This window comes from Dreissena polymorpha, chromosome 13 (genome assembly GCF_020536995.1).
Source record: "Dreissena polymorpha isolate Duluth1 chromosome 13, UMN_Dpol_1.0, whole genome shotgun sequence".
Classification (NCBI taxonomy): Eukaryota; Metazoa; Mollusca; class Bivalvia; order Myida; family Dreissenidae; genus Dreissena; species Dreissena polymorpha.
The window spans coordinates 16,139,259-16,211,347 of record NC_068367.1 but is presented as its reverse complement, the minus strand read 5'-3'; the positions used below and the strand labels follow the sequence as shown (position 1 = coordinate 16,211,347).

The following is a 72,089-nucleotide window of genomic DNA, read 5'->3' as shown; positions in this document are numbered from 1 at the left end:
CTGACTATGAGTGTGGGTGCGCATTATTAGAAATGGCTAACAATAAAAGTCCAGGCTCTGACGGACTGACCGTTGAGTTCTATAAAATATTTTGGTCTACCTTGAAAGAACACTACATTAAATCAATAAACTACTCTTTTGAAAATGGTGAACTTACTGCATTACAGAAACAAGGTATTATAACTCTTATTCCTAAATCAGATAAAGACCTTGATTATATTGCAAATTGGCGACCTATAAGTTTGTTGAACATAGATTACAAAGTCGCAACTAAAGCAATTGCAAATCGTATAAAAAAGGTTCTACCACTTATAATAAGTTTTGATCAAACAGGTTTCATGAAAAACAGATATATTGGCGAAAACGTTAGGTTAATTTTCGATGTTATTGAATATCTAGAGAATCATAATAAGCCTGGACTTCTATTTTTTGCAGACTTTGAGAAAGCATTCGACAGTTTGAACCATCTCTTTATAATAAAATGTCTAAATCATCTAAATTTCGGGCCACATATAATTCAGTGGATCAAGGTATTTTATAATGATATAAGTAGTGTCATTATTAACAATGGCCATCTTTCTAGAAATTTTAAAATAGAAAAAGGTGTTCGTCAAGGTTGTCCTCTGTCTTCGTCGCTCTTTATTATATGTCTAGAATTACTGTCAAACTACATAAATAAAAACAATAATATTAAAGGGATAAAAATACATGAGGCCGAAATAAAACAGACCTTCTTTGCAGATGATGCAACTTTTTTTAATGATGGTTCACCTAATTTATTCGAAACATTAGTTCAAACTCTTAAAAATTTCAGAAAAATATCAGGACTAAACCTCAACGCATCAAAATCTACAGTCATGAGAATCGGATCACTAAAAAACTCAAACATCAAAAATATAGCACAGAAAACAAATTCATTTGGACATCTGATGGGGCAAAAACGTTAGGTATAACATTTTATAATCAACATAAATTAAACATAGACAACAATTTAATGCCAAAAATGAAAGAATTTGAATGCGTTTTAAAACAATGGCAACATAGGAAACTGACTCTTATGGGGAAGGTCACAGTAATAAAAACTTTTGCGCTTCCAAAACTAATTTACCCTCTCTCTGTTCTCCCTAACCCATCTACAAAAGTAATAGAAGGATTAAAAACAGCAATATTTAAATTCATTTGGGACAATAAGCTAGACAAAATTAAAAGAAAACGTCTTACACAAGATTATGAAAATGGCGGCATTAAACTTACGGATATTGATTGTTTTCTAAATGCCATTAAAGCGAGCTGGGTAAAACGATATCCGGATAAAAATAATAAAAGTAAATGGAAAACTCTATTGGAAAAAAAAACTAAACAAATTCGGTAACTGTCTTATATTTGAAAGCAATCTCGATAATTCTATAATACAAACTGTAAGTAAAATTAATGTATTCTTAAAAGATGTACTTACATCTTGGCAAAGTATTAAGAACCAATATAATGTTTCAAAAAGTTCTCCCATATGTCATATGGAACAATAAATGCATAAAAGTAAATAACAATTCTATCTTTTTGACAAACTGGTATAACAATAATATAAAAACTATCGGTCATTTGTACAATTATCGAAAAAATACTTATTATACATTTGATGAGTTAAAATATTTATACAACATTGACTCTCATGAATTTTTAAACTTCTACTCACTAATTTCTGCTGTACCAAATGAATATAAATCAATATTGTATACGCAAGGAATCAATGCATTAACTATACCAGAGAAAACTTTTGTTGATATAATAGAAAACTCTAAGCAGGTAAACAAAACTCTCTACAATATACAGTTACAATCACAAAGTAAAATCGATGACAGTATAGAAAGAAAGTGGAATTCATGCCTTAATTTAAAAGAAAACCTCAACTGGAGAACAATATATACACTTCCATTTAAGTCAACAATTGATACTAACTTACGTAACTTTCAATTCAAATTCTTATCCAGAATCATTCCAACAAATAAGTTTCTTACAAAATGTAAACTAACAAATAGCAGTCTGTGTGATTTTTGTCAAGAAAGCATTGAAACAATCGATCACTTGTTTTGGGAATGTAAATATAGCAAAACTCTTTGGACAGAACTGCAAAAGTTCCTTAAACGAGTGAAAATTGACATTGAAATAAATAAAACAACTGCTTTCCTTGGAAATACAGAAATTAAATTACACAGTAAAGTTCTCAATTTTATTATCATTTTGATGCAAGTATTCATATTCAATATGAAAATAAAGAAATGCATTCCAAAATTTAACATATTCTTAAACTATTTGAAATTAAAGATACAAACAGAAGAAGAAATTGCCCTTATTAAAAACAAAATTGAAACACACAAACAAAAATGGATCCACATCAACCAATATTTTTCAAGTAAGAATTAATATTCATATACAGTTTTTTTTCAAATGACAATGCCCATACAATTACTAAACTATCGTTGTCGTATTTGTTCTCCTTTTCGTTTTGTTCTTTATCAACTTTATTTATAATTATAAAGTACAGAAACACAGGATGGAAGAATTACTTTTGTTTCTATATTTATCCATAATACATACTGTTAAACATATTTGATGTGTTTGTGAGAGTGTGCGTGATGTGAGTGTACGTGAAATTGTGTGTGTCTATGAACATATGTATATTATATTTATCTATAATACATACCGATAAACAGGTAATAGAATATATGATGCGTGTGAAAGAGTGTGCGTGATGTGAGTGTGTGCGGGATTGTTTTGTGTTAATGAACATAGGTGAGAAAAGAAGTATACTTATTATAAGAGAAATGCATAATTCTAATATGTTTTTTTATATATATTATGTTCATTTACTTTCGTTTTTTTTTCCTTGTCTATGTATGTGTGCATGTTTATGTATGTTTTTGCGTATATGTGCATGCGTGTTGTTAGGTACTTTATGAAAATGTTAAACCACTCATTTGTGTACATTTCTACTTTGTGTAAATGATGAATTCATAAGAGTGCAGTAATAAATGAGGAAAATTGATTTGACACATCACATTTTTTATGTTAAATCAGTGTTTTCTTAAATCAACTGCTTAAGCAAGCTTAAGTTGAATTTAGACATTTAATGAAACAAACTGTTTCCTGGGTAGGCCCAGTACTTAGTGTCTTTAGGATGATCTAAAGAACGCTCGCACTTAAAGAATTAATACAGAGATCTCCCAGTGACTAAGCAGACACCATATCCACTTTACCGCAGCCACCGAATCTGCTTAAAATTCCTACGGCTAAAAAACACACAAAATTATAAGATGCTAGATCTTAAAGCTAGGAACATGTTACTCGATTGAAGTTTGAATTTTTGGATGCATTACTTTATTATTGAAACAATTATAATATTTTGAGCATAATAATGTCCATATATTTATTTAAAAAACAACAACATGGCTATCAAAAAAGCTTTTGGCGGTATATTAGGTAGCACCTATAATCATATTAGTTGGTAAACTTCCTGCAGGGGTAAGTTCGATTACTTCCCACATATGCATTATGCCCTAATCTCCGCTATCAGCAGGAAATTGAATACTACGCTCTTCCACACTGCGCATAATACATGGTTTTGCTTGATAGAACTGTTCGTTTTCTAGTAAAAGTGAAGTAAAGGGTGAAACCTTCACATACATATGTATGTACCGCTCGATTGCTGATTGTCGGCTCGGGTACTACTTAAATGTACCCCGGGTACTCGTAAGTATACTTAAATGTATCCCGGGTACGTAAAAAATACTAACACGTAACCGGCCAATTTAGACTGTACCCGAGTTTTATCCCCGCCCAAAATCCAAAACAAAAAATAGTTGAAAAAAAACTGCGTCAACTTGCTTTTTGAGAAGGAGTTTCGATAATATAAAGGCCACTTAACAGAATATTGACATAAATATTAAATCATTAATATGAAAAAAATAGCCGACAACGACCAATTTAGCGTTATAATTTCCGGTTACATTTCAGTATGATGTCCGTACCCGGGGTACATAGAACTAATCGTAAAAGTTTCCGGGGTACATTTAAGTAGTACCGGAGCAGACAAAGACCAATCGAGCATAAGTACTTTATTAAACATACAAATACTTACCATATCTATCAATGTTGTTGCCGATCATGCTAGGTACATTAAATGTGAAATTATGATATAAACTTTTCATTATAGAGTAGGTAAATCTTTTTATTTATGATAAATATTTAAAAAAAAAAAATGAAAATTTATGTGCATAAATAGTTTGTAACAAATAGCATGTTTTCGCAACAACTATTATTACTGATATTAAAACAATACATTATTTAACATTATTATTGTTTTCCCTTATACAAAATAAACTATAATTCACATTGTGCTACACTGTTTCGATGAAGCATACATAAGAAGTTGTATATGAATTGCAGTAATTAACGCATCAGTGAAACCAACTGGTTCAACATAATTGTGCGTAGCAAGATATCCCAGCAAACAATCTATATGGGACCCATATGGGCCCCATGTGGGCACCTATATGGGCCCCATGTGGGCTGCCAACATGGGTCCCATGTTGGCAGCCCACAAGGGACCCATATAGGTGCCTATATGGGTCCCACATGGGCAGCCCTTTTACTCAATATGGGCTACATACAGGCAGCCCTTTTACTCAATATGGGCTACATATGGGCAGCCCTTTTACTCAATATGGGCTACATACGGGTAGCATTGTACTAAATATGGGCTACAAACGGGTAGCATTGTATTCAATATGGGTACACAGAGCCTGTAACATTTTGGACAACGCGTTAATGGAAATTCATGTTATGTTAGAAATAATATGTAGGCTGCAAATATGAAAAACTGTGTGTTCAAATTGAACATCAGACAAAAGATTCTTGTACATGTACTTCCATTTTCATTTTTTAATGTTTTATCTATTTCTTCTTGCTGGAACAGAGTGATATCAAAGGGTTTAATAGCATTATCCAGCAAAAAATACAACAAGGTTTATAATAAAAGACTTAAAAATGTATTAAAGTAATCTCAACTTTTATTCACATTCAGTATTACACACATATACATGGATACATACATACATAGAAGGAGGATCCCACATTAACTATTCTACCAGAAAAATTTAAAATAATACAGTAGATTTCGCTTAATTGAATCGCCCATTTGTCACGTCCGAATATTCAATTATCCGGAGTATTCAGTTATGCGGAATCAGTTATATTTCCAATGTTATCACTAACCGGGTGTAATCATCCTGGAAATTGTGCTTTTCATGCATAATCAAAACATCGTTGCGACACGTAAAGCGTTTAAAAAAGTTAATATTGGAATTTAATATTGAATCCATTATAAATATTGTTGATTCCTTACTTTTTAAATGTAACATTAGCAAAAATATTTTACATGAAGTTGCTAACGAAAACATGTTTCTATCTAATGTTCTATCTGCATGAAGTAATGTGACTCATAATCTTAAAACCCAAACCAACAGTAAACCTATTTTATGGAACAATAAAGACATAACTTCAAACAATAAGACATATTTCTATAACATTATATATTTCGACCAGTTATACGACTATAGAATTAAGGACTTCTATTATTTTGATATTAAATATATGTTACATATACGGAATACCTTCAAGTAATTTTCTGATGTACTACACATTACTCAAAAGCATTCCCATGCATATTTAATATTTCACCAATACAAATAACACACCTTGTACTCTCTTTAAGCAATGCAAATAGCACACCTTGTACTCAAAGAACATTCGTAGAAAACATATTTGCAAGACTAAACATAACGAACAAAATATTTTATAAACTGCAAATTAAAAACCCTGCAGAAAACTCCAAAACTCAAATAAATGGCAAATCCTTTTTTGAGAACAAGTCCATATTATTATCTTTGATATCTTCATACATTCTAGTTTTTTTTTCATAATTGCACATGATATATATTATATATATGTCTTTTAAAACCTTTGAAAACTGGAATGCTGTTTCTTCTTTTGCAAAGGAATATATACCGTTTCATTTCCAGGTAAAAAAATATTGTATGCTGTCTTAGAAGTTGAGCCTTAAAGGAATGGTTTAGGATCAATGAAAAAAGAACTGTCAATTACATTTACAACATTGCTTAATATATTTGATAAAAAAGCTTGAACTATGCAGCAGTCCTAAACAAAATGGATCGTAGCTTCATCACCAAGATGCTCTTCAAACTCGTCTATTTGCTTAAATGTTCCCATTGGAAGATTGATGTTCTCTGGCAGTTGCACTGGCTGGTCATCAGAAGCTGACCTAGCCCAGATCCACTGCAGCATCCGCTTCATTTCCCTGTTCTCCTCCTTCATTGTTTCCATCATAGTTAAAATCTGTGTAACTGCATCTGAAGACGGAATAAAAAAAGAAACTGTAACTAAAATTATGTAGACAATAATATATAATCACAGCTGGGTCGGATATAATTATATCGGATGTGTGCCGATATAACGGCGGCTGGCCCGATTTGTCCCAAAAGCTGTTGTACGGCTTGGGCTGATTATAGACGTCTTGCTCCGATATGCCGTATATAATCGTTTATAAAAAATACAGCACAATTCTTTGAATACGAAAAATAGTGGTATATTACAGTCTAACGTTCACTTTCAAAAATTTTCTCAGCCCGTTTTGAGCACACCATTTTAACTACAGCAAAATAAAAGTTATTAAAGCAGGGTTCCCAGCTTTTTGTATGAACAAAATTCCCTGATTTTTCCCTGATGGAAAATAAAAAATTCCAGGAACATAATTTTGACCTATTTCTTGTTTTAGACACCTTAAATAAATGTACATAGCAGTTGCAGACAATAACATGTATTATATTTATGTAATTTTAAAGCAACGGCCTCCCATCTCCCCTCACAGCCATCCTTTGCTTGCCTGTTCATTTGTTTTTATTTAATATTTGTTTTGCAACAATAATTGGAACATATTGTTAAGTAATGCAACATTTTAAGACTGTAAAAAGGAACAACAGTACTAAGAGAAGTGGATTGAAGCCTTTCTGACAGATCGCGCGCAGAGGGTAGTCGTTGATGGAGCAACATCCGAGCCAGCACCCGTCATCAGCGGAGTCCCACAGGGAAGCGTCCTCGGACCCATTTTATTTCTTGTCTTTATCAACGACTTACCACTACATGTCACGTCCAGAGTAAGGCTATTCGCAGATGACTGTGTGGTGTATCGGGAAATCAACTCGGAAGAAGACTGCCTGATCCTGCAAAACGACCTGATAAAGCTAGCCGAATGGGAGAAACAATGGGGTATGGACTTTCACCCAGAGAAGTGTAGCATTCTCCGTGTCCACAGAAAGAGGAACCCAATCATGTTCCGTTTCTCCCTGAAAGACAACATCCTCGAGACTGACTCGACTACCAAGTACTTGGGAGTAACCGTGTCCCAAAACCTTTCATGGAACCACCATGTGGACATCATGGCGAAAAAGGGAAACAGTACACTCCGCTTCCTCCAGCGCAACCTACGCGTCAGCAATGAGAAGGTCAAGACCACGGCATACACCTCTCTTGTCCGGCCAGGCCTTGAGTATTGCTCCACAGTGTGGAACCCATTTACAAAGGACCTGGTTTACAAGCTTGAGATGGTACAGAGGAGGGCTGCTAGATACGTGACCAACCGATACCACAACACCAGCAGCGTATCCTCCATGATCGAGCACGACGGACCAAAGCGCAACTCACCATGCTGTACAAAATCATCAATGACCTGGTGGATATCCCAGCCAACAAATACCTTGTACAAGCCCCAATTCGCCCTAAGGACCATAACAAGAAGTACCACCAGCCGTCTACATCCACATCTTACCACAAGAACTCATTCATTCCACTAACCATATTTGTTTGGAACCACCTCCCTGCGTCAGTCGCAGAGGCCCCTGACTTGGTATCCTTCAAGCAGGGGCTTTCCTCACTCACCTTCTAATCACTGTTAGGTGCCCAGCTTCAAGTTACCCCTAGTGATTCCCATTGCTGTGCCGGCCGCGGCCACCATAACCGGAGAGGTCTGGGTTGAAGAGGAGAAAACGAAGCTGGCAAAACTTTTTACTATTTCTATACTTGTAACTATCAAATCTCTTCTATCTATCCTATCACTTCATATCTTTCTCATGACCTAGCACCACCCGTCGCGTAATAATCAAGTGTGATTGCGCCGACGTATGATGTAGATGTAGATGTAGATAGAATGTTCATATAGTATTACATGTAACTTATCATAATGATATCACAAGTCGGGAAAGTCTGACCAAACAAAATTCCCTGTTTTTCCCTGATTTAAGGAACTTTTCCCAAATTCACTGACTTTTCCCTGACTGAAAAAAGTAAGTCTTTTTCCAGGTTTTCCCTGATTTCCAGGTTGGCTGGGAACCCTGTTAAGGGACGCAATTGTTTGACAAACAAAAATTGTGTATGAAAAAAAGAATTCTAAGCGTTCTAGTTATTACAAAACGAATGATTCGTCTGTAATCATAACATGATTGCAGGCAAGGACTCAAAATTTCAACGTATAGTTTAGAAATTGGAATCTTACATAACATGGAGGTAAGTATTCATTTTTTCAGACAATTTATAACCTCCGCATTGGACCAATGAAATCACTCGTTTGTTTAAAATGTCAGTTAGTTGAAATGTATGTAAACAAAGGTTTCAAACGGCGCTGGACAGTTAGTCTTGATGCATAATGTAACGACAAGAACGGTAATAATGTTTTTTATACGTTTTATTGAATTATGGTATCGAGGTTCATGAACTTTGTAGGGAAGATGCCCTTTACTCCGTGAAGATTTCAGTCTTAAAGACTGCATGATCATTGTCAACTGGGTCATGCGAGTTGTGTATCGTGTTATTTCTTAAAAGTTGACCCAGCATTGGTAAAAATATTGCAAGACATATACATTTCCAAAAATGAAATTCATTTCTGCGTTGAATAAGACCGAGATCGTGAAAATCGCTGCACAATTGATGAAGATATGGCTGTTCAAAGCGATGCACCCCGTTTTGGGGTGATTTTGAGTTGCATACCTTGTTATATATATATTTGATAGTGAATTTTTTTTCCATAAAATTTAATGTTTCGTTATAATATGATTATTTATCATTCAAAATGATGTTTTCACTAATTAATATCATAGCAACACGCTAACCACCTGTGTTTTCGAGTGGCGGAATTAACATCTGCGCTGCGCGATTATTTAAATTAAAATTATCTCTTCGAAATAACTTCATATTTATCATAGTATATACATTATTTAAAACAAAGTCATATCAAAAACAGAATTTTCAAAAAATGTGTGCCCGGTAGCTGATTTTGTCCTTTGTTGGGCGGCTTAAATGGAACCCGAATGGGACCCATATGGGCTGCATTTTATTTGCTTATGCATTGATTTTCTATTTTTGTGTAAAATATTAGCAGTTTAGATCAAGTTTGTCATACATACGTTTTAAGAAATTAGTTTTTAATCAAATTAATTAAAGTTTACATCTTTTTCCTGTTAGCGCAGTAATAGTGGACCTATATGGGACCCTTATGGGCATTCCCACATGGGCAAGCCCATATAGGTCCCAAATGACTCCCACATGGGCTTACCCATACGGGTTTGCCCAGGAACAGCCCGGTAGCTGATTTTGTCCTTTGTTGGGCGGCCCAAATGGGACTCGTATGGGACCTTTATGGCCTGCATATTATTTGCTTATGCATTGATTTTCTATTTTGGGGTAAAATATTAGCAGTTTAGATCAAGTTAGCCCAGCATATATTTTAAGAAATGAGTTTTTAAACAAATAAATACAAGTTTACATCTTTCTCCTGATAATATGGGACCTATATGGGACCCTTAAAGGGGCCTTTTCACAGATTTTGGCATTTTTTAACTTATTCATTAAATGCTTTATATCGATAAATGTAAACATTGGATCGTAAAAGCTCCAGTAAAAAATCAAGAATAAAATTATAAAAAGGAAAAGAACATTGCCCGGACCAGGTTTCGAAACAGTGACCCCTGGAGTCCTGCCAGAGTCCTGAAGTAAAAACGCTTTATCCTACTGAGCTATTCCGCCGTGTACACATACTGAACGTATTTTATACCTTATATAAGCAATCTTCGTAGTTTCACAAAATTTAACGACAAAAACAGAACTCTCCAAATTATTCAATCGTTTCGCGTTGCAACGCTTTATAATTTTTAGGTTTTAAAATCGGCAAAAGATGCATATAATGGCTATATTAGACCATGGTAAATGTTCAGTATTACTGTTTCCTCACAAATATCATAACTAAAACGAAAATTTGCGAATCTGAACCAACTTTTTTCAATTTTGTCAATTTACCAAAGCGTGAAAAGATCCCTTTAAGGGCATTCTCATATGGGCTAACCCATATAGGTGCCAAATGACTCCCATATGGGCTTACCCATATGGGTTTGCCCAGAAACAACCTGGTAGCTGATTTTGTCCTTTGTTGGGCAGCCCAAGTGGGACCCGTATGGGACCTATATGGCCTACATATTATTTGCTTATGCATGGATTTTCTATTTTTGGGTAAAATATTAGCAGTTTAGATCAAGTTAGTCCAGCGTACGTTTTAAGAAATGAGTTTTTAATCAAATAAATACAAGTTTACATCTTTTTCCTTATAGCACAATGATAGGGTACCTGTATAGGACCCTTATCGGCATTCCCACATGGGCAAGCCCATATAGGTCCCAAATTACTCCCATATGGGCTGCATATTATTTGCTTATGCATTGATTTTCTATTTTGGGGTAAAATATTAGTAGTTTAGATCAAGTTAGCCCAGCATATATTTTAAGAAATTAGTTTTTAAACAAATAAATACAAGTTTACATCTTTTTCCTTATTAGCGCAATAATATGGGACCTATATGGGACTCTTATGGGCATTCCCATATGGGCTAGCCCATATTGGTCCCAAATAACTCCCATATGGGCTTACCCATATGGGTTTGCCCAGAAACAGCCCATATGGCACCCATATGTGCATGTTTGCTGGGATATTGTAAAAAGTGACGCACTTTGGTAGTACCTAGTACATCCTCTGTTCAAGTGCTACTTTAGCATAATCATCATCATTATAATTTCATAGTTTCATCATCATCATTATCGACATCATCATCTGTATCATTATAATCACCATAATCATTCTCATAATAATCACCATAATCATTCTCATTATAATCACCATAATCATTCTCATCATAATCACAATAATCATTCTCATTATAATCACCAATGACAAACTTCAATACATGCCAAAATCTGTGAAAAGGCCCCTTTAATGTCGAGATGAATGTCGAGGCGCTTAAGTTCTACTGCTGGTAAATATGTTTTGAAGTGTCCTAACTGTAGCATCAAGAAGTTGTGCGTATCAAATAAAATGCGAACCAAAATATGGAGGCCTGTAAGTTCAATGATGGTTGATATATATTTGTTAAATTGTGTCCATTTAGCAGCAATACTTTTTTTCAACGGAATTCATTTTCGTTTTACCAAAAGTTCGACGGTAGAAAGGACAGACTTTCCAAAATTTTCATTTTAAGGTTATGTATGTATGCAAGGTTAACACTTATCTTACGCTTAAAAGAATTTGAGTGATATGTTGATCTGAAAAATAACTCCATAAATTCCATGTGCTGACCGGTAAGAAAGGGAGAGGGCTTGGGGCGAACGGATATCCGCACAATGGATAATATACATGTATGCCCCTCTTTTGATACTTCAACTTAATCTTTTTCCACAACGTTGAACATACCATGGTTCGCATTCGATTGACTTTCCGTGTGTTGTTTATGTCAGCCACCAGACATTCGACTACCCGGGCGCATAGAAGCAGCAGTTGCTGCAGCCGCGACCCGAATATAAGGGAGGGGGGGGGGGGGCATACAATCGACCAAAAAAATATTTTTAAAAGTAAATCAAGACACTCTCCGCTTTTACGGAATGTTTAAAGGAAGGCTCTTCAATGCGAAAACACATTTTTAAAAGTAAATCACGACACTCTCCGCTTTTATGGAATGTTTCATTTAAAGGAAGTCTCTTCAATGCAAAAACACAGTCTATGTGGGAAGTGATGGCTCTGATTCGCCTCTGCGGACTGCACTGGCTAATCTAGGGCGACACTTTATGCACAGGCATTAAACCCACTGGTCCAAAGCACGAGGCTTAATGTTTCTAAACAAAATAAGATATCATGTCCGTTGTCGTTGAGACCTTCTGTATCGAAATTAAGGTAAAATGTCGCGATTCTTTTTAGCTTGTGTCATTTGATTATATGACATTATGTTTGCATTCAAATCTTTAATATACAGCTACAATCTAAGTCAATGCAGTTAAGACTGTTATTTATGAATTGCTTTAAAATTGCAAGTTTTTTTTGTGACGACAGGATTTAAAGTAGGCAACACAAGTTTGCGAAAGAAACCCCTGTGAGATACCTATATGTAATATTACAATAGCCAAACAAGTATGCTGCCCCTCAGTTCTACATCATTATACAATGATACTCCTGACAATAAAAATGATTTGACACATTACATTATTTTTATAATCTATTTAGTTCAGGTTATGTAATAATCAAGAGCTTTAGTTGAATTGAGACATAATTAAACAATATGTTTCCTGGGTAGGACCAGTAGATCTACTTGGTTTCTAAAGAGTGATCTAAAGAACGCTTTCACTTAAAGGATAAAAACCGAGACCTCCGCGAAGCGGACACCATATCCACTACGTCGAACCACCGAACTGTCTTTGAATTCAAGAGGCTAACTACGCACACAAGTATTTAAAATATTAGACCAAAAAGCTTGGCAGATGTAAAAGCTTCGTCCAGCCGAAAATAAGATTTTATTGTTTCGATGCATTATTTTTCTATTGAAACAATTATAATGTTTTGTACAAAATAATGTCCACATTTTTATTAAATTACATGGTTATGAAATAAGCTTTTACCCTTAAATTAGGTAGCATCTATATTATTATCATATTATTGAAAGATGAACGTTTGGGTGCGTTTGTTGAAGTACTGTGCTCTTGTCGAAAACTTAACCGGATTTTTCGAGGAGGCTTGCATTTGGGCGAATGCGATTTTCTTCAATTTTAAACTTAGCTTTTAAAATCTGAAATAAAGCAAAGGCAGAACAAAATCCTTAAAAGTTGATCTTTTTATGATGTGACCCTATGTTTTGTGTGTAAACTGACCTACAAAACCACACCGCATCATCTACTGTACGGCAAAGTTTTATTTAATAATTCAGAATGTCGGGGTTACTTCCCTTACTTACAATTTTTCCATGATATTTATTCGCGATGAAACGATTCAGCATGATGATCTTGCGAATGGTTCGTTAAAGACTTAATGAGGTATTTGTCACCGTGCAGTGGTCCTCCATAAAATAATATAGTCTACCTTGATAGATTTTTTTCAGCTGCCTTAAAAATGGGTAAATATATTCAAATCATCATCGAGTAGGGTAGCCAGTAGCTAAAGAAACTTCAGCGTACAGTTTATATAGTATTGACAGACCTGTACGCTGAAGCGAATCCCATATCGAAAGTCAACCAGTGTTGTAACATATTCATGTCACGCTATAACATACATGCCAGAATTTTTCCGGTCCAAATCGGGACTTTCCATAAAAATTGTCTGGAAATTTGACCAAAAGCAGGATACCTAAAATGATCAATCATTCCACCTATTCTTTAGCCAGTTGTTTACTTACAAAAACTCTTAATTTCTGCCATATATTGACGATAAATGTGTGTTCAGAATTTTGTGAACACAGATGTTCTCTATTGTCCGGAAGAAAACACACTCCATAAACTGAAATGTGGGGTATCCCTGTATGCCTCGATTTGACATCCAATCAGTACAGGGATATCCTCATGAACATTATGTAAATCGTGTGGCACAATATGAGCGCATCGAGCACTGTTCTTATTCAACCAATCGTCAATTAACTCTCAATTTAGATTGATGCAATATGTACAAACTATTTTCTGAAAATCAGTCAAAAACGAAAGTTAATTTGTGAGAAACATCAATGTGTATTGGTCAGCATTCAATTTGTTTGATGTACAAAATCGGTGTTTTGACAGGTTTTATAACCTTAGGTTGTATAATACACAGGATATTGGAATCGTTGGACTTGATTTGGCCTTGAAATACAAACGATACAAAAGTCGGGTGGTGTTTATTTCTGTACGATACATCTTTCGATAGCAATTAACCCCTATCATAAAAACACCATGGTGTGAATCACTGAATGCTGACTAAATAAGTTGCCGATAAATCGAAGATAAGGTGTCAAAAACAACACTGGTGCACTCAAGTAGTAGAAGTAGGTTGTTAATTGGGGCAATAAAGGGATTAGCAATGGTTAGTTTTAGCCAGAAAGAGCTTAAAAAGCGAATTTTATTGGGAGCTTATAGACCTTACATCGTTTTTAACGAATGTCGGGACTAATCTTCTCATATCGTGATGCCAGGACAAAGGGCCAAAATGCAGGACTGTCCAGCTGAGATCGGGACGTCTGGCATGTATGCGCTATAAATCAAAGACAGTTCATTTTTTTGGATACATTTCTTCATAGATTGGTGAATGAATATAAATTACTGCATCGGGGCATATTTTAAGGTTCAAATGTTTCAAATGAATCTTATAATAGATGAAAATAACTCTCATCAGCCTGAAATTCACAATTTTGACGCCATTGTCGCTTTGTAACATGACGAGTTTTTTATTTGGATACCTCGGATCGGCTTTGACATTTTTTGCTGAAATTGTAAACATTACTTTCGTTTTCTGAAATATATTATTTGTGATTAAAAACTTACTTCTGGAAGATTAAAACACTGATTTCAAAGTGAATTTAGTAATTTTAAATAATTTTTACTTTGAGTTTGTAATTACACTACAATTTGTTTACAGACCTTCTGTATCGAAATTAAAGGGATCTTTTCACGCTTTGGTAAATTGACAAAATTGAAAAAAGTTGTTTCAGATTCGCGAATTTTCATTTTAGTTATGATATTTGTGAGGAAACAGTAATACTGAACATTTACAATGTTCTAATATAGCCAGTATACGCATCTTTTGACGATTTTAAAACCTAAAAATTATAAAGCGTTGCAACGCGAAACAATTGAATAATTTGGAGAGTTCTGTTTTTGTCGTTAAATTTTGTGAAACTACGAAGATTGCTTATATAAGGTATAAAATACGTCAAGAATGTGTACTCGGCGGAATAGCTCAGTACGCTAAAGCGTTTTTACTTCAGGACACTTGCAGGACTCCAGGGGTCACTGGTTCGAAACCTGCTCCGGGCAATGTTCTTTTCCTTTTTTAAATTTTATTCTTGATTTTTTACTGGAGCTTTTACGATCCCATGTTTACATTTATCAATATAAAGCATTTAATGAATAAGTTTTAAAATGCCAAAATCTGTGAAAAGGCCCCTTTAAGGTAAAATGTCGCGATTCTTTTTAGCCTTTGTCATTTGATTATATGACATTCTGTTTGCATTCAAATATTTAATATACAGCTACAATCTAAGTCAATGCAGTTAAGACTGTTATTTATGAATTGCTTTAAAATTGCAAGTTTTTTTTGTGACGACAGGATTTAAAGTAGGCAACACAAGTTTGCGAAAGAAACCCCTGTGAGATACCTATATGTAATATTTCAATAGCCAAACAAGTATGCTGCCCCTCAGTTCTACATCATTATACAATGATACTCCTGACAATAAAAATGATTTGACACATTACATTATTTTTATAATCTATTTAGTTCAGGTTATGCAATAATCAAGAGCTTTAGTTGAATTGAGACATAATTAAACAATATGTTTCCTGGGTAGGACCAGTAGATCTATTTGGTTTTTAAAGAGTGATCTAAAGAACGCTTTCACTTAAAGGATAAAAACCGAGACCTCCGCTAAGCGGACACCATATCCACTACGTCGAACCACCGAACTGTCTTTGAATTCAAGAGGCTAAATACGCACACAAGTATTTAAAATATTAGACCAAAAAGCTTGGCAGATGTAAAAGCTTCGTCCAGCCGAAAATAAGATTTTATTGTTTCGATGCATTATTTTTCTATTGAAACAATTATAATGTTTTGTACAAAATAATGTCCACATTTTTATTAAATTACATGGTTATGAAATAAGCTTTTGCCCTTAAATTAGGTAGCATCTATATTATTATCATATTATTGAAAGATGAACGTTTGGGTGCGTTTGTTGAAGTACTGTGCTCTTGTCGAAAACTGAACCGGATTTTTCGAGGAGGCTTGTATTTGGGCGAATGCGATTTTCTTCAATTTTAAACTAAGCTTTTAAAATCTGAAATAAAGCAAAGGCAGAACAAAATCTTTAAAAGTTGATCTTTTTATGATGTGACCCTATGTTTTTGTGTGTAAACTGACCTACACAACCACACCGCATCATCTACTGTACGGCAAAGTTTTATTTAATAATTCAGAATGTCGGGGTTACTTCCCTTACTTACAATTTTTCCATGATATTTATTCGCGATGAAACGATTCAGCATGATGATCTTGCGAATGGTTCGTTAAAGACTTAATGAGGTATTTGTCACCGTGCAGTGGTCCTCCATAAAATAATATAGTCTACCTTGATAGATTTTTTTCAGCTGCCTTAAAAATGGGTAAATATATTCAAATCATCATCAAGTAGGGTAGCTAGTAGCTAAAGAAACTTCAGCGTACAGTTTATATAGTATTGACAGACCTGTACGCTGAAGCGAATCCCATATCGAAAGTCAACCAGTGTTGTAACATATTCATGTCACGCTATAACATACATGCCAGAATTTTTCCGGTCCAAATCGGGACTTTCCATAAAAATTGTCTGGAAATTTGACCAAAAGCAGGATACCGAAAATGATCAATCATTCCACCTATTCTTTAGCCAGTTGTTTACTTACAAAAACTCTTAATTTCTGCCATATATTGACGATAAATGTGTGTTCAGAATTTTGTGAACACAGATGTTCTCTATTGTCCGGAAGTAAACACACTCCATAAACTGAAATGTGGGGTATCCCTGTATGCCTCGATTTGACATCCAATCAGTACAGGGATATCCTCATGAACATTATGTAAATCGTGTGGCACAATATGAGCGCATCAAGCACTGTTCTTATTCAACCAATCGTCAATTAACTCTTAATTTAGATTGATGCAATATGTACAAACTATTTTCTGAAAATCAGTCAAAAACGAAAGTTAATTTGTGAGAAACATCAATGTGTATTGGTCAGCATTCAATTTGTTTGATGTACAAAATCGGTGTTTTGACAGGTTTTATAACCTTAGGTTGTATAATACACAGGATATTGGAATCGTTGGACTTGATTTGGCCTTGAAATACAAACGATACAAATGCGGGTGGTGTTTATTTCTGTACGATACATCTTTCGATAGCAATTAACCCCTATCATAAAAACACCATGGTGTGAATCACTGAATGCTGACTAAATAAGTTGCCGATAAATCGAAGATAAGGTGTCAAAAACAACACTGGTGCACTCAAGTAGTAGAAGTAGGTTGTTAATTGGGGCAATAAAGGGATTAGCAATGGTTAGTTTTAGCCAGAAAGAGCTTGAAAAGCGAATTTTATTGGGAGCTTATAGACCTTACATCGTTTTTAACGAATGTCGGGACTAATCTTCTCATATCGTGATGCCAGGACAAAGGGCCAAAATGCAGGACTGTCCAGCTGAGATCGGGACGTCTGGCATGTATGCGCTATAAATCAAAGACAGTCCATTTTTTTTGATACATTTCTTCATAGATTGGTGAATGAATATAAATTACTGCATCAGGGCATATTTTAAGGTTCAAATGTTTCAAATGAATCTTACAAATAGATGAAAATAACTCTCATCAGCCTGAAATTCACAATTTTGACGCCATTGTCACTTTGTAACATGACGAGTTTTTATTTGGATACTTTCGGATCGGCTTTGACATTTTTTTGCTGAAATTGTAAACATTACTTTCGTTTTCTGAAATATATTATTTGTGATTAAAAACTTACTTCTGGAAGATTAAAACACTGATTTCAAAGTGAATTTAGTAATTTTAAATAATTTTTACTTTGAGTTTGTAATTACACTACAATTTGTTTACAAAACAAGCAAGAATAATTTTAAATACCGGGAAATGTCATTCTGAATTTAAAAACACTTGAGCACATGGTTTTATACTAAAAATAGAAATAACATAATATGACCGTGAAATCTTAGGAGATTCGCATTTCAATCATGTCTGTCGCATCGCTGTTTTTCTCGATATGTTAGAGCAGAAAAGATAAATTAAAAATGTTTAAGAAAGTATTTTGTGAAATAATATATCAGTTAAATGTGAAAAATGTCAATCTTTCCGATCAAGTGGTTGATTTGGGCCAATAACTGCATTTAAAAGCTGTTTTGGACCGGTCTTTGTCAACTTTTCGGGAATTTCTGGTTGACTTTCCTAATGGGGTTGGTCCATAACTTAAATGTCACGCCAGTCAAAAATCATAAAATGCGACATTTTAAGTTATGGTAGCTAGAACTATAAGGGTAGTAGAAATTTGGCAGTAGCAACTTAATCATGTTAATGAATTTGTTTAAAGAGTTAATCTTCATTTGTGTGTTTAAATTTGCCCCAAGCTATGACATAAGTTTTCAAAAAAAAAAAAAATTAACAGATACTTATATTCATAGAAATTTCAGCGAATTTTTCCCTTCTTTATTAAGTACCCGTAAAGAGAACTTTCCCAATGGAAGAAAAAATACAATATTCCCAATTGCAGTCAAAAAATTCCCAACAGGAAGGAAAATTTGTTCAATTTTTTTCAAAAAGTGCATTATCTGCAAATTAACAATTAAAATGAGTATGGACAGATTCCAAGCCAAAATGAATGTAAATCAATATTTGAGTTGATTTGTGCTATTGTTACCAAGCAATTAAAAAGACCCACGATTCCCAATTAGGATATTTCACTGTGCGAATTTTCCCAATATCAGGGCAGGGCCAAAAAACCTTCTTCGCAAGGGACCTCTTTTTCTTCCCCTTAACCAAAAAGGCCCTTTCCCCACAAAAATTTCTTTAAAATGATGCATTTTTCTCTAAATTTCCAATCTACCTCAGTATTTTTCATTCCCCAAAGCCAAAAAAATGTGGGTTTTTTCCCTGAGAAAAAAGGCTGTGGCCCTTTCCCCAAAGTTGCCAATAATTGCCAACACAACTTTTGTTTTTGGTAATGCATTATTGTTCAATAACTAATTTTTACCAGCAAACACATATTTTAAATATTTATATTTAATTGATGTATTGCACAAGGTCTCATAGTGAGCCTTTTTAGCTTACCTGAACACTACCTGAGCTTTTGTGAACGCCTTTTGTCCGTTGTCAGTTGTCCGTCGTGCGGCGTCAACATTTTGCCTTGTGAACACTCTAGAGGCCACATTTATTGTCCGATCTTCATGAAACGTGGTCAGAATATTTGTCCCATTGATACCTCGACTGAGTTCGAAATTGGGTCATGATGGGTCAAAAACTAGGTCACTAGGTCAAAAAAAAGAAAATCTTTGTGAACTCTGTAGAAGTCACATTTGATGCCCAATCTTCATGTAACTTTGTCAAAATGTTTGTCTAAATGATATATTGGTTGAGTTAATAAAATGGTTCCAGTCTGTTGAAAAACATGGCCACCAAGGGGCGTGGCAGTATTCCTTATATGGCTATAGAAAAACCTTGTGAACACATGGCCCTCAATCTATCAAATCTGCCGCCGAATTTCGGCGGCAGTCCCCCACCTGAAAAGTTTACTTTTTCCCCCTTTTGGGGGAAAAATTCCCCCTAAAAATATATTATTTTTTTTATAGAAAGTTGTGTCCCACGATTATTTTATCTCAATTCTTTTTCAATTTAATCTTTTCAAACATATTACATTTCGAAAAATGCAATGAATATAGTGCAAACATGTACAAATGTAATAATGAGAGAGTAAGTAAAAAAATCCCCCAAAAAGGGAAACACCGGAAAATTCCCCCTCCTAAGGGCTGCAGACCCTTTCCCCCATAGTAGTGTGAGGGCGCTGGAACACTCTAGAAGTCAAAATTTTTGCCCAATCATCATGAAACATGGTCAAAACATTGGTGTCATTGATATCTCGTACGAGTTCAAAAATATTCCAGATCGGTGAAAAAACATGGCCGCCATGGGGGGGGGGGGGGGGGGCAGTTTTCTCTATATTTCCTTATATGGCTATAGTAAAACCTTGTTAACACTCTAGAGGCCACATTTATTTTCCGATCTTCATGAAACTTGCTCAGAAGATTTGTCCCAATGATATCTTGGATGAGTTCAAAAATGGTAACCTTTGCTTGAAAAACATGGCTGCCAAGGGGCGGGGCATTTTTCCTTAAATGGCTATATATTGCTATAGTTAAATTTTGTTAACACTCTAGAGGCCACATTTATTGTCCAATCTTCATGAAATTTGGTCAGAAGATTTATCTCAATAATATCTTGGACGAGTTAAAAAATGATGCCCATTGGTTGAAAAACATGGGCGCCAGGGGGCGGGTCATTTTTCCTTATATGGCTATTGTAAAACCTTGTTAACACTCTAGAGGGCACATTTATTGTCCAATCTTCATGAAATTTGGTCAGAAGTTTTGTCTTATTGATATCTTGAATGAGTTTGAAAATGATTACGTTTGCTTGAAAAACATGGCTGCCAAGGGGCGGGGCATTTTTCCTAATATGGCTATAGTAAAATCTTGTTAACACTCTAGAGGCCACATTTTTAGTGCGATCTTCATGAAACTCGGTCAGAAGATTCATCCTAATAATATCTTGGAGGAGTTCAAAAATTATGCCGGTTGGTTGAAAAACATGGCCACCACGGGGCGGGGCATTTTTCCTGATATGGCTATAGTAAAACCTTGTTAACACTCTAGAGGTCACATTTATTTTCCGATCAGCATGAAACTTGGTCAGAAGATTTGTCCCAATGATATCTTGGATGAGTGCTAGAATGGTTTTGGTTGCTTTTAAAACATGGCCACCAGGGGGGAAGGTATTTTTCCTTATATGGATATATATGGCTATAGTAAAACCTTGTTAACCCTCTAGAAGCCACATTTATTGTCCAATCTTCATGAAATTTGGTCAGAAGAATGGTCTCAATGATATCTTAGATGAGTTTGAAAATAATTATGTTTGCTTGAAAAACATGGCTTCCAAGGGGCGGGGCATTTTTCCTTACATGGCTATAGTAAAATCTTGTTAACACTCTAGAGGCCACATTTATACTGTCCGATCTCCATGAAACTTAGTCAGAAGATTCATCCCGATAATATCTTGGACGAGTTCAAAAATGATGCCGGTTGGTTGAAAAACATGGCTGCCAGGGGGCGGGGCATTTTTCCTTATATGGCTATAGTAAAAACCTTGTTAACACTCCAGAGGCCACATTTATTTTCTGATCTTCATGAAACTTGGTCAGAAGATTTGTCCCAATAATATATTGTTATATCAGGTGAGCGACTTCAGGCCTTTCAGGCCCTATTGCTTTTATCATTTTATGTTTTATCACTTTAGTTTGCTTGAAGGCATTTCTGTATTTAGCACGTTAACTCTTTATGTCAAGATTATTTATATTTTAGCTTCTTTTACACACGTTAATTGTTGATAACAAATTATGATTACTGTCTATGTGTCAATTATATTTTTTGAAGATGGAGATTCTTGTGAAGTATTACCCCACAATTCTGAGACTGGATGCATGGCTAAAACAGAAGGACCAATATGGGTTTCTTACTACCGATGAAAGGCGACAGAAATACCAGTCTACATGTAAATTCCTTTTAAGCTCCTGGCTAGATTGGCTCAATTTTTCTCAGCAGATCAATGACCTTCGTGTGTAGATGATTGTTAAGATACAAATTTTCTCTGCGGCCAGCTTTGGTAGAATTGTGGCCTTTTGTCTTTTTTTTCACTTTAGAATACTAGTATATGTTCTTCAAGCGTCTTGTTTCTCAACAATACTAAGACTACTTGGTAGATTTCTTTCTAACTTAAACAGCGGAATAATCTTTACTGGTATGTGCTGATGCTTTGAAATAGAAATCTTGTCTGTTACCAGTTTTGGAAGAGTTATGACACTTTGTCTTTTTTACCACTGTAAGTCTGTTGAATATAAACTGGATTTGTCTGTGTACAAACATTAACATGTGTTGTAGGGGAATCAGTGTTAAACGTTTCATGTTATTATTGCAGTGATCTCCCTTTGCTGACCTGGGTGTTTGTTTGTTTCCATGGTAACATCCCAGCATTTACTTGGACATCCCTCTCTCAGGGCAGATCTTTGCATGATCTGTTGATGGCAACTGTAGAGGTAAAATTATGTTTCATTTTGCTGGAACAAATATGGGGATGGCAATATCATCATATATCCTGTTACAAGGGTGCCAGATATAATTTGTTATACCTTTGAGTAGGCATTTAGCCCTTTACCACTTAGATAAGTATTTTGATGCATTTGTGGTCCCGTAGTAAGCAAAATATAATGAAATCCTTTTCTTACTATATTCCAGTTTTGAAGGCTTCATTTCCAACCCTTAGATACTGATGAACAGCAAACAGCATAAAACCTGAACAGACTGCGAGTTACTCACAGGCTGTTCTGGTTTTATGCTGTTTGCACATAGCCTTTTCAATTTGCTTCTGAGTAGGAAAGGGATAAATGAGTCAATGTTTATAAAGTCCTACTGTGACACAGAATCATGTAAAGTAATTATTTTCAGTTAAAACAAATTAGATTTAGCAAACCAAATAATTTGGAACAAAAATGGAATTTATTTGAGACACAAAAAGAAACAAAAACATAAACAAATATTTTACAGATATAAGCACAAGTGCTCATGATGTCATACAATGTATTTTTCCTTGTTAAAATGATATATGGTTACGATAATGATTAATTAATATGAGGCTCTGCACAAATTAAAAAATGGACAAGTTGTTATATTAATCTGAGCCTCACCAGATATGTAACTGAACAATAGGACAGTTATCTGTTATTCCTTATTATGTCCATCTTCATTTTAAAAGATGTTCAGACAGCTGTCCACTTATGTCAATCATACATGTCTTGTTCTGAGAAAACTGGGCATAATGCATGCGCGTAAAGTGTCGTCCCAGATAAGCCTGTGCATTTCGCACAGGCTAATCAGGGACGACACTTTCTGCTTAAACTAGCTTTTCGGTAAAAAGTGACTTCCTTTTAACGAAAAATACCATTAAAGCGGCAAGTGTCGTCCCTGATTAGCCTGTGCGGACTGCATAGGCTAAGCTGGGATGACACTTTACGCACATGCATTATGCCCAGTTTTCTCCGAACGCGACTCATATATAAATTAATGTTATTAAGCTACACCTGTACGTTGCACACGTAAAACTCTTTTAAACAAACGAGTATGTGCATTTTGTTTTATGATTATCCAAATGTTAAATGTGAACCATTAATGATTTTTGAACAACGGAAATTTATTGTTAACCAGTAGCTAGGCAGGAGTGAAAGCTGCTCAGGGCTAGTTCCTGATTGTCTGTTGAAAATAACATGTAAGCTATGATGTATCAATAAAGTTGTTGCCACAGAAAGTTTAAACTCTTCTTTAGTGACATAACCCTATGCTAATTGCATAACACAAACATTATGCACACTATTTTGTTTCTTTATAAAGGATGATTACCTGTTTAACTGTTACATCCAAGAGCAAATATTGGATGGTATTGCAGCATTTATTTTCCGCTCTTTTCTTAACAATTTAATATGCTCTATACTCTTATTAATCTGCTTTTTCTTTTTTGTTATCTTTGTATATTGGATATGTACTACGAATTTTCAATAATGAATATGCAAACTTTTAGTTTGACTATTAATACTTCCTTAAATAGATTTTTGTTTGTTTTCTTTTCTGGTTTATATGTACAATAAAATATATGTGTATGTAATTATGGCTCGATTGGTCATTGTCGGCTCGGGTACTACTTACATGTACTCCGGGTACTCTTAAGTATACTTACATGTACCCCGGGTACAGTAAATATACTAAAACATACCCGGGAATTTTAACGCTAAATCAGTCGTTGTCAGCTATTTATTTTTAATTAATTATGTTCAAATTTATGTCAAATTTTCTGTTAAATGGCCTCAATATTATCAAAACTCGTACTAAAAAGTAATTTTGATGCAGTTATTTAAAAGAGAAGTTTTTTTAAGATAAACAATATCGTTTTACCGTAATCGGTTACGCGTCTTACGACATCAGATTTTGGGCAGGAATACAACTCGGGTACAGCCTAATATCGACTGGATACGTTTAAGTATATTTACCGTACCCGGGGTACATGTAAATATACTTAAAAGTACCCGGGGTACATGTAAGTACTACCCAAGCGGACAATGACCAATCAAGCGTTATTATGTAAAGATTGCTTGTATTGCATTTTATTTGTTTTAGTCTCTAGGTAAACTGCATGCAACTAAGTATGCCACTTTAATACTCTCAAACTTGAATAATTGTTTGTAGCACTTTACAAGATAAAACATTTCTTGAAAAAGTTCATTCGTCCGTGCTCTTTTTGCAGAAACTGCTTCGAAGGAATCCTCCTGGCGGAAACTTACTGACAACAGGCTACTACTTTGTAAGTAGTGCTCAAACGGGTACCCGAAAACCCCCAAATCCGCGGGTCAAAACAAATGCCCGCGGATCCGGGTCAAAGTTTTTGCGAACGATACCGGTTCTGGTTGCTAGCTTCAAAGTACAAGATTACATGTTGAACGTGTTGTCAAATCATCTTTATACAAGTGAAGTAAAATCACATCCTTTATCATTTAAAGCAGTGTTGTTATTACAAATAGTCATAAATATTTAGAAATGACGCACCAATAGCATTAACTCAGACCAATAAAAAGTATAATATTCTAAACAATATACTTGACAAACAGTTGAATATTTAAGACGCTAAAACATCCTATGAAGTCTAATGTAGTTTTATTTTATTTAACGTATTATTATCTGACCCGAATTTTCTCGGATATTTAAATTTTGACCCGCCAACCCGAAGAACATTTTTTACCCATGTGAGTCCTATTTGTAAGAACAATTTTTGAAAGAATTTGAATTAAGGACACCAAAGTGCAAACAACAGTATTATTGTAAAATATTTATATGTATGATATGTTGAAGCTAGATTTTATATTAACAAGAACCTTTTAAAACCGTGTTGCTATTACAGTTGTCTTCCAATCCTAATACAGTGTATTGTGGGAACAACTTGGAAAGCAAGTACCCTAACTCCCTTGTCAACAGGTTTCACTTCAGTCAGTGGCAACAGCTTCTAGACAGGTAAAATCATTCAAAGAACTTTTATTCTGTTGTTTATTGATTTATTTAGAATTATCACCACTTTTATGCTTCAAGGTTCTAGGGAAAATAGTAGTTTTTTGTTTGTGTGTTTGTGTGTATTGATGCAATTTTCATAACTTTTATTTGTTTTATTTCATTTTTTTTTAAAGAAAGTTTCGGTTCTGGTGCTGTTTTCTGTATATATATATATAGGATCTTGCATGAGTGGTCGTTTTTTATTGAATTTATTAAACAAGTCATCTACATAAAGATAAAAACGAGGCTTGCCAAGTTTTTATCTTAATTTAGATGACAAGTTTAATAAACTCAATACAAAATGACCTCGAATCTAAGATTCTATTTATAACATGACCAACAAATTTTCTTTTTATTTTATGCTCTTTTCACCGTTTATTCACATTGTAAAAGAGTTTAACTGAAGAAATTCGCTGGAATAATGACGTCATTTCGTCAAAAAATGACATTATTTCAGAGTTATATAACTAGTGTAATATAACACCCGTGTAATAAACAAAATTGAGCATTACGTTATTTCACTCCTGGAGCATGGGCTATAATAAATAAAACCATTTAGTTCTTAAATTTTGATTAATGCAAAATGTAATTTCTTTTATTGCTATTTAATTTGAAAGGTTATGCTTTTGAATTTAATTTAATGTCTGTCTCTAGGCGGTCTCCCCAGTTTAGTTTATATGTTTGTGTTTTGTCCAGAGCATTTTTTGTGTCCCATTGTTAGAAGTTTCAATTTGTTAATATGTCATCTCTGAAGAGATTTGTAAACAAATGGTCAAAATTATTCACCATATGAAGATTTAAGACGTCCACAAACATGATTAACACTTGAAATATGTGCAAAACGGTATATTGATATATGTATAATGAAAATAGATCAAAGTTTTAAGCCTGTAACTTATTTTGTCTGACATACTTGTGGCAGACATATTGATGAAATGCTATTTGTAAGTTGGTGTACAGTTATTTGATGCCTTTGACAGATCTTCAAAGTTCTTTGGACAAGTCTGAAATAAATTGTTACAGTTACTAACAAACATCAAATGATGTGTTGCCTACATGAAAAACCCTTCTATGTTAGAGGTCATGGTCAAACATGGCATCAATGGTCAAATAGTGTCGGGAATAGAACCTCCTTATGCACTGTATGAATGACATTTTATTGGGCATACTTGTTCAACATTTTAAATAGGATCAGAGTCATCAACAAATATTGGAGAGGGATATATAAATTTGCTATGACCCATGAACAAAAAATGTTGAACAATCTGCTGCATCAGCATTTTCAAGAATTATAATTTAATAAATCAAAGCCACTGACCACTTGCTAAGTAATTTTAATATAAATCACATAACACTTGCCAAATGTTCACAGAAGAGCTCCTAATCCTAATTAGTAGATTTAGAAGTATGCTTTATTATGCTTCCATAATTATCAAACTATCACAACAGTTTGGTTTTCTTCATCTGTGCTAATGTTCAGGTGAGCGATATTGGCCATCATAGCCCTCTTGTTTACTTTTTCAGAGTAGGAGACTCAGTGCTTGCCTACTTATTTGAGACTGCATCTCTGTACCAGGAGATACAGGGGGCTTGCTTTGTGCAGTTGACAGGTAATTGTCTCATTAACTCAGTACAAATGATATTACAACATTACACTAAATTAGTTGCAGCCTAATGGTGATAATCAAAAGTATCTATACTCGGGGACGTATCATTTTTGCCCTGTCTGTTTGTTGGTTTCTTTGTGTCAAACTTTAACATTGGCCGTAATTTTTGCAATATCGATGATAGCAACTTGATATTTAGCATGCATGTGTATCTCATGGAGCTGCACATTTTGAGTGGTGAAAGGTCAAAGTCATCCTTCAAGGTCAAAGGTCAAATATATGGGGGGGGGGACATAGTGCTTCACAAACACATCTTGTTCATTTTATTCTCATCGTAGCATGGATCAATAATTTGTTGTTTTTTTTTAAATTTGATGAATTTTTACAGTGTTATATAATAGTTATTGTCTTTTTTTCATGCAACCCCTTTGTTTAAAAAAATTTGCTCCACACTACAAGGTATCCTATGAAAATAAACACAGATAGTGTTTATTTTTTATTTACAGCAAAGTTAATTCTTTTTTAAACAGTTTAATTGGCATTTGTAAGCATAATATCAATTGTTATGCAACGTTTATATATAGAATTTAAAGAAAACAAAGTAAAATATTCAGTGGCCTTTTTGAAAATAAGGGCAAATTCAAAGAAAATTTATATTTTGTGTTCAATGCTCAGTTGTGGGCATGTGAATAAAAGTAATACATGTAGGTTGCTGTTGCCCATCTAAATTATGTATGTACACAAAGTTATTCAAAACCAAACTTTCACAGTCATATAAGAGACATTTATGCTGCTAAAGATTTAAGCCAATAACTCTTTTATTAAAATTTGAAGTGTTCACTTCAAGAAAAGAAATACTTTGATCTTGAACAATTGTGTTGCTGAAAAGTAATGTGATTTCAAGCAATATTATTACATGCTTAACCTTAAATTTGTTGTATAAAATGATTCTTTATGCATACATTTTCAAAACTATTGTAATTTACAGTTGAAGAACATAGTTTAGAGTAAATTTGCCGTGCTTTGTATTTATACAATGACATTTTTTCAGAATCTTAATGTCTGAACTGATCAATTTAATGTTTTACATTACAGGCACCCCCCTGTACAATGCTGAACCTCCAGACACTGAAGGTCAACATGTGCTAAAGCAAGGAAAAAACCGAAAACAAATCAACAATAGCATCGCTCATGGTGGGACATCAAACTCTGAGCACAAACAACAAAAAAGAGATTCTAGACTGCAAAGTAAGAAAATAACAAGAGATGCAAACCTGTATTGAAGAGAACAAAGAAAGGAAAACAAGAGACGAAAAAACAGGAAGGACCAATTTGCTTAAGTTCGAACACAACCAAGATTGAATGTGTTGAACTGTTGTTGCAGACTGTGGGTTCATATGATCACAAAGATATTGGTAACATTATTTTAAATGTTCCACCTAATGAGTTTCCCCTGGTTATAAATGAAGATTGTTTGACTAATGTTCGGATGGTTCATGATCAGGTAGATAGCCAAGTTGAGAATGGAGGACAAATTTTGGCAGTTGACCATGAACATGAGTTTACAGCAATTAAAATAAACAATTGGACAAAAAGAGGGCTAGTTGAGCCATTCAGTTGTCAAAGTACATGTACAGATAAGATGGGTGGTAGCAAAACAATAGAAATGGAAAGGGTACATGAAAAACGTGGTACCCAGAGTTTGAAGAGGAAACGATTTGACAGCAATTATGAAAAGCAACAAAGGATAGAAACTAAAAAACTAAGTTTACAAATAGAAGATGGTGTACCTGTAAAAGAAACTCCTGCTTTCAAGACACAGGATTATCTTCAGGGTATGGTAGGGACCAGTGGTGTAGATGCCAGTAGTGCAGTGGGTAAAAGGCAGGGTATGGTAGGGACCAGTGGTGTAGATGCCAGTTGTGCAGTGGGTAAAAGGACGAAAAGGAAAACAGTGTGTGCAGTGAACCATACATACCGGTATGATATACTATTGTCTCATAGCAGTGAACCATACATACCGGTATGATATACTATTGTCTCATAGCAGTGAACCATACATACCGGTATGATATACTATTGTCTCATAGCAGTGAACCATACATACCGGTATGATATACTATTGTCTCATAGCAGTGAACCATACATACCGGTATGATATACTATTGTCTCATAGCAGTGAACCATACATACCTGTATGATATACTATTGTCTCATAGCAGTGAACCATACATACCGGTATGATATACTATTGTAGTGAACCATACAAACCGGTATGATATACTATTGTCTCATAGCAGTGAACCATACATACCGGTATGATATACTATTGTCTCATAGCAGTGAACCATACATACCGGTATGATATACCATTGTCTCATAGCAGTGAACCATACATACCGGTATGATATACTATTGTCTCATAGCAGTGAACCATACATACCGGTATGATATACTATTGTCTCATAGCAGTGAACCATACATACCGGTATGATATACTATTGTCTCATAGCAGTGAACCATACATACCGGTATGATATACTATTGTCTCATAGCAGTGAACCATACATACCGGTATCATATACTATTGTCTCATAGCAGTGAACCATACATACCGGTATCATAAACTATTGTCTCATAGCAATGAACCATACATACCGGTATGATATACTATTGTCTCATAGCAGTGAACCATACATACCGGTATCATATACTATTGTCTCATAGCAGTGAACCATACATACCGGTATCATATACTATTGTCTCATAGCAGTGAACCATACATACCGGTATCATATACTATTGTCTCATAGCAGTGAACCATACATACCGGTATCATATACTATTGTCTCATAGCAGTGAACCATACATACCGGTATGATATACTATTGTCTCATAGCAGTGAACCATACATACCGGTATGATATACTATTGTCTCATAGCAGTGAACCATACATACCAGTATGATATACTATTGTCTCATATATTTATTGAATTTTCTCTTTGTATAACTCTATTTCTCAACAAAATTAAAAGGTTTTCAGGAAAATGATCTAAATACAAACAAGGTATCCTCTAATGTCAGATAAAAATCTTGATTGTGTATTGCACATACTATCAGGGAAGCTATTGTTTCTTGGGTAATACTCATTAAGCTTCTATTATTGTTACTTATTATCCACTGCCATTCACTTTCTGTTAGATATGAACTAAGTTATTATTATATATAGGTTTCAAGTTATTACTGTAACTTATGAATAAATATAAGTTGTATGAATATTGCATTGTCCAATTAATTAATATGGTGCCCATCACCATTTTTAACATTGTGTGCTCTTAAACCTTAAATATTTCCTGAGGGATACATTATACTGCTCATATTTGATGTATATTCAGTTAAAAAAATAATGAGTATGAATAAAGCACTTTTTTTACAGATCTACTCAGGCCATTGACAGGAAATGCATCTTATATGTGAGGAATGTCAGAGAGAAGTTTCCCAAGTCATGTATGTTAAATATTAAGCCTCATTCGGAGCAAACTGGGCTTAATGCATGTGCATTATGCGCTATCCAAGATTAGCCTGTGCAGTCCATACAGGCTCATCAGGGAGGACACTTAGCTTTCACAGAAATTTTTGTTTAAAGGAAGCCTCTCTGCATATGGATGCCATTCAAATGATCAAGCTCTAATTTATTGACATAAACATTCCCTTGCTCGTAGCTAAATGAATATCTTTCGTTTTTCAACTTATTTTGAAAATAATTTATACAAACCTTGTTCTGGGAAAATGGGGCTTAATACTTGTTCTTAAAGTTGTGTCGAAACTTGGTCCATTCAGTCAGCACAGGCTAATCAGGTACGACGCTTTCAGCTTTTTAGGTGAGGACTGCACAGGCTTATCTTGGACAACATTTTAAACACATGCATGTAGCCCCTTTTTGGTAAACTTCACACTTTACCACAATAGATCCCATACCAAGGGCAGCCACATTGCTCCTGCATTTTACCATAATAGATCCTATACCAAGGGCAGCCACATTGCTCATGCACTTTACCACAATAGATCCCATACCAATGGCAGCCACATTGTTCCTGCACTTTACAACAATAGATCCCATACCAATGGCAGCCACATTGCTTCTGCACTTTACCACAATAGATCCCATACCAATGGCAGCCACATTGTTCCTGCACTTTACAACAATAGATCCCATACCAATGGCAGCCACATTGCTTCTGCACTTTACCACAATAGATCCCATATCAAGGGCAGCCACATTGTTCCTGCACTTTACCACAATAGATCCCATACCAATGGCAGCCACATTGTTCCTGCACTTTACCACAATAGATCCCATACCAATGGCAGCCACATTGCTCCTGCACTTTACCACAATAGATCCCATACCAAGGGCAGCCACATTGCTCCTGCACTTTACCACAATAGATCCCATACCAAGGGCAGCCACATTGCTCCTGCACTTTACCACAATAGATCCCATACCAATGGAAGCCACATTGTTCCTGCACTTTACCACAATAGATCCCATACCAAGGGCAGCCACATTGTTCCTGCACTTTACCACAATAGATCCCATACCAAGGCAGCCACATTGCTTCTGCACTTTACCACAATAGATCCCATACCAATGGCAGCCACATTGCTCCAGCACTTTACCACAATAGATCCCATACCAAGGCAGCCACATTGCTCCTGCACTTTACCACAATAGTTCCCATACCAAGGGCAGCCACATTGCTCCTGCACTTTACCACAATAGATCCCATACCAAGGCAGCCACATTGCTCCTGCACTTTACCACAATAGACCCCATACCAAGGGCAGCCACATTGCTTCTGCACTTTACCACAATAGATCCCATACCAAGGCAGCCACATTGCTCCTGCACTTTACCACAATAGATCCCATACCAAGGCAGTCACATTGCTCCTGCACTTTACCACAATAGATCCCATACCAAGGGCAGCCACATTGCTCATACACACTTGCATATCGATTAATATGCTTGTATACTAAACTGTGAAGCTGTTTGGGTATCTTTAATTGTTATTTCAGCTGCTTTGTCGAGACTAGGGGACACCAGTGGTTCCCAGCTGTTTAGTGAGGTGTTTACAGTGCTAGAAGCCACTGAGGGGGCGAAGACAAGAGTTGTGGAACTGCTGTCGGAGTTTGGAAGGAAGTTCAAGTACACTTGTTATAATCCAACTCCCAGCTATTGACCCTCCGAGTTTGAGCTTAACATATATATTCATAAAAGGTCATAGCATGGAAGAAAAAACTAGGATGTCATGCTGTTTGACTCACTGTTTTGTTTGTATTATCACTTTGATTTCAGTTATTATTACATGCTTACTTACTATTTGTTTCATGCGTTGGCCACATTTACATTTTTTTTGTATTTCCCAATAATATTTGCAGCAGATTAAGATATTTGTATCTTCTACTTTTAATCATTAATGATCACTATTTATTATGAAGTTTTTTAAGATGACTCCAAACAGACTCACTACAGTAAATGAATGTCATCCTTTATCAACTTAAATTCTGTATTTTGAGTAAACATGTGTCTTAAACAATTTCCTTATTATGGCTTAATTCTCTTGGAAACTATGTGATGTAATGTTAACCATCTATTTCCATAATGTCTTTTATAAGAACTCTGCACTTGACTTCCAATATAACAAGAACGTTCATGCCATTTAGAGTTCACATGCTTTCCTATTGTCAGTTAAACTGTTTTTTAATAAAAATAGAAATATGGACTTGTTACTGCAAACAACATGATGCTGTTATGACAGCAATCGAAATAAATAAATGTAGGCCTTATGTCTTATAATGATGTCACATATTTAACAATAGTATACTATGATGACTCTAATTAGATAGTCGATAGTAGGAAATATACTGTAAATTGTAAGACATTCAATTATACATGTATACAAATTTTGCTTGCTTTAATTCCTTGAAGTTGAAATTGATTTCAAGGAAAGGCCCAACAAGAACTATATTGACCGCACTTTGCCCTTTGAATAAGAATGCTACAGGGAAATCAGGTGTGTATAAGAACTATCAATGTCATTGTTCACATGTTTGCACATGCATTACATGATACAGCTATACAACATTAATCTGGTACTGACCTTTATTCTTGAATATACCTTTAAAATGAATACTTTAGTTTTGTAGTTTTGTGCTGGAGGTGAATTAAGTCGATAAGCTTTTCCCAATAAATAAACTGTTATGACATCATTAAACCAATGTATCCTGTGTTCAAACAGAGGTAATTTATAGGATTCGTGCGATGTAAAGAAGATGTGTCACCCTCTTGGAAAATGTGAGGTTTACGCCATAGGTCAAAGGCCAAACATGTGGCTCAAAATGTAAAAGAATAATGGCCAAAAATGGAAAAAATTATTTTGGCAAAAATGGAAAAACAACTTTGTCAAAAATATATTATAGCAATTTGGCTATAAACTCACTTTTATTAGTGTAAAAATAAAAATGTGTCTTAATCATTTGTCCATTTTAGTGTTGACCAGCAAAGGTTGCAATATTTCCAAACTGTTGCAAGGTCATCATCACCACAGACAGGTGTATTTGTTTGTACGAGCTTGCATCCGCCGCATGTTTCCAGAGGAGCTAATTGGCGGAAGGCATAACAGAAAAGTTCTGCTGAAAAGTAATTTATGTGAGATTGTGGATCATTGCTGCGTTTGAAATAATAGCTAATGACATTGTTTTTGTTTTTCCAAGTTGTTTTTCTTTCCTATGTAAGAAACTGAATGATGGCAAAAATGGTTTTCTGCCAATATAAAACAAGTCAGCTATAAATAACATGCAACACATTTGACAATTAATGTAATGAAATTTATATAAATGGCAATAAGTCAGCAATAAAAGTTGTTGCATTTTTTAACCGACATAATGTTGATATTTCCTTACACTTATTTAAATGTTTAAAAAAATTCATGTGTACAATATCTTATGGAAAGTAATTTTATAAGAGGAGAGATAACTCTAATTATGAATTTATTATTGCACAGATATATCCAAAGTTATCTCCCTTGGCAAGTATGACAAGATGTCCCTGGGCCAACTGATGTCTGGAATAAAGGTATGCTTTGTATCATAGTGGATTCATGGGGAACTTCTTAATGCACTAATGACAAGACCTCAATATTCCTAATATTAAATATATAGAATAATAGGTTAGTGTTGATTATATTTCAGGTTTATCATGCGAGGCTTAGAAAACAAAAAGCACGAGCAATGGCGAGTGCTTTTTCATTTTCGTGCCGAGCATGATAAACCTGATCTATAATCAACACTAACCTATTATTCTATTTATCCCACTTTTTATTCCGTAAACCTTTTTATTCAAACAAAATTAGTTAAACTGGATAATTTTGCGTTTTTATGAGTCTTTATCGTACTTTGATGATGACTGTAGTGTAACCAAGGTCAGTGTAATACTCCGCGTTCCAAAAATAACTGCTGATCAAATAATCATTTTGTAAAATCAGAATATCTTTCTATGACAAAGAGTCGTGCGCTATAAATTACAATTTTGTGCATATTGAATTGCAAATCTAAAAGTTTTATAACATCAATATAACATTTAGTTGTTATATACAAGGAACTACATTTGTTTACAACGTAGCCTAACAACATACCACGTGCAGTGGATTAAACCAGATATTTTATCAACGGGGCTTTAATCAACAGAATTCGCTGTAAAAGTGGGATAAAAATGAATATACTAGCTTGAAAGTTTAGTATTGTAATGATGCCCTGCTGGTAGGGAATATATTGGGTCAATACCAGTTTGTAATTGAATGGTTTGTCATAATGTTACAAGTTTCTGGAGCTTAAGAAATACTTCCAGATTCATCAGCAAATTAAATGAAAGCTTCATATATGAGATCATCTTAAAGGGTAGATCTGCACACAACTTTTTTTTCTTTGCAATGATATTTACATTTCTCACTTAATTGCACTTGAACATAGCTGACAAATTGCAGTCTGCATATTAAAAGATAGTGAAGCAAACTACTTCCACATTCTTAAAGTGATTAAATTTAAACATGAAGTGTAGTTATGCAAACCACTTTGTTCAACCCCACTAATTTACCCATTCCCCAGTTATTTTCTCATGAAAAAATGAGAGAATAGTGACATGTTATTGTTTATTACAACAATCCAGTTTTTCCCTAGTATTTTCCAAAAATTTATACAAACCTCAATGCTATTTTTACCTTCTAGGTAATTGCGCTCTTTCGAAACCAAATATATGTGTCATTCCAGACAAAGAACGTTCAGTGGCTGCTGTCAGTAGAGTGTAACCGTTGCAGACTGGATCTCATGTCCAGACTGGTTCACTGGATCATCACCCAGTTTGTGTTTGTCCTGCTGCGCACGCACTTCTACATCACTGATACGACCTTCCTGCGACACAGACTGGTTTACTACAGGCAGGCCACTTGGACTAGGCTGCACATTCAGGGAATGACTGGTACATGTGAATAAAAACAATAGATGGTCTTCATTGGTTTTGGTAGATGATTGATTTTAATTTGCATGTGACGCTGAGTGGTTAACTGATGAATCAATATATATCTGAACCAACAAACAAGCTCTTTTTATGCCCCCGGATCGAAAGATTGGGGGCATATTATTTTTGGCCTGTCTGTCTGTCTGTCTGTTGGTCGGTCGGTTGGTCGCTTTTGCATTATTGAAGATAGCAGCTTAATATTTGGCATGCATGTGTATCTCATGGAGCTGCACATTTTGAGTGGTGAAAGGTCAAAGTCATTCTTCAATGTCAAAGGTCAAAGCGGCGCAATAAGGAGCATTGTGTTTCTGACAAACACATCTCTTGTTTATGTAATGTGTCACCACTATTTGTTTACATTTTAAGTTGGTGAAAGTGGACAATTGTGCTGGAATAATAATGTCATGAATTTTAAGTTCACCTGAGCACAACGTGCTCATGGTGAGCTTTTGTAATCGCATTTTGTCCGTTGTGCGGCGTCAACATTTGCCTTGTTAACTCTCTAGAGGCCACATTCATTGTCCCATCTTCATGAAACTTGGTCAGAAGATTTGTCTTAATGATATCTTGGACAAGTTTGAAAATGGTAGGGGTTGGTAGAAAAAAATTGCTACCAGGGGGCGGGGCATTTTTCCTTATATGGCTATAGTAAAATCTTGTTAACACTCTTAAAGTCACATTTATTTCCAATCTTCATGAAATCTGGTCAGAATATTTGTTTTAATGATATCTTGGATGTGTACGAAAATGTTTGCAGTCTGTTGAAAAAAGTTGCTGCCAGGGGGCGGGGAATTTATCCTTATATGGCTATATGAAAACCTTGTTAGAACTCTTAAAGTTACATTTATTGTTCCAGCTTCATGAAAATTGGTCAAAACATTTGTTCTAATCACATCTTGGGCTTCACAAAACAGGTCAGTTCCTTTGTATCTCAGGTGAGCAACTTAGGGCCTTTCCTGCCTTCTTGTTTTAGTTCTGCATTTATCCATGAACAAAATTTATTAGGCATTATAAATTCAATGAATTTGGTTGTTATTTAAAAATTTTGTTGTAAGTTCTACAAAAAAACTTTCGATATGCTTTTTTTTCTTCTCACACAAATAAGGAAATGAACATTTATAAATTAAAAATTTACAAAAGCATGTATGCTATTTTTTCGATGACAATTGTAAAAAGAAAATTGTACCTTTTGTTTCAGGCTTACTTCGTAGAAAGATAATGAGTCCAGTTTCAGAGGTGAGGCTCTTTATTCCTCATGTAAATATTACTACAAGTATTTGTTACCTCTTGTAGCCTTCCAGTAAAATAACAAGCATGCATAATTATTTTTATGATGCCATTTACACCATGTTTAAGAGAGATTTTTTTATCTGTTTTACTTTCCATAATTTAGATATATACATAAAAAATTGTCAAGAGAGTTTTTTGTGATAGTCTACAACATGGGTATCATAAGTGTGTGGAAGCATATCATGCGCAAGTTGGCAAAAAAAAAAAAGTTCTGCACATTAGCACACAGGTAACTTTAGAAGGATTACAATGAACAAAAATTAAAACTAAATATAAATACAGACTAGATGACAATTACTTAAAAAAAAAAAAATGTTATTATTAACTTAAAGTTATTACTTTTATTTTTGTTTGTCATTTGGGTTACTCTATGTCATTTGGGTTACTCTATGTCATTTGGGTGACTCTATGTCATTGGGGTTACTCTATTGTAAATTCAGATGTTTGTGAGGAACCTGGTATCTTCCCGGGCAGGCCTTGGCATATCTACGCTGCGCTTTCTGCCCAAACAGAAGTCACTGAGCTTATAGTGAATATGGGATGTCCTGCTAGGATACTGTCCACTCAGGTTTGGAGAATGTACTGAGACAGTGTTTATGTTTACTTAACCTTGTACACAATACTTGTTTTTCATAGGTTAAGCAATGTCACCTGCCCCCATAAATTCAGAGACAGTTGTCTGTTTGTTAGTGCATCAGTACATACTTCCTGAAACCTATGTTTTTACTTCTTTAATAGCTGGATGAATATTACTCAAGCATTCATTGCTGAATGACGTTAATTTAAAGATAAAGCAATTTTGGCTGCAAACAGGTTTATGGGGAATTATGGCCCATTTTCTTCATTCGTTCAGTCCTACCTGTTTGTAAATCAACAGTTTGTTCCTTCATTCAGTCTTACTTGTCTGTGAAACAACAGTTTCTTCCTTTAATCAGTCCAACCTGTCTGTGAATAAACAGTTTTTTCCTTTAATCAGTCCATCCTGTCTATGAATCAACAGTTGTTTCCTTTAATCAGTCCAACCTGTCGGTGAATCAACAGTTTTTTCCTTCAATCAGTCCAATCTGTCTGTGAATCAACAGTTGTTTCCTTTAATCAGTCCAACCTGTCTGAATCAACAGTTTTTTCCTTTAATCAGTCCAACCTGTCTGTGAATCAACAGTTTTTTCCTTTAATCAGTCCAACCTGTCTGTGAATCAACAGTTTTTTTCCTTTAATCAGTCCAACTTGTCTGTGAATCAACAGTTGTTTCCTTTAATCAGTCCAACCTGTCGGTGAATCAACAGTTTTTTCCTTCAATCAATCCAACCTGTCTGTGAATCAACAGTTGTTTCCTTTAATCAGTCCAACCTGTCTGTGAATCAACAGTTGTTTCCTTTAATCAGCCCAACCTGTCTGTGAATCAACAGTTTTTTTCCTTTAATCAGTCCAACCTGTCTGTCAATCAACAGTTTTTCCTTCAATCAGTCCAACCTGTCTGTTAATCAAAAGTTTCTCCTTCAATCAGTCCAACCTGTCTGTGAATCAACAGTTTTTTCCTTCAATCAGTCCAACCTGTCTGTGAATCAACAGTTTTTTCTTCAATCAGTCCAACCTGTCTGTTATTCAACAATTTTTTCCTTCATTCTGTCCTATCTGTCTGTACATGACCATTTTCTTCTTTCATTCAGTCCTGGATGTCTGTGAATCAACAGTTTTGTTCTTTATTCAGTCCCACATGTCTTTGATTAAGTTTTTTTTCCTTCATTATCCTTTTTCTGTGAATAAGCGTTGCTTCCTTAATTTAGTCCAACCTGTCTTGCTATCAGCAGTTGTTTTTCCTTCATTCAGTCTAACATCTCCGTGAATCAACAATTTTTTCTACATTCAAACCTATCTTTCAGTTAATCGTACTGAATCGTAATTCGATCGTACTGAAAACAAGCCCAGCTCATATCCGGAACTTGATAAACCTTTTTCATTAGAAGAAATTAAAAAAGGGATAAAGCGTCTTAATTCTAACAAAGCGGCCTCACATGACAATATTATTTACGAATATTTCAAAGAAACAATCGATTTTATAGCCAGACCTTTAGAAATATTATTTAACTACATTTTAGATACTAAACTATTCCCAAAAAGCTGGTCGACCGGAGTGATTTTACCAATTTATAAACGCGGAAATGTTTCCGACCCTAACAATTACAGGGGCATCACGCTGATAAGCTGCTTTGCAAAACTGTTCACTGGAATAATAAATGAACGTTTAAAATCTTGGGCAGAATCATATGATATCATAACGGATGCACAATTTGGTTTTAAACCGAATTGTAGCACAGCCGACGCAATTTTTATTCTCAATGCCTTAATCGAAAAACAGCTGCATAATGAACATAAACTCTTTTGTTGCTATATCGATTACCGGAAAGCATATGACGTCATAAATAGGGGGCAGCTCTGGTACAAAATGATTCGATCAGGAGTTGATGGCAAGCTAATGGCTATTATTCGTTCGATGTACAATGAGGTGAAACTGCAAGTTAAACACATGAGTTCCCTTTCTGACTTATTTAGTAGCAACGTTGGACTATTGCAAGGGGAAATAACATCGCCGATCATGTTCTCACTTTTTGTGAATGATATAGAATTCAGTCTTCAAAACGGTTTAAACGCTGGTATAACACTTGATCAATTATCGGTTTATCTACTCCTATTTGCGGACGATGCAGTTATTTTCTCCGAAACCAAAGAAGGCTTACAGCAATCTTTAGACAACCTAGAAATTTATTGTAATAAGTGGAACTTAACTGTAAATATTGATAAAACAAAGATAATGGTTTTTCGAAAGGGTGGTGTCTTGAACAAAAATTGTAAATGGACATTCAAAGGCAATGAAATTGAAATAGTTAGTAACTTTAACTATTTAGGTATCGTCTTATCTAGTGGCGGATCATACATACCAGCCACAAACACCTTGTATGGTAAAGCGTCAAGAGCAATGAATAGATTGTTTTCTATAACAAAAGAGATGGTAGTCCCAATAAATATCATGTTCAAGTTATTCGATTCATATGTTGCGTCAATTTTGAATTATAATTGTGAAGTATGGGGGTTTATAACTGCCGATAATATTGAACGTGTTCACAGAAAATTCTGTAAAAGATTATTAAATGTAAAGATGTCAACTAATTCATTGTCATTGTATGCGGAAGTCGGTCGTTTCCCTCTAATCATTGGACGCTATTTAAGAATTGTTAAATATTTTCTAAAACTATATCAAACAAAACAAAGTAACTGTATTTTACACACTGTTATAAATATGCAAAGATCGGAAATTGTTCAAAGAAATAATACAGTGAATTGGTCATCAAAAGTTCGCGATATACTTAACCATTCATGATTTGGAGATGTATGGTTATTCCCAGAATCTATTAATATCGACAAATTCATCCCTTTATTAAAAATAAGATTGCGAGATCAGTATGTAGCTGAATGGAGGACTAACATTGATTCGTCAACATCGTTATATATGTATAAAGAATTGAAACCTGCATTCGAAAGGTCATCGTATTTAGATTTAATTGAAAACAAAAAACATAGAAGGATTATTGCCAAAATGCGTCTCTCATCTCATAAATTGTTAATTGAAACAGGCAGACATCATAATATTGACAGGAACGAAAGAATATGCCCCTTGTGTAGCTGTAACGATATCGAAGATGAGTACCATTTCATACTAATATGTCCGTTATACCTAGAAGAAAGAATCAAATATATCCCAGAATTCTATTACAAGCGACCTAGTATGTTCAAATTTATTAAACTCCTTAATAGTAGTAAGAAAACGACACTTAGAAAGTTAGCCATCTATTGTATATCATGTTTCAAAAAAAGAGATAACACTTTGTTTATTATCACATGAATGTTAAGAAGAACTATAGCTTATACTAACAATTGAGGGTACTTTGCTTGGTACATGTTGTTTGTTAACCATGGATGTATCAAATGTGGTTATGTTTTTATATGTATTCCATGTCACATTATAACTTGCAATTAGAGCACTCTCACTCTCCAGTGATGAGTGATTTATGAATTGATGAATGTAATTTATACAATGTTATTATTTATATTCATCACGCATGTCTGTAACATTATCATGTATTTGTATATGACGATAAGCTTGTTATGCTTAAGTCAAAATAAAAATTCTGTTCTGTTCTGTTCTGTTAATTAACAGTTTGCTTCCTTCATTTATTAATTAACAGGTTGCTTCCTTCATTAAGCCCTACCTTTCTTTGAATCAACAGTTTTTTTTCTTTATTGGGTCTAACCTGTATGTGAATCAGCACGTTTTTATGCTCCCCGAACATTTTCGGGAAGCATATAGTTGCCAGTTTGAAGTTCCTTACTTCCTTACTTCCACACTTTTGTTACAGTTTCTCATAGCGCCTTCAATATTTTACCGATCTGTTACATATTTGGCATGTAGGTACCTTGCATGGACCTCTACCTGTTGATGAGGTTTGAGGTCACCTGGGCCAAGGTCAAGGTCAGCGAGGCTAATAATAGATTTTTCCAACACATTTTTGTTACAGTTTCTCATAGCACCTTCAATATTTTTCCGATCTCTTATATATTTGGCATGTAGGTAATTTTCATGGACCTCTACCATTTTATGAGGTTTTAGGTCACTGGGGTCAAGGTCACCCATTCTAATAATATATTTGTTTGTCACAATTTTGTTACAGTTTCTCATAGGGCCTTCAATATTTTACCGTTCTCTTACATATTTGGCATGTAGGGACCTTGCATGGACTTCTACCTTTTAATGAGGTTTGAGGTCACTGGGGTCAAGGTCAAAAAGGCTAATAATAGATTTTTCCGTCACAATTTTGTTTAGTTTCCCATAGCACCTTCAAAAAAATTTCTGATCTCTTATATATTTGGCCTGTAGGTACCTTTCATGGACCTTTACCGTTTGATGAGGTTTGAGGTCACTTGGGTCAAGGTCAAGGTCACCCAGGCTAATAATAAATTTTTCCTTCACAATGTTGTTACAGTTTCTCATAGCGCCATCAATATTTTATCGTTCTCTTAATATTTGGCATGTCGGTACCTGGCATGGACCTATAACTTTTGTTTAGGTTTGAGGTCACTGGGGTCAAGGTTAAGGTCACAGAGGCTAAAAATAGATTTTTCCGTCACACTTTTGTTACAGTTTCTCATAGCGCCTTCAATATTTTACTGACCTCTAACATATTTGGCATGTAGGTACCTTGCATGAACCTCTACCTTTTGATGAGGTTTGAAGTCACTGGGGTCAAGGTCACCAAGGCAAATCATATATTTTTCCGTCGCAATTTTGGTACAGTTTCTCATAGCACCTTCAATATTTTTCCGATCTCTTATATATTTGGCATGTAGGTACCTTTCATGGACCTCTACCTTTTGATTAGGTTTGAAGTCACTGGGGTCAAGGTCACCGAGGTTAATAATAGATTATATTCAGTCACAATTTTGTTACAGTTTCTCATAGCGCCTTCAATATTTTACCGTTCTCTTACATATTTGGCATGTAGGTACCTTGCATGGATTTCTACCTTTTTATGAGGTTTGAGGTCACTGGGGTCAAGGTCAAGGTCCCAGAGGCTTAAAATAGATTTTTCCGTCACAATTTTGTTACAGTTTCTCATAGCGCCTTCAATATTTTACCGATCTCTTACATATTTGGCATGTATGTACCTTGCATGGAATTCTACCTTTTGATGAGGTTTGAGGTCACTGGGTTCAAGGTCAAGGTCACTGAGGCTAATAATATATCTTTTTAGGTTGTTATTAAAACAAAGATTGACAAAGCGCATCATCTGGGAGCTTCCATCAGTTTCACTGATAATCTTGTTTTTTCATGCATTCAGTCCAACCAGTCTATGAATAAGGAGATTCTTGCTTTAATTTTATTAGGGCTTAATTAAAATCTGTGCAGGATTGACGTCAAAACTTCAAAGTTATGACCTCATAGCACATATATTTGTCTGGCATCCTCAACCATCAGTTATGATGTCACAATACAAAACAAACAAAAGTAATTGGTGTTTGTTTTCCTTCATTTCAGCCCTACCTGTCTGTGAACCAGCAGCTCAAGGATCTCCATAAGGTGCTCACACATCTAAAAGACAGGACACCCAGGCTGGTTGGGTCTGGCAAGTTGGGCATGAACGATATCCACGCCTCCTGGGCCCAGTATATGGCAATCTGGAGACAGGGCGGGGCCAGAAAGTTGTATTTTGTTAAGACAGACATCTCTAACTGCTATGATTCCATCATCCAAGAGAAATTGGTGCAGATTATGGAAACTATTATCAAAGAGGTAGATATTAGATAGGTTTCTTGGTCTTTTTAGCATGTTATTGGAATTTGTTGGCTGAGATTGTGTCAAACTGTTTTTAATGGATATCAATTGAATTAATAACATTTCCTACATTGTCGCTTCAGACTATGAGTCATTGCTTTTCCCTATATACACAATAGTTTATTGTTTTACCCTGTTAATACAGTATTGGGCCTGTCTGACAGTCAGTCTGTCACCAATCTTTTGAGGGCTTTATCTCAGAAACAATATAAGTCACGAAACTTCATATGTGAATAGATATCAATGAGAAGAAGTGCCATGTACAAGAACCATAACTCTACACTTTCTTTTCTATGAGTAATTACCCTTTGTTTTTTGTATGATGAATTTTTTCAGGGCTTTATCTCAGATACAATGCAAGATTTCAACATGAAACTTCATGGGTGTATTGATATTAATTAGGAGAAGTCCCATACTTAAGAGCCATTACCCATCATTTTCTTAAATAAAATTTATTGCCCTTTGTTGTTTTTGTATGATGGAACTTTGCAGGGCTATATCTCAGATATGATACAACATTTCAACATGAAACTTCGATTGTGTGTCAAAATTAATTGGAAGAAGTGTCATGCACAAGAATCATAACCCTGCACTTTCTCAACTAAGAGTTATTGCCCTTCATTGTTTTTGTATGATGTAACTTTTCAAGGCTATATCTCAGATACGCTACAAGATTTCAACATGAAACTTCATGGGTGTGTAGATATCAATGAGGAGAATTGAAATTCATAAAAACAATAACCCTACTTTTAATTATTTCCTATTAATTATTACACTACACTTAATTATTATAAGTATATTAGGGCTTTGCACCAATACATAAACAAAGTTTATTTTGCGGGGGATATCAATTCAACAAATTTGCTTACTTGCTATGGTTTTATATCAATCATAATAAAGCTCTCCATAAACATAATATAATGATTTTTAAATAGTTCATAGAATACCATTTGTTCATGTCAATTATCCAGAGTATGTATATTGTTTATTACAAAGGTTGTACAATAAGACCACTGAAGCAGTAATTGCTAATTAATCTTGCTCAACCTTTTGGGTATCATACATAGACACTCTTTGTTAATCATACAAAATGATTTCTATAAAGTGGCATCTGATTGGCTTATCGGTTTGTTGAATCAATACGTGTCAAGTTTTACAACCTTTCATGCACAGGAGTTGCAGGAGGAGTGTGTGGTTCGCAAATATTTCAACTTCTCCCTGCAAGGTGGTCAGGTGCGCAAGACATACCAGAGACATGCAGCACAGCTTTCTAACTTCATTCAGGATTTCACAAATTTTGCAAAATCACAGGTCAGCCGGAAGAATCCATATTTATGCGTCTTGAAAAATTAAAATAGTATCTACCATGATTGTAATTAATTTAATTTTGTCTAAGACAAATGCATGTCTTAAGTTTTTAGTGGTATAAATGACAAGGAATATTTCTTAAGTTAATTATTCCTAAAGTATGTTTTTTACATGCATAGTGCCAACTATGAAGATCAACAAGTACTGTCAACCTAAAACAGGTAAAAAAAACCCACGTGTTTCAGTTTTAATTTTATTATTATATTTCTTTATCACAAAACCAGTTAATTTATCTCTTTTCTCAAGGTCATTGAGAAAAATTTGCATGGTGTTGTCTTCGTAGATAAGGTCCTCTACCAGCATTTATCAGCTGAGACAGTGCTACAAATTCTAAGGAGCCACATTTTCAACAATATTGTGAAGGTAAGATCTTACCTGACAACAGTGTTCACTTTTTAATGCGTCCAGCCATTTGGAACGCGGACAGTCCCTCCTACGATGTTTTGACAGGGCGGACAGTTGCTCCTACCATGTTTGAACAGGGCGGACAGTCGCTCCTACGATGTTTTGACAGGACAGACAATCGCTCCTACGATGTTTTGACAGGGCGGACAGTCGCTACTACGCTAAATTTGACAGGGCGGACAGTCGCTCCTACGATGTTTTGACAGGGCGGACAGTCGCTCTTACAATATTTTGCCAACCCGGACAATCGCTCCTTCATTATTTTGCCAACCCAGACAATCGCTCCTACATTATTTTGTCAACCTGGACCGTTTTGATTCCACGGCAAAACGTAGTGTACCCCGATCAAAGGCTAACACCTATAATTAACCAACAATTTGATTTGCCAACTTGTTAACAGTTAGCCGATTCAACATGAGCCGATCAATGTAATTTTAATTAATTAATTTACTTATTAACAAACTATGTTACAGTTTGTAAACTGCTACAGGTAGGCAGGCAGTATTACCTACAGAATGAGGGTATCAGCCAGGGCTCTATTCTATCCACCCTGCTGTGTAATTTCTACTACGCGTGCATGGAGCGTGACCACATTGCCCTGCAGAGTGACGAGCTGCTTATGAGGGTTGTCGATGACTACCTCTTTGTGTCTCCCTCCTTGGAAAGTGCCACTGGTTTCCTCAGGACAATGCTGGCTGGTTAGTAACGTGTGCTTATATTATACTATGAGATAAATTGATATTTACACTTAAAACTTTTGTCCACCTGAGATTGGTTCTAACCTCAAAGTATATGGTTTTCATTTATGGTTCCAAGGGGCTGAATATGAGTTTTACTCATAAATGTTAATATTTGTTGTCTGTTTTTATCTTGTGTTTAATTGTATAGAAATTTGTCACTTGCCTTTAATAGATGGTCTTGTTGCAATGATATGAATAACCTTTCTATGGAACTGGAGTTTCTTTTTTGTGTGCATTTAATAAGCAGACAAGTACTGACAGGTTAGAAGGGCTTGCATCATTAACCTGAACTGTGTGAACTCTATTAGCCTTAATAGTAAAGCGCTTTACTGGTTTCCTGTATTAGTATTCAACTGTGTTTGTGTATATGTTTCAGGATTTTAATGATGCCATTACAGTATATTTTTATGCCCCAGGATCAAATGATAGGGGGTATATTGTTTATGGCCTGGCTGTCTGTCTGTCATTCTGTTCCAAAACTTTAACCTCGGTCATAACTTTTGCAATATTGAAGATAGCAACTATATATTTGGCATGCATGTGTGTCTCATGGAGCTGCACATTTTGAGTCGTGAAAAGTGTAGGTCAAGGTCATCCTTCAAGGTCAAAGTTCAAATATATGGCTTCAAATCCTCGCAATAGGGGGCATTGTGTTTCACAAACACAGCTCTGTTTTTAGATTTAATAGCTGTTATTAACATAAAGAGCTAGAGTTTGCAATATTTCAAAACTGTGACCTATAAGGTTGTGTTATACTCTAATATGTAGAAACGTGTTGACCACCATCAATCTTTCAATATCTTGTACAAAGGACAGATTTTCTCTGAATATGTATGGGGCTTTCAATCCAATAGCCCAGAAAATCAATATTAGGATCTTTCTAAATTTCTTCATGTAGATGCAATAAGTGCTCAAATGTCATGGCATGATATATAATTAGCTGTGAATTGTTTTGACATTTGCAATTGTAAGAGTGTTTGACTTTTATTGTTTTCATATATGTTTAGAATTATGTAATTATTTTTGACCCCAGTAGTTTTAAAAGAAACACTTGGGTCCAGATGCTTTTATTTTAACTGGCCATTTAAGCAAACAGCTTGCTTATTTACATGTAAATGTATTTAAATTCAAATAATAACAACTTCTGTAACATTCATATGAATGCTGCAATCTGATTGGATAAGTTATTCACGTTACCGGTTTTTCATTTTCCGATGAACCCACTTTGTATGCAATTTTAAACATGAATATTCATGGCGCTACTTTCTGGTCATAAACAAGTTGCCAAAATGACGTTATGTTTTGCGTGAAACTTAATGGCGTTGATTTGTATTGATCAATAGCGAAATGATGTTATATTTTTTGCGTGAAATTCAACGATATCCCCGTTTGACGGAGATGAAACCGAAACTGAAAAAAGATTCATACGCTAGATTAAAAAGGACTTTTATGACCCTTGCCACGATAGAATTTCAGATTTAAGATCATTTTGTGTTGAAATTATAAGAATTGAATAGCATTTTTCTGAATTTCATCGGTGTATGAACTGTTGGGAGAAATACACCTAATTTATGCAAATTAGGCGTAATTTTCCCGACAGTTCATACACCGATGAAATGCAGAAAAATGCTTTTCAATTCTTAAATAAAATAAATAGAAACTTAATAAATACCTCAGCAAATTATATTGAATTAATGGACAATTTAAACGTGTAAGATTTAATTTCCACCAATAACTTCAAGCACATGTTAATGGTTGTATGCTATTTTTTTCATATACATATTTAAACAGTTCATACCTGATGTTTTAATGCAAACAATTTTATTTAGTGACCAATACAAAACTATTTGCATGGTATTTTATTTTCTTCATTTCAGGGATCAAGGACTATAACTGTCATACCAATGTTGACAAAGTCATGAGTAACTTCCCTTGCCGTGTGGTAGAAAACCAGTCCATTGAGTACATTGAAACAGGTAAATGTGTAAGAAGGTTTGCCCTACAAAAGTCCATTTATTGTAAGATACTTTCTGGACTTTAAAATGAATAATTTTAATACATTTTATTTGCATGTATAAAGTATACAAATTATGACAAACTTGAATAGGTTACCTCACAAAGTCAATAGATCAATCATTTGTTTTCATATCTTATACTGTTTTCCACTTATTATTCTAACGCTAAGCCCTTGAATAATAATAAAAGGCTGATCCTTGCAAGATCAACCATTCAATCTCACTATCGATAGGTAAAATCATTTTGATGAACCTGTTAGAATATGACTGTGTGTTAAAAGATAATTAACTTACCCACTTTCTTTGTCTCATGATTGTTATGCCCCCGAAGGTGGGCATATAGTGATCGCTCTGTCTGTCTGTCTGTCTGCCTGCCTGCCTGCCTTGTCTTGTCTTGTCTTGTCTTGTCTTGTCTTGTCTTGTCTGTCTGTCTGTCTTCCGATGGAGACTGCTGTTATTGTTTAGTTTTTTTGGCACAAAGTTTGAAGCATTAACTATTTCACTTCTCCATTTGTCTTTCCATAAGTACGTCACTACCTTCTTTCTATTTAGATGTAAACCAAATCTAGTCCAGGAAGTAACTTGATTATTTTTCCGACAAATTTAAAATAAATTGCAAAGTTGCCACAAATGACGTCGACTGTATGGAGACAACACTTGTTTATCTAGCTCATATGCAAAGCATCACTTTAAGGTCAAATTTCACAGTGGGCATAATGCAAATTGTCCAGACTGTAACTGTATCATTTATATTGTGATTTTAAAGGGGCCTTTTTCACAGATTTTGGCATGTTTTGAAGTTTGTCATTAAATGCTTTATATTGATAAATGTAAACATTAAATTTTAAAAACTCCAGTAAAAAATCAAAAATAAAATTTAAAAAAGGAAAAAATAGTCGCCCGCAGCAGGGCTCGAACCAGTGACTCCCAGAGTCCTGAAGTAAAAACGCATTAGCCAACTGAGTTGTCCTGCCAAGCATACATAAGATGCGTATTTTATACGTTATATAAGCAATCTTCGTAGTTTCACAAATTTAACTGACAACAACAGAACCCTCCAAATTATTCAATCGTTTCGCGTTGCAACGCTTTATAATTTTTGGGTTTTTAAATCGTCAAAAGATGCATATAATGGTTATATTAGACCATGGCAAATGTTCAATATTACTGTTTCCTCACAGATATCATAACTAACCTGAAAATGTGCGAATCTGAAACAACTTTCTTCAATTTTGTCAATTTACCAAACCGTGAAAAGATGCCTTTAAAATAACATGCCAGTCATTATCACATTGTTAATGTATTGGGATTTCTGTATTTATTAAATTTGTGTTTTCAATGACATGCAAAAAAGTGGCATAAAACATTGATAATGGATTTTACTATATAATAGTTATTTGTTCCTTGAGTGTTATACTGTAGTAAAGCATTCTTTATGATTAAATGTACGCTTCAATTGTGTATTGTCTGGTCTGGGACTCAATTGGAAGGCATATCTCAATGTTTCAGGCTGGTTTCCATGGAGTGGACTTCTGTTCAACATGCAGACACTGGAAGCGGCTATGGACTATACCAGATATGCGGGCGCAAGTAGGAAGGGCTGGATTTGTTATTTTTGTTGTTTTATCATATAAAATATACATAATCCCTAAGCTTTTATTTTTTAAAAGACTTTATTTAGTTTCAAAGCCAGCACTAATTTTATGAGCAATGATCTGTGCTTTTTTGTTAGACAATGAAAGATATTTACTTCAAACTTTAGAGGCAAATGCATTTCATTTAGGGGATGTGCAGTGCATTAGACCAATACTCTTCCTCAAATACTTTTTTGTCCCCTACCGTTGAAACCGGAGAGGACTTATGGTTTGGGCTCTGTCTGTCAGTCTGTCTGTCACACTTTTCTAGATCCTGCGATAACTTTAAAAGTTCTTCATATTTTTTCATGAAACTTAAAACATGGATAGATGGCAATATGGAGATTATGCATGTCATTCCATTTTGTTCCTACATCAAGAATTCTGGTTGTTATGGCAACAAAAAGACTAGAAATATTAATAAATAGACTAGAAATAATGCTGAAAATAGTGAATCCTGCGATAACTTTAAAAGTTCTTCATATTTTTTCATGAAACTTGAAACATGGATAGATTGCAATATGGAGATTATGCACGTCATTTCATTTTGTTTCTATGTCAAAAATTCTGGTTGCTATGGCAACAAATATATATTTTTTTAATCTGACAATGGTGGAGTTTCACCGGTAGGGGACCTAATTGCTTGGCAATCTCTTGTTTATTTAAAGGGACCGTCAACCACAAATGACGAAAAAGAAAAGTTCTAAAATACTGTATTATTTTTACAATTATTAGTTTATATTGATTAAAATATCACGACTGGTATATTACAACTTGAAAAAAGTTTCATATTTTCAGTATATTCGGTTATAAATTTTACTGGTTATAGGTACCAGATAACTATAAATAACGCCAGTAGATTGATCCTCATCGTCAAGTAGTAAACCCAGGAATGCAAATTGGGCATGCGTAGTGAATTGTTTTAATTTTATATATAAAATGAGCAATCTACTTGCATTATTTATAGTGTGTATATTGTTATGTCACCTATTTTCACGATGTACTTTCGATTTCACACCGCAAACTTTTATTACCGTTGATACTGAAAATATGAACTTTTTTCAAGAAATGTAATATACCAGTCATGATATTTTAATCAATATAAACTAATAATTGTACAAAAATACGGTATTTTAGAACTTTTCATTTTTCGTCATTTGTGGTTGGCGGTCCCTTTAATGCAGTATTTGTCTCGAGCACAGGTGTTAGACTTGTGTGTGCCTTGCAATATTATGGCCTATGTCTGACATAAGCGCTCTGTAGTCATGTGACTCCTTTAACTCCCAGAGTTCTTATTGAAGTCATTTATTATAATCTTTTTTAGGTTTAAAAGTATAAAGAGTTGCTGCTATATTGTTTGTGGTCTTGACAACTTTTTGTACACCATAGCTATCCTTATCATTCTTAATCTTTGTAAATACTTTATTTTGTATTATATCGTGTCTTATCTATTGAATACCATAAGTTATATGGTTCTACTTTACTTAACAGGTATTAAAGACACAATGAATTTTGATTTTGTAAGGGAACCTGGAAAGACATTCGAAAGGAAATTGATTGGGTGAGCACAGCTTCTTTAGCTTCTTATGTATAATTTTCTATACACATACGTTTGTCTTTGATTTTATAAATGTTCTATCATCACCCGATTGTTAATAATAATGTTCTCATGATGTATGACCTTACCAGGATGCCGCATAAAGTCTGTATGATAACTTTTTATGTCTCCCAGTCTATACTGGGGGACTTATTGTTTTTTTTTCCCCTGTCTGTTTGTTGGTTTGTTTGTGTCAATCTTTATCATTTGCCATAACTTGTGCAATATTGAAGATAGCAACTTCATATTTGGCATGCATGTGTATCTTATGGAGCTGCACATTTTGAGTGGTTAAAGGTCAAGGTCATCCTTCAAGGTCAAAGGTCAAATATATGGGGGGACATAGTATTTCACAAACACATCTTGTTATGTCTGTTATTAACAAATTGGACACTTGCAATTTGAACTCAAGTTTATATTTATACTGAAAGAGGAACACATTTGGTTATCGTTATGAAATTAAAGTAGTCAGTAAATAAAGAATAAATAAAAAAACATCTTATACAAAAGGCCTATCATCAAAATTATGGCAAGACTTTTGAAAAAACACTTATCCCCTGAGTACAAACAGCGCTGGCCTATTTAATTCACCAATGGGTATTGCAATAAAATAATAACAGATGATATGGATAGCATATTTGAAAGAATCAATAATTGGCCAGACTTTGTGTCAGTATACATATTTGAGTTTTTTTCCCCAAAGCAAGCCCTTAGCTGGCTTAGTCCATTTTATAGGTTTTGGAAAATAATTTTCTATGCCAGCTCCTTGCGTCAGAAGTGTCATGACATGTTCCTGGACCCTGCAGTTAACAGTCCCAGTCAGATCTTCACCAGTATCTACCATCTTTTTCTACTGACCATGCTCAATTTCCATGCATGTGCAAGGTCACTTCCTGTCAAGCAAAGGGTAGAGGACAACCCTGGCTTCTTCTATGGTATTCTTGATCTATACAAAAGTACATAGTGTTGTTGAGAAAACTTGATTTTGGGCACTTGCATGAATTGCTATTCCAGATAAGATTTTTGTACAGCAAAAATTGCCATAACTTCTTTATATATGATTAGATTTGATTGATACTTTGACAAAAGTACTCTTACCTGACATACCACAATAGACTCCACGCAAACCATCCCCCGTGCCCTCCCCCCCCTCACCCCCCACCCCCTCCCCCACCCCCCCCCCCCCCCCCCCCCCCGAATCCTCCCCCCCACCCCTAATTATTTTTTTTTTAAGATCATTTCACAAATGACCACTACACCCTCACACTTTACCCCCCCCCCCCCCCACCCCCCAACTTTTTGTTTGAAACGGTTTAAAAACACAAATATTTATTTTTAACCAGGTTTTCCGAAGGAAAAAACTGGTTATTAGATTGGCGAATGCGGGCGGGCTGGCTGGCTGGCTGGCGGGCTGGCGGGCTGGCTGGCGGGCGGGCGGAACAAGCTTGTCCGGGCCATAACTATGTCGTTCATTGTCAGATTTTAAAATCATTTGGCACATTTGTTCACCATCATTGGACGGTGTGTCGCGCGAAATAATTACGTCGATATCTCCAAGGTCAAGGTCACACTTTGAGTTCAAAGGTCAAAAATGGCCATAAATGAGCTTGTCCTGGCCATAACTATGTCATTCATTGTGAGATTTTAAAATCATTTGGCACATTTGTTCACCATCATGGGACGGTGTGTCGCACGAAAGAATCTCCAAGGTCAAGGTCACACTTTGAGTTCAAAGGTCAAAAATGGCCATAAATGAGCTTGTCCTGGCCATAACTATGTCATTCATTGTGAGATTTTAAAATCATTTGGCACATTAGTTCACCATCATGGGACGGTGTGTCGCACGAAAGAATCTCCAAGGTCAAGGTCACACTTTGAGTTCAAAGGTCAAAAATGGCCATAAATGAGCTTGTCCTGGCCATAACTATGTCATTCATTGTGAGATTTTAAAATCATTTGGCACATTTGTTCACCATCATAAGACGGTGTGTCGCACGAAAGAATCACGTCAATATCTCAAATGTCAAGGTCGCCACGACTAAAAATAGATTTTTTTTAAAAACATACTTACAAAGGGGGTTAATTTTGTTTGTTCTTTTCAAAAGTTCAGTTTGAGTTTTCTCCCTTTATCAGATTTTTTTTTCACAATGAAAACCTGGTTTTGTGACAATTTTGTCCCTTGTTATTATTTTATTTTTGAAATACCATCCAACCATAGCACCCAAGAAACCCCTCCCCCCCACCTCCCCTCCCCCTACTTCCGAATTTAAAAAAAAAAATGCTTTTTTTTTCCCACATTTTTGGAACATAATGTAATAAATGTCCACACCCCCACACTATACACCCCTCTTCACTCCACCCCTCCCTCCTTTGTGATTAAAATTGAGAGTCCCTTCACCTTTAAAAAGAAAAATAGATGAGCGGTCTGCACCCGCAAGGCGGTGCTCTTGTTTAAATAAAGACATGCATGATTTTTTGGTATTCATCAAAAAACATTGACATAATGATGTAATTTTACTGTAATTTTCAATGCCTAACTATTATAGTATGATATAAAAACACTTTAACCAAATTCAAAATTTTAAGGATAAAAATACAATTTAACTTAAGATGCCTCTGGAATACCACCCCAGATGCATAAATAAAGTATTGCCTGCTGCAAATGATGCAGATAAACCAACAATTCATTTTGAGAGGCTCAAAAAATTGTAGAGCATGATAAGAAGACAAATAAAATGGGTAAAATAATCTTGGTGAGAAAAACAAATTTTATAAAATGTTGATGATATTCTAAAATGAAAGTCCACAAGAAATGGTACCATCAGACCCATATAATGAGAGTTTTTGAAACTTGAAAATACATTTAATTGTACTGTCATTCATTCATGTTAGAAACACATGTAAAGTATTACACAGTTGGGAACTCTCACTTTTCTGTGCAGGTCTGTTCAACATATTAAGTTGTGCAACAAACACAATTTAACATGAGGTATGGGCTGAGGTCTTACAATAACTTTGTCATATAATGTCATTATGATTTAAATGAAAAGCATTTGATTTGTGGTCCCATTTAATATTTTTAGCTCGACTATTATATATGAAATATATATAGTGGAGCTATCCTACTCACCCCGGCGTCGGCGTTGGTCTGCGTTAGAGTGCAAATGTTAAAGTTTTCGTACTACCCCAAATATTTTCTTTGTTTCTTGACATATTGCTTTCATATTTTGCATACTTGTTTACCAACATGACCCCAACCTATACACAAGAGCAGACAACTCTATCAACCATTTTGTCATAATTATGGCCCCTTATCCACTTAGAATATGCAGCAAGTGTTAAAGTTTTCGTACTACCCCATTTATTTTTATTGTCCCTTAACATATTTCTTTTATATTTTGCATACTTGTTTACCAATATCACCCCAACCTATAAACAAGAGCAAACAACTCTATCAAGCATTTTGTCATAGTTATTGCCCCTTTTATACTTAGAATATGCATATTATTGAAAAATCTATGTTAAAGTTTGCGTACTACCCCAAATATTTCCTATATCCTTTGACATATTGCTTTTATATGTTGCATGCTTGTTGACCAACATGACCCCAACCTATAAACAAGAGCAGATCACTGTATCAAGCATTTTGAAATAATTATGGCCCCTTTTACACTAAGATAATTGCACATTTTTCTTAAATTGCCATAACTTCTTTATTTATGATCACATTTTATTATTACTTTGACAATACAACACTTACCTGAATACCACAATGGATTCCACCCAAACAATACCCCAGGCCCCTACCCAGAATCCTTTCCCCCCCACCTCTCCCCCCAATTAATTTTTTAAACATCATCTAATAAATTACCACACCCCACATTATAACCCCCTCTCACCCCCCCCACCCCCCCCCATTTTTTTTAAATATCATCTAATAAATTACCACACCCCACATTATACCCCCCTCTCACCCCCCCCTACCCCCCCCCCCCCCAATTTTTTTTTTTCCTTTATTTATTTGTGAAAGATCGTCTAATAAATTCTCGAATATGAACAATTTCCCCATGATGGCTTACGTTATACTGTCAAGTACTGAATAGTCGAGCGCGCTGTCCTCTGACAGCTCTTGTTTTAATTTAGTTTTAAGTTTGAGAATAAATCCTATTTATCACTTTAAATAACAATATTCTGTAAGTTGTATTTTAAATGAATCAAGTAATTAATATAAGGAAATACGATAGGCATACAATAAATTTGTCATATGATGTCATTATGAGTTAAGTGAAACAAATTTGATTTATAATCTCATCTAAAAATTATCAATATTTTTTACTCAGATTAATTTGTTCATATTCCTGTGTTGTTTTAAGATTCAGAATATTCTTCCTAATGTATTCCAAATGAATCAAATAATAATTGTAAGGAAATAGCATTTATGCTATCGAAAATGATTTGTCTATTTTGCAGATGTGTTGAAGTCTGTATCATACAGCATGATGCGAATCTTACAAAAGCAGCAGGTATCCATGTGCTATTGATCCATTATTGAGAATTTAAGTATGCAAATACTTACAGATCCATGTTCTAATAAATGTGACAATTTTAAATTGAAAAAAAAAGAAAAGAAAAGAAATCAATATTAAATAAAATTAGATGTTCCTTGTCGCCTAAGAAGGTAGTAAATAATAAGTCTCATAACATAAGTTTATTGGGAACTAATTTGTTCTATTTGCATATTAACTGTTTAATTGTTTAAAACAATTTATCAATACAATTAAATGCTTGTAATTGTATGCCATACATATACATAAATTGATAAATTCTTTAAAAAGTTATGTATATACATTGTATTGACTTATAAAAAACATAACACAAAATGAAAATGATAATGCTAACAAAAGTACAACATAATTATGTTTTCAGACAGCCTGTGCAGAAAACCTCAATGAAAGTCAATTGAATGCTTTAATAACGTGGTAAGACAATTAGCATAATTGTCAAAAATACAAAGCATAATGAAGGTAACTCAATTAGGATGTAACTGGATTTGAGACATCCAGGTGGTTTTTTACTTGATTTTACATAAGTTATACAATTTAGAACTATTACAGTCTCAGACCTGATATGAATTTCAAATTTGCATATATGTATAATTTATGCAACAAAGAAACAGGCATTTCATCATTGTAACAAAAGTTAATGTGAATAGCTGTCGAGTTTTAGCCGAAGTACATTCCATTCTAGGGAAAATTGTTAGTTTGTTATACACAAAAGTTTTCAAAATAATATTGTTCATATCTGCTACTCTCTTATTGCTACATACTTTGATTAAACTGATTGTTGATTGAACAGTGAAAGCTGTGACAACAAAGGCTAAAGTTGTATTATTCAATAATTAAATGTTATCTGTTATTTATCCACTACTGACATATCGTTAGAATTATTGATATGTGTAATAATAATTTGCCAGAGTGAAGGGAACTACTCATATTAAATTTGTTTCAAGAAGGATAGTATTATTTCCAAGAATAAGCATTTCTGCAGTTAGCATTTTTCTATAACATGCTTATCAATTTGATACATGGTATAAATAGTTTTTAAAAAATCTCTTAAAATTTCGTTGAGTGGGTATGAATAACAATTTAAAAGTGGACCTTCATGCAGAGCTCCAGATAAGATGCGTATCTGCGTATTTACGCATTGAAAAATTAACAAAAACGCATTAAAAATCGGCCTAGTGCATAACATTACGCTATACAAATCTTGGTACGTAATTTTAAACTTGTAATAAAAATTGCGGCCCATCATGTTTGTGGATCAAAAAAGGGACGTTTTAAGCGACCAGCTGCTCCTGTGGGAATATTTTAAAGATATTTTAAAGTCTGTTCATATCATTATTTTAAATTCATTCTGTTTGCATTTAAATTCATTCTGTTTGCATTTATTAATATTAATAACAAATAATAACATTTCTAGATTAAACATGCCATGCATTATAAATGTCAGTTTTCTATGGAAATGGAAAATACCCCTCATTATTCCTAAATATCCTTTATGGCTGAAACAAAGGAGTAAAATACGCTTTAACAATAATATCAGGGGGTAGAATACCCTTTAGACTAAATCCTTATCTGGAGCTCTGCCTTCATGTACAAAAATTGCCATAATTTACCCATGTCATGTGCTAATTGGTTTTATGTCACATGTATCTAGGGAAGGTCCGGACAAGCCTGAGCATTCGGTTACCTGTCCCATGCAAAGAAATGCAAGATTGTGTGGTTTAACTCTTTCAGTGCTGGAACCGAATTTTGAAGGCCTTTGCAAACAGTTTGGATCCAGATGAGACGCCACAGAACGTGGCGTCTCATCAGGATCCAAACTGTTTGCTTTTCTGATAGTTTGCTTTGTTTGCTTTTCTGATAGTTTTCTTTGAAAAAAAATCGAAGAAAATGCTAATTTTTGAAATTCAGCAGACGACATTTTAGCAGATGACAAATTTCCTAGCATGCAAAGGGCTAATAAGCGGACAAGGCAGCTCCTGACCAAAGAAATGCTCTGAGAGGCTTGTCTGGAACTTTGCTGGCTACATATGGCAAAGTACCAATTTTTTTGCACGACGTAGTTCAATTATGGTTGGGAACAAACCCCTGACTGATGTTTATTTGCCCCTCACAGGCTGTGTTGGAAAGCGTTCCTGGTGACGTATTGACTACGTCTTTGCTTTTCCCGACTCACTAAACTTGTAAAGACTGGAGTGGTGGCTGTAAAAAAGCACTTGGTAAAATGTTTCTGACTTCTTTGACCTTTAACATAGCTGGAAAAGCAGATTTGCATAAAATGTTTATTTTTTTGCAGCAAACAACTTCCACTTTTCTCAACAGATTAAAACACAACTTTTAAATGCCATTACTATGAAGTAAAGCAAACAAGTTATTCATCCTCTATTACCCTGATTTAATTGATATTGAACTTAGCTGACAAAACCATGGGGAAGTATTAGTCATGTGACAACGCACTAGTTAACCACAGAAGTGTAAACCAATAGTTGGTCAACACAGTCTTTTGGTGACGAGTTCCTTTGCAGTCTCGTTGTTTCAATTTCATAAAGAGATAACATTTACAGTTTGTTTTCATGATGATTTTTACCATTTTTCACTGAATTCCAGCGTCAAAGTGACCTTATCTCCTTAGAAAGCATAGCAGGAGATGATTTGCCCTCTGTGTTTGAAAACATAATGGTGTAATACTTTGATATGCTAGGATTCGTTTGATACATGCACATGCAAGGAATTGTGAAATACTTACATAAGTTATGAATTGTGCTGTACTTGGACAACCAAACATTTGTGTGATACTTGGATCTGCAGAAAGTGGTGTAACGTAATGATATGTCATTAATTATAATACTTCGAAACAGTATGCATTGAATAAGGTTATTTTTTAGCTCTGCTTTTTTTGGAGAATACTCGAGGTATTGTCATAGCTAGCTCATCGTTTTTCTTCCGGTGTCTGCCCATTTTAGGGTCACTTTGTCAAAGGTCAAGGTCACTGTGACCTCTAAAACTTTAACATCTTAAATCAAAGTGCTTCCACCTATAACTTTGAAACTTCATATATAGATGTACCCTTGATGAGTTTTACATGCCGCACCCATTTTTGGGTCACTTGGTCAAAGGTCAAGGTCACTAAGATGAGTTCTTCTGGCCACTTACCTTTCTACCTTTTCTTCTGACAAGCTTTTCAACCGCTGTGCAGTGCTCTTGTTTAAATGCAAGGAATGGTGTGTTTCTATGAAATCCAATAAATGTTGTAATACTTTGACATTCAAGGAAGGGTGTTAAGCTTTGACATTCAAGTAAGGGTGTTAAGCTTTGACATTCAAGGAATTGTGTGGAGCTTTGACATTCAAGGAATGATATAAAGCTTTGACATTCAAGGAATGGTGTTAAGCTTCAACATTCAATGAATTATCTTAAGCTTTGAGATTCAATGAATGGTGTTAAGCTTTGACATTCAAGAAATGGTGTTAAGTTTTGACATTCAAGGAATTGTGTTAAGCTTCGACATTCAATGAATTATCTTAAGCTATGAGATTCAATGAATGGTGTTAAGCTTTGACATTCAAGAAATGGTGTTAAGTTTTGACATTCAAGGAATGGTGTTAAGCTATGACATTCAAGGAACGGTGTTAAGCTTCGATATTCAATGCATGGTGTTAAGCTTTGACATTCAAGGAATTGTGTTGAGCTTTGAAATTCAAGGAATGGTGTAAAGCTATGACATTCAAGGAATGGTGTTAAGCTTCGAAATACAATGAATGGTGTTAAGCTTTGACATTCATGGAATTGTGTTGAGCTTTGAAATTCAAGGAATGGTGTTAAGCTATGACATTTAAGGAATGGTGTTAAGCTTTGACATTCAAGGAATGGTGATAAGATTTGACATTCAAGGAATGGTGTTAAGCTTTGGCATTCCAGGAATGGTGTTAAGCTATGACATTCAAGAAATGGTAATAAGCTTTGACATTCATTAAATCTTTTAAAGCTTTGTCATTCAAGGAATTTTGTTAACCTATGACATTTAACGAATTGTTTAAAGCTTTGACATTCAATTACATTGTGTAATTGTTTAAAGCTTTGACAACCAAGATGTTGTGTTAAACTTTAATATTCAACCAACTATGTTAGCATACAAATAAGTGTGTAAAACTTTACCATACGAGTAATTGTGTACAACTTCGACTTACAAGTTCTTTTGTTATACAATGACATGCTATGATTGGTGCAATACTTGAACATAGAAAAAGATGTGTTATACTTTTGCATGCAATAGTTGATAAAGCAATTTTATTTTTGCAATAAAGATGGATATTATAGTATTAAATGCCATGAATGTTGTGAAATTAAAAAATATCATATAACTTAAAACATTTAAACGTACATTTGTATATCTAAGTTGAGCTAAGGAAAAGTCTCTCAGTCTAACAAAGAATGGACTACAACAGAATTCTAAAAAATAAAGGTTATTGTTGTCACAACTTATACCTCAGTCAACAAGAAATCATTTTAATCCGAATAGACAAGTGCACAGTTGCCCATGAGGCCTTAATGTGCACTGGTAGACAATTCATATCTGGTTGCCTTTAAAAGGACAATGTTACTACGCCAAGGGAGTGTTGACAATTTTTAAAGACGCTCCTCGCAGCATGCGCCGCCTTTATAGCCACTCTAGACGCCACAAGCCGTGAACCCGAATCCCAGAACGGTTTCACCAGCACGTTAAGCGTACTAAGTACCGCAGTCATGAGACACTTCCATTATATTCATAGGGCCACTCACTCTGGGTTAATTGGAATAGCACTAGGTCGACAGATCGAGTCTTCAACAATCGGCGTGCCATGAGATCACGTTAACGCTTTGAGGGGGGCATCAGGACTCAATTGTTTACATACACTTCCCGGTAAAAGGGGACATTCATAAGTATTTGATATCAAAAACTTACACAATATATTCAGTTGACACAAGAAATATAACATTGTCTTTAAATACAGTGTCATGTGCAATAATTATCACGATTCTATCACTTATACCTTGACATAGTTACACTAATAGTATAGTGTTATCTTATTAAACTAATTTATTAAGGTACACCTGGGAAATAGTTATGTTGTCAACCTCAGTGTCATGTTCAACAAGCGCTGTAACTCTATATTTACACGTTTATACGCCACTTAATTATAGACGTTCAAAAGAGAGATTTCAGCTTATCATTTGCAAAAGAAATAGGGGTTTCGACTGAATGTTACGATTCAATCGGATATTCTATAGCAAACAACGAACTTGCATAACTCTGTAATTGAGGTGTTATACGTTGTAGAAAGTCTACCACGTTACAGTTGAGTTTAAACGTAAATTTTAGTACCTTTGATGGAAATTAGGTTCGTGTTTTCAGGTGTTCTTCCCTTGTTCACTTTTAAATATACCGGTAAAATACATTCATGCACAGACTTAAAGGTCCTTGTATATACCGTCTTTTCTTTTTATGCCCCCGGATCGAAAGGTCGGGGGTATATTGTTTTTGACCTGTCTGTCTGTCATTCATTCATTGTGTGTGTCCCAAAACTTTAACCTTGGTTAAAGTTTGATAACTTTTGCAATATTGAAGATAGCAACTTCATATTTGGCATGCATGTGTATCTCACGGAGCTGCACATTTTGAGTCATGAAAAGTCAAAGTCAAGGTCATCCTTCAAGGTCAAAGGTCAAATGTCATTGAATTTTTCTCTCCTAAAACTTTAACCTTCATTAAAGTTTGGTCATAACTTTTTGAATATTGAAGATAGCAACTTGATATTTGGCATGCATGTGTATCTCATGGAGCTGCACATTTTAGTGGTGAAAGTCAAGGTCAAGTCATCCTTCAAGGTCAAAGGTCAAATTTATGGCTTCAAAGCGGCGCAATAGGGGGCATTGTGTTTCTGACAAACACAGTTCTTGTTTTCGTTTCGAATTCGACACAACGAAACATGAAAACTAACGCATATTTGTTCTTATTCCGATTTTCTAAGAACCGAAACAAAATTAACTTCTTTATATCGTTTTTCGTTGTACTTATTATAAAACAAAACACGAAGTGTATTTCATTGTTCATATTTCGTTTCAATCTTCATATAACGAAAATTAATGATTAAACCTTGAAACGGATTGTTCTGTCCCTTTTACCGTTCTAGGTTTGATATTACGGTAAAGGCGGCCCACGGTAAACAACGAGAGCGTCGACGGCGTTGAAAGTTCATTGACAAGATACCGGGAAATCTTATATGGAATGGTTAAGTGCAAGGTGCCTAATAAATAATTTCCAATTCGTTCGATTAAGTACAAATACGTGTTACATTTCACAACTGAACGGTGATATGTATAGTGATTTCTGCTCTAAAAGAGTTATAACCAAACACCTTATACGAAACCGTTTTGCGCTTGAAATAATTTTATATAATAGTATTAATAATATTAATAAATGTGCCTTTTTAATAACTTATTAAACAGCACATTCAATGTTCCGGAAAGAGCGCTCAAGATTACCTTAATGATAACGAAATATTTACTTTCCAATGATATTATAACGCCGCAAAATATTTTGACTTATAACGTTAGGTTTCATAAACGAGGCGAATAGCATGCGTCACGCCTATAGAAAGTACTTGCACGCGTTGAAACGTTCCGTTTTAGATCCTGATTGTCTTCTAAAATGAAACTCGAATACCATTAAAGAGAACCTTGTTTATCTGTAATCATATGTGCATGTTTTGCTGAGTCAAGGATATTTATGAATTATAGATCTTATTTTATTGATTAGTTCTTCAAGGTTGTGGTGGCTGTGAACAGGGAAGAGCAACGCGCCATCAAACAAGCTTTGGCTTGCGTGATCTGTTAAAGTACGTACAAAGGGCCGTCCATAAAGTATGTCACGCTCCGGGTGGGGGGAGGCGGTGTAAGAAAGTGTGACAGTTTGTAACAATGGGGGGGGGGGGGGGGGTAAGGCCGTGTGTGATGTTACACATTTATTTAAAAAAACATATTCTAATTTATTTATTATTTCTCTAGTAGAATTTAAAAATAATTTAAAAAAAAATGTGAAAATCATTAATTAGTTTTATGTCAAAATAAGACGAATTGCGTATCTCTTGAATGTGTTGTTCGAATTTTTAAGTGGCACCTTGGCTGGGCCGGATTATTCAATAGACACAACATCCACGCAGATTTCATGAGTAAATGACGAAATAATTTATTGAACTGTTCCATTTTTAGCTCACCTGAGCATAACGTGCTCATGGTGAGCTTTTGTGTACGCCTTTTGTCCGTCGTCCGTTGTGCGTTGTGCGGAGTCAACATTTGCCTTGTTAACTCTCTAAAGGGCACATTTATTGTCCAATCTTCATGAAATTTTGTCAGACGATTGGTCTCAATGATATCTTGGATGAGTTCGAAAACGGAAATGTTTGCTTGAAAAACATTGCTGCCAAGGGGCGGGGCATTTTTCCTTATATGGCTATAGTAAAATCTTGTTATCACTCCAGAGGCCACATTTATTGTCTGATCTTCATGAAACTTGGTCAGAAGATTCATCCCATTAATATCTTGGATGAGTTGAAAAATGATGCCTGTTGGTTGAAAAACATGGCTGCCAGGGGGCGGGGCATTTTTCCTTATATGGCTATAGTACAACCTTGTTAACACTCTCTAGGCCACATATATTTTCCGATCTTCATTAAACTTGGTCAGAAGATTTGTGCCAATAATAACTTGTTTCTCAGGTGAGCGACTTTGGGCCTTTCAGGCCCTCTTGTTTAGTTAGTAAAGGAATGAAAGAAAGTCTAAATTATAATTTCGTTTTTATGCCCCCCTTCGAAGAAGAGGGGGTATATTGTTTTGCACATGTCGGTCTGTCTGTCTGTCTGTCTGTCTGTATGTATGTCCGTCCACCAGATGGTTTCCGGATGATAACTCAAGAACGCGTTGGCCTAGGATGATGAAACTTCATAGGTAGATAGATCATGACTCGCAGATGACCCCTAACGATTTTGAGGTCACTAGGTCAAATATCAAGGTCACGGTGACCCGAAATAGTAAAATGGTTTCCGGATGATAACTCAAGAACGCATACGCCTAGGATCATAAAACGTAATAGGTAGATTGACCATGACTCGCAGATGACCCCTATTGGTTTTGAGGTCTCTAGGTCAAAGGTCAAGGTCACGGTGACCCAAAATAGTAAAATGGTTTGCGGATGATAACTAAAGAACGCATACGCCTAGGATCATGAAACTTCATAGGTAGATAGATCATGACTCGCAGATGACCCCTTTTGACTTTGAGGTCACTAGGTCAAAGGTCAAGGTCACGGTGACCCGAAATATTAAAATGGTTTTCTGATGATAACTCAAGAACGCATACGCCTAGGATCATGAAACTTCATAGGTATATAGATCATGACTCGCAGATGACCCCTATTGATTTTGAGGTCACTAGGTCAAATGTCAAGGTCACGGTGACCCGAAATAATAAAATGGTTTTCGGATGATAACTCAAGAACGGATACTTCTAGGATCATGAAACTTCATAGGTAGATTGGATATGACTCACAGATGACCCCTATTGATTTTGATTTCACTAGGTCTAAGGTCAAGGTCACGGTGACCCGAAATAGTTAAATGGTTTTAGGATGATAACTCAAGAACGCTTACGCCTAGGATCATGAAACTTCATAGGTACATTGATCATGACTCGCAGATGACCCATATTGATTTTTAGCTCACCTGAGCGATAGCTCGGGGTGAGCTATTGTGATCACTCGGCGTCCGGCGTCCGTCCGTCCGTCTGTCTGTAAACAATTTGTAAACATCTTCTTCTACTAAACCATTGAGCAAATTTCAACTAAATTTCATGTGGAGCATCCCTAGGTCATGGGACAAAAGAATTGTTAAAAAAAATTTGATCACATAACCAAGATGGCCGCCATGACCATATATGGTAAAAACCTTAAAAAATCTTCTTGTCAGAAACCGCTCATCAGATTTTCAAAAAATTTCACAGGGATGACATTTGAAGGCTCCCCTGAAAAAGTTGTTCAAAGAAATTTGATTCGTCAAAAAACATGGCCGCAGGAGCTCGTTGAACTTTGCATGTTTATTCGTTTTTGCCTATTTTGTGAAAACTTTCAAAAATCTTCCACATTTTTTGTCCGATCCTTTCCAAATTTGCACAGTGTCTTAATATCAATGAGGACACGAACCCTACACAAAATGAGCATTATTGGTCCATGAAGTACAGAATTACCTCCCCTTGAATTGAGAAAATGGTGTTTATGCAATAAAGTCCAAATTTTTCACCTAATTCTTTCCAAACTTGTAAGGATTTAGCATGGTTCAAACAAGGGAAACAACTACGGTTTATGCATGTTCTTTTAATTACAGATTTGCCTCCTTTTAATTCATTCAAAATCTCATTTTACAGCAGAGATTTCAAATCTGACCTGTAAATGAGCCCCATATTTGCTGCCAGTGCTAGGTTACCTTTTCCCATTTGATCATTCTTAAGTATTGGTCTTGTAATGCTGCTACTGCTTCTGCTACTGCTACTGCTACTGCTACTACTACTACTACTACTACTACTACTACTACTACTACTACTACTACTACTACTACTACTACTACTCCTACTACTACTACTACTTCTACTACTACTACTACTACTACTTATACTACTACTGCTACTACTACTTCTACTACTACTACTACTACTACTACTACTACTACTACTACTTCTACTACTACTACTAGTACTACTACTACTACCACCACCACCACCACCACCACCACCACCACGTCTACTATTACTACTTCTACTACTACTGCCACTACTACTACTACTACTTTTACCACTACTTCTACTACTACTACTACTTCTACTACTACTACTACTACCACTACTACTACTACTACTACTACTACTACTACTACTACTACTATTACTACTACTACTACTACTACTACTACTACTTCTACTACTACTACTACTACTACTACTACTACTTCTACTACTACTACTACTACTACAACTACTATTACTTCTACTACTACTACTACTACTACTACTACTACTACTACTACTACTACTACTACACCACCACCACCACCACCACCACCATTCACAGTGACAAAAAACGTATTCAAACAATGGCTGCTACTACAACTTATAGCCCATATAGAGGGGCATGCATGTTTTACAAACATCCCTTGTTTCTATGGGATTTTAACCACAACTGTTCATGTTTATCTCCGACACAGATTTTTAGGTCACCTGTCATGAAGTGACACGGTGAGCTTATGTGATCGTGTGATGTCCGGCGTCCGTTGTGCGTGCCTGCGTGTGTCCGTGCGTCCGTCCGTCAACAATTTGTTTGTGTAGACAGTAGAGGTCAGTTTGCATCCAATCTTGATGAAAACTTGGTCAAAATATTTATCTTGATGAAATCCGGTTTGGGATTGTATTTGGGTCATCTGGGGTCAAAAAGAAGGTCACTAGGTAAAATAATAGAACAACCTTCTGTAGACAATAGAGGTCACAGTTTTCATCCAATCTTTATGAAATTTGGTCAGAATGTTTATCTTGATGAAATTTGGGTTGGGATTTTATTTGGGTCATCTGGGGTCAAAAACTAGGTTACTAGGTCAAATAATAGAAAAACCTTGTGTAGACATTAGAGATCACAGTTTCCATCCAACCTTTATGAAATTTTGTCAGAATTCTTGATGAAATCTGGGTGGGATTGTATTTGGGTCATCTGGGGTAAAAATCTAGGTCAAATAAATAGAAAAACCTTGTGTTGACAATAGAGGTCACAGTTTTCATCCAATATTTATGAACTGTGGTCAGAATGTTTATCTTGATAAAATCTGGATTTGGATTGTATTTGGGTCATCTAGAGTCAGGAACTAGGTCACTAGGTCAAATCATAGAAAAACATTGTGTAGACAATAGAGGTCATAGTTTTCATCTGATCTTAATGAGACAGGTGAGCGATTCAGGGCCATCATGGCCCTCTTGTCAGGTCAATAGGTCAAAGGTCAAGGTGACCCGAAACAGTAAAAATGTTTCCGGATGATAACTCAAGAACGCTTTTGCCTAGGATCATGACACTTTATAGGTACATTGATCATGACTGGCAGATGACCCCTATTAATTTTCAGGTCACTAGGTCAAAGGTCAAGGTCACAGTGACAAAAAACGTATTCACACAATGTCTGCCACTACAACGGACAGCCCATGTGGGGGGGGGGGCATGCATGTTTTACAAACAGCCCTTGTTATTAGAAATTAACACATGGATAAATATTCATTCTGCCCATCGTAACAACCATACAGTCATAAAAGCCTGAGGCCAAAGGCTCGCGGGTTGTTATGAGTGTTTGAAATGCGAGTAAACTGTTGGCAATTAGCTGTACTAGTATTAAAGTCATTTTAAATATGTGGAAGTTCTTTTAAGTGAAATTTTATTATGTTTTTTTTAATATGTTGGAAAGTGTGTTTTTGTGACGTACTTTAGGGGGGGGGGGTCAAGATTTTGTGACAGGGGGGAGGGGTGGGGGTTAAAATAGTATAAAAAAAGACATACTTTATGGACGGCCCCCAATAGTCGACAAATAAATGGGTATTGTTAATCATACTAATTGAATTCATATGATTAGCAATAATTGGGGGCTTTTTCCCATTTGTTGAACAGATATGAATACACTGTAGTAAATAATTTAATTGTTTCAATTACTTCAGGAGAAAAGCTATGCTTAAAAAATATAAAAATATATTATATTGTGCCATGATTATCGAAATGCCTGTTATACATGGACTCAAATCCAATGATTTTCAACAAAAACAGACATGTACATTTCTATCATAATTTAATGGAGATCTACTCATTTTTCCTTAAGACTAGCCAACAATAGCTGTCCCAAGACTCGAGCATTCTCCTTCTGTAAGTGTGTACTTTCACCGGTGTGTAATCAAAATAATAAGATTCAAGGGAGAAAACTGCGCAAAAAGATCAATCACGACTTATCTATCTAACAACAGCGGAGAGCCCATCGTCTTCCGTTTACCGTTTTATCATTTCAAGAACGGTGAATGGAAGAAGACGCTGTGTTTCAATTTTCAAGTATCGATTTTTGTATATTTGTATAATTAAAATTGAAACGAAATATGAATAGGGAAATGAGTTTCGTGTTTTGGATTGTTAAAAGTACACCGACAAACGATACAAAGAACTCATTTTTTTCCGGTTATAAGTTGATCGGTATACGAACTACCGGTAATATACGTTGATTCTTGTTTTTCGTTGTTTCGAATGCAAAACGAACGAGAGCGCCAATGGCGTTGAAAGTCTATTTGCAAGATACAGGGAAGTTTCTGCTGATGAAAATCAAAAATATTTTTATGAAGAACTAGACTATTGCCAAGCAATAAAAGTCCCCTACCTCGCATGAAGCAGTAATATAATTGTCTCCCTTTCTTTTCAAGGTAGGTTATTCTTTTAAGTTTGCCTTGAAGATGGTAATTTTCTAAAAATAACTCGCTTTTGCCAATAACAGAATTGTTTTACGAACGAAATTTGTTTTAGTTTCTAAGTTGTTGTTTTTTTCTCGTAAAACGGGGTCTTATAATTCACTAAAAATGGTGTAAGCAATGTTTTTGGAAGAAAATGTTAGAAAAAAAGTTTATAAATGAAAAATTTTAAGAATTACGAAATACTATATTAAATATCTATTTCGTCTGCCCAGGGACGGCTTGGAAAAGGACAACCGTTCCCCCGTCATTTTGAAATGCGGTCTTATAAATGCCTTTTTGCGCTGCAAATAGACTAAACAGGAAAAGACGGTATATACACGGACCCTTACAAGACAGTATTTCGAAACGTCGCACTGCTATTTAAAAAAATCCTTCTAAATGCATTTTAATACGTCATCACGTACCACTGATGCTGTAGTTCAAATCTGATCTCGGATTATTTTGAGTATCTATGTACTACCATAAATGTTCAAAACTTCGGTGTTACGCTCGGATTATAAACTCCAGATGTTTAAATAGGATCGAATTCCAGTTCAACCGTCATAGTCATAACATGTTAATTGCTGACCTGTATAAACGGTTAACTGTACACGCACATGGGCATATGATCAAAAGTTTTAATTGCACTGCCTTTTTCTTTGTTTTGTATACGCTTTTCAGTGGAATATAAATGATAGTGATGAAAGAAAAATCAAATTCAGTGAAAATATAAGATTGTATACCCTTATTTTTCAAACATGATTAAAACCTATTTTAAAACTTATTTTGTACATTCTCAATATTTAACATCAATTTAAGTGTTTTTTTCCTTTAATGTCCCTAAAATATATTTTTCTTATGGATTTAAGTTTATGTACCAATACAAATATGACTGTCCCGAAAACAAACAAAGTAATTTACCGTGTGTATGTGAAGTCAAGTTATTTATTTTTAGCTTGGCTGTTTTCGGAGAAAACCCGAGGTATTGTCATAGCCAGCTCGTCGTCCGGCGTCTGCCGTCCGCGTCGTGCTAAAACCTTGACATTTTGCTCTAAAATCAAAGTTCGTCCACCTACAACTTTGAAATTTCATATGTAGATGCACCTTGAGGAGTTCTACACGCCACACATATTTTTGGGTCACTGGGTCAAAGGTTAAGGTCACTGTGACCTCTAAAAAAAATTCTAACAAGCTTTCATTTATTCAAAACTGCTTACGCAGCCGAGCTTCGGCACCCGTTATGGGGTGCTCTTGTTTTATTTTGTCACAAAAGCAACTATTACCTAAATAACATGTCAAATTCAGGGATATTCAATAACTGAGGTTATACATATACATGTATAAGGCAAGACACAATAATTATATTTAAATTCGAGATTATGCTGAGGTATTTTAAAGCAAAGAACATGTACTAGTAATTTGAAAACTTTCCAAGTACCCGAGGTCAACTCCTTAACGAACAATTTTGAAAAGCGATTAAAGTACTTGAAAAAGTAATGTTTAAAGATCAAAGATGTTTCTATTGTCATGTCACACAAAAAGCCATCGATATGAAGCATTAAAAATGCGGCATTTTACAGTAAATAATAGAAGTAAAACGATATTAGGCGTGACAATTGTTTCTCGAAATAACGCGTGGTGCGTTTCTCGTATTACAAGTGTTACTAAAAAATATGAAATTGATCACAAACACACAGCAAGACAAAGGTAATGCAGGCAGTTGGAAAAAAACAAACACGACGGTATGTTGTGAACATAAAATAACAACCTTTTTATGGTGAGTGCGTACTGCAAAACTCTGTTATATGCATCGATAAGCATGGATTACATATGAATAATGGAGATCAAGTTTGCTCCTATTTAAATAAGCGGTAGACACTAAGCATATAAGCAAGTACTTCATACCAATTTACCGAAGAGTTTTGGACATGATTTCGACTAACCTTGAACAATGGACGGTTAACATACACAAGTGTTGGATGATTGTATCAAGCAACGAAATTTTCTTTATTTATTTATGTATATATTTTTTGGGGAGGGGGCGCAATATAATGTCACAAATAAACAAACGATTTCAAACAATCAACCAATTCGATTACCGTGGCTATTTCTAAATTAGCCCAAACTTGCGCATGCAAAATCACGTAATCGTTAATCCAGTCTTTCCAGCGGTCCTAGTATTTCCTAGTTTCCTACTTTTTCCTAGTATTTTTTAAAGTCTCCTACTTTTTCCTAGATTTTACAAAAAGCTCCTAGTACTCTCTAGTTTTTTTAATGACGAGTCTTAAAATTATTTTATGGGCAAAGTAATTTTTTGGTTTTGGTAATTTAATGTCACATGAATATGTATACATGTATTCATAGTGTTTTAAAATATTTGGGTTTGCTGTAGGTATGCATTAATGGTTTATTTTCCTAGATATATTTGCTTAGCTAGAAAAGATAGACAATAATCGCGATCCCCTGTCAAAATGGTTCTGGGAACTGCTTTGCTGTGAATTTCTTTGTGTGTTGTTAAAGCATATCGGATAATCCTGGTCAAAATTTGGCCTGTCTCACTGGACCATGCAGATGGATCAAAACATAAGCAGTGTGTGAAAGTTATAATGCAAAGATAAAGGCCAGACACAGCTATTTAAATCACCTGTACCAGTAGGCAGTCAACAAGGAGGTGGTGATACTGAAATGAAGGGACAGACTGTCTTTCTAAAGCCTTAATCAGTAAGCGATCAAATAGCAAAAGCAGAGGCATTATGGACAACGAAAGTGGCATCGTGTGGATATTCCTACTCATAATGTAATGGAATTATCAACCTGTTCAAGGCGATGTTTCCTGGATCATTTTCTGAACAATTCACGATGAGCAAATATAAGGTGTCGTGTTATATCTAATATCAGATGATCTTGGTCCTTATTTTAGTAGGGATATTGTGAAAAGATACAAGTATCAAATAGTTCATTTACAATGCAATTTGATGAAACAGGAAATGCACAGGACAAAAAGCAATGTGATGTTCTTGTTAAACCCCCAATTACGAAGTTTAGGGGGTATATAGGAGTGAACTTGTCTGTCGGTCGGTCGGTCTGTCTGTCGGTCGGTCCGTATTAAGTGTCCGCTCTCTAGTTCAAGTAGTTTTCATCCGATCTTCACCAAACTTGGTCAGAAGTTGAATCTACATGATGTCTAGGCCAAGTTCGAACATGGGCCTTGTCGAGTCAAAAACTAGGTCACGGGGTCACTTAGTGAGGTTTTTAACATTCAGCATGGTGTCCGCTCTCTAATTCAAGTAGTTTTTATCCGATCTTCACCAAACTTGGTCAGAAGTTTTATCTAGATGACCTTAAGGCCAAGTTCGAACATGGGCCATGCCAGGTCAAAAACTAGGTCACGGGGTCACTTAGTGCGTTTAAAACATTGAGCATGGTGTCCACTGTTTTTTATGAAGACAACATGCTAAATATTCTGTGTCAATGCGGCATGTGGGGGTATTCGTCACGTCTGTGACAAAGCTCCAGTTAGATTTTGGAATGAGCAGAAGGGGGAAGTTAGTACAATGTTCGTGAAAAGCCTCATGTTCGGACATGCTTAAGGCGAAATTGTCAGCAATGCCTTGATTGAGACATTTGGTGAAAAGACTCTGAACTGCCAATTGAGCAGCTTTTATCATACCACCGCATTGATATCTGCCTGATATAACGTTGCATGATTTTTTTTATATCATGGTCAACAGGAAGTTCTTGTATCAGTCATGTGTGGAGGATGGTCCTATTACTCGGAATCAACCATAAA

At 35.2% G+C, this 72,089-nt stretch overlaps 1 protein-coding gene across 3 annotated transcripts; it reads left to right on the top strand.

Annotated features, from left to right (window-relative positions):
* The first annotated feature begins 13,376 nt into the window (after nucleotides 1–13,376).
* On the top strand, nucleotides 13,377–60,075 carry LOC127855754 (telomerase reverse transcriptase-like). Of its 3 annotated transcripts, none has more exons than XM_052391560.1 (16): nucleotides 13,377–13,466; nucleotides 21,867–21,984; nucleotides 22,408–22,525; nucleotides 24,781–24,837; nucleotides 25,432–25,541; nucleotides 27,102–27,187; nucleotides 28,280–29,164; nucleotides 30,622–30,692; nucleotides 32,265–32,394; nucleotides 33,195–33,262; nucleotides 33,739–33,888; nucleotides 34,253–34,323; nucleotides 35,514–35,721; nucleotides 36,959–36,996; nucleotides 37,491–37,618; nucleotides 43,142–43,278. In XM_052391560.1, the coding sequence occupies exons 7-15, from the start codon at nucleotides 28,674–28,676 to the stop codon at nucleotides 37,578–37,580; spliced, it is 1,317 nt and encodes a 438-aa protein (XP_052247520.1). In that variant the 5' UTR covers nucleotides 13,377–13,466; nucleotides 21,867–21,984; nucleotides 22,408–22,525; nucleotides 24,781–24,837; nucleotides 25,432–25,541; nucleotides 27,102–27,187; nucleotides 28,280–28,673; the 3' UTR covers nucleotides 37,581–37,618; nucleotides 43,142–43,278. The 3 variants fall into 3 exon arrangements, with proteins under 3 accessions (XP_052247520.1, XP_052247519.1, XP_052247521.1); XM_052391559.1 differs by lacking the exon at nucleotides 13,377–13,466 and adding an exon at nucleotides 16,609–16,698; XM_052391561.1 differs by lacking the exons at nucleotides 13,377–13,466; nucleotides 21,867–21,984; nucleotides 22,408–22,525; ... (8 more) ...; nucleotides 34,253–34,323; nucleotides 35,514–35,721 and adding exons at nucleotides 44,612–44,749; nucleotides 45,053–45,169; nucleotides 45,702–45,909; ... (6 more) ...; nucleotides 57,876–57,978; nucleotides 58,367–60,075 and having other exon boundaries at nucleotides 43,142–43,396.
* Nucleotides 60,076–72,089: the final 12,014 nt, after the last annotated feature.

Coding starts and splice junctions, on each gene's coding strand:
- LOC127855754 (XM_052391560.1), top strand. CDS start 28,674: ATGGTTCATGATCAGGTAGATAGCCAAGTTGAGAATGGAGGACAAATT. Junction 33,263..33,738: donor GAATGCTACAGGGAAATCAG/GTGTGTATAAGA, acceptor TGTCCATTTTAG/TGTTGACCAGCAAAGGTTGC. Junction 36,997..37,490: donor TAATGAGTCCAGTTTCAGAG/GTGAGGCTCTTT, acceptor TTGTAAATTCAG/ATGTTTGTGAGGAACCTGGT.